The sequence below is a fragment of the Panthera pardus genome, unplaced genomic scaffold, assembly GCF_024362965.1.
Source record: "Panthera pardus isolate Hobbes unplaced genomic scaffold, ASM2436296v1 HiC_scaffold_6, whole genome shotgun sequence".
Taxonomy (NCBI): Eukaryota; Metazoa; Chordata; class Mammalia; order Carnivora; family Felidae; genus Panthera; species Panthera pardus.
In genome coordinates, this window is record NW_026526991.1 from 82820469 (window position 1) to 82892557 (window position 72089).

Below are 72089 nucleotides of genomic sequence, written 5' to 3' on the forward strand. Positions count from 1 at the left end.
AAGCAAAGGCAGAGGGAATATACACTGGTTCCAGTAAATTTCTGTTTCTTGAGCTAGTGTTAGGCACACAGGTATGTTCAGTTTAAAAAGACACATTGATTTGTGCATCAGTACACTTATGATTCATACACTTTTCTGTATGTAAATTATAATTCAATAAAATTTACAATAAAAATTTGCTGATATCTCAAAATATTATTGTGGCCACAGGTAGATTGGTTGATCAGTAGAGGCAAAGATAGAGATACAGGTATATTTTGAATAAAAATTGTTAATGGAAACTGTTTCAGTATTTTAAGTATGTTGTTTTTAATTTAATTTAAATTCTTCAATTTATCATATCCTTAAAATTGTCAAACGCTTATTTTTTAATGTTTTTTTTTTAAGAGATAGCAAGAGAGCAGAGGAGGGGCAGAGAGAGAGAAGGGGAGAGAGAGACAATCCTGAGCAGCCTTCACACTATTAGCACAGAGCCAGACACAGGGCTCGATCCCATGAACCATGAGATCATGATCTAAACCGAAATCAAGAGTCAGACACTTAACCAACTGAGCCACTCAGGCACCCCTGTCAAACACCCGAAAACTTAAAAAAAATTCTTAAAGTTCTGTTCTAAATGATGACAATAATTAACAGCAAAACAATTTCCCAATCTTGTTACCTGATGATGACCTTTTGAGGGTGCTGCTCTAAGCAGTGAATTTTGAGCATATTATCTTTCTTGTAACTTTATAATTTTGGAGTTCATTTGCACAGGAATATTTTCCATCTGTGGATATATCTGCACACACTTGCTGGAGCCGATGGAAAACTTCAAAGAACTTCTAAGAAACAATGGTTTTCAGAGAGCCTTGCAAAGTCAGAGCTCTGTAAGTATTTATATAAGAAGCCACTTAATGTCTGTTTGACTGATGGGAACTTAAATTGCAATAGGGCAGCTGCTGAATAGAAAGTAAAGTGTTTTTAGAGATGAAAGAGACAGTACTCCTGTCTGCCCTCTCCCAAGGGTCAGCGTTATACAACATTCATGCCAAAGAATCACATGAGGTCCTCCTGAATGGCATTTTCAAGGCCGGCTAAGAGAAATTGGAAGCAGGCAGAAATGTCTCTGGTGCCCAATTTCATTCTCAGATCCCCTAGTTCCCCTACCCCCTCCTTTTTCCCACCCCACTTTACCCCCAACCACACACACCATTTAGCTTATTAATCTTTTTCCCTTTCCTCCTCTCAGCTGGATGACATTAAATTCAATCTTTTCATCAAATACACATAAAACAGTGACTCCAAAGGATTAACTGGTAATTAGTGGTACCTGAAGACAGTTTAACATGTTCCCTGTGTCCTTTCCTTTCTAAACGGGGAATTCTGGAAAGAGAGTTTTCAGACAGGTGGTAGGATGGATATTTCTGGCCAGAAAGGCATCTCTGCCTCACCTCAGTGTTGTGCTTAGAGTCATTTTACCCCACAAAGCCATCCATCCCTTGTTCTTATCAGTTTGCATGAATGCCAGTTTTGGGACAGCATTCCTTTGTCATGTTCTTTGCTAGAAGGCTCAGTGAGGTGACTTCTTGTGGCAGTGGCTTCTAGGTTAGAGGGTAAGAAACGTACCCTGCAGGCTCTCACCACCTCCTCTGCTAACAAGGGAATTTTCAAAGGTTTAGCATACTCCCTCTCTCCTCCTAGACCAGGCTGCTGTCTCCTGCTCTAAGTGCACGTGAACACTATGACTGAGTGAGCTCTGTGCCCCAAACCACATCCATACGGCCCTTCAACATAGTCCTGCCTACTGCCTAGAGCAGTAGGTGCTTAGCTTCTATGTACCTCCATTTCCTCATCTATAAACTGGGAAGAGCAACAGTGCCTATCTTATGGCATTATTATGAAGATTAAATAAGTTAAAACAGGAAAAGCGCTTAAGCACGGCACTCCGTAAACAATACTCAATATGGGTTAGCTGTTTAAGCACCCAAAACCATTCTTTTCAGGGGGTTCCCCACATGATAGAGGTGAGAACTCCTAGTAGCCTCTTATTAGTATTTTGTATTAGGTATGCTTCAAGTAGTCCTCTACTCAAATGCTATTCATCAAGGTGGCATAGCAGTCAATCATTAGTACTCACAGCATGCCAGGCACGTTTACATCACTGCCTCCTTTAATCCTCATGACAGTCCTCGGAGGTAGGGGCTGTTGTTCTTCCCATTTTACAGATGACAAACTAGGTACAGGAGGTTTACTAAATGCCCAAGGTTCCACAGCTACTAAATGGCAGGAGTGGGATTAGAATACAGGCAATCTAGCCCTAAGGTCTGTGTCAGCCACTGTACTTTGCCATATAGTGCACCGCCTACCATTGCGTTGGGCCAGAAGAGGCAAACACACCTGGTGGTCAGAGACCTGGTCTAGCTGTAACAGGCCCACCTCCAGCTTTAATCCGAGTTTGTGTTCAAATCATGGCCCAGTGAGAATGTTGGATGTTCTCAGTGCTTTTAAAATTTAAATATTTTTAACATCCATAGTATGTAAACACTTTCTTTGGACAGTCAAGAATAAAAACAGCTTAGCTTTTTAGCTGCTAATACATTTTGCAGTTGTAAGGGAGGAAAGATAATTTTGCCTCTACCCTTCTACATTCTGTGGCTGAGACAATCCCCCTGTAGTAAAAGATTAACAGGAAGGAAAAAAAAAATGTTAGGTTCATATGTGCAGGAGCCCCACAGAGATGAGATCTAAAATGTGGCCAGACAATTGAGGCTTATGTGCCATCCTGAGTTAAGGAAAGGGATAGAGGGATGGAGTTTCAAAGAGAAGAGGAAATGTTTGGTAAACAGAGTTTGCCTTGCCATGCAGAAAAATCTCTCAAGTGAAAAAAGTTCCCTCTGGTAGTAGCTGTCTTCCAGATACAGGGCCCTCTCTAATGTAAGTTTCCCTTCTCTTCTGTTTTCAGAGTTTCCCCTATGTCTGCAATTTCTCAAAATAGTTTTATGCCAAAGAGACATATTTGGGGGCAACGTATTCTGCTACTCTTCACACTTAATGTATACTAAGAATTGGGCTAAGCGGTTTACATCGATTCCCTCATTTAATTTTCACAAAAACTCTATGAGATAAGCATTGTGACTCTCCCATTTTATAGAAGGGACTCAGAGAGGTTAAGTAACTTGCCAGAAGTCACACAGCCAGCACCCTGTGGAGTTGTTATGGGGATTAAATGAGATAATGTATGTAAGCAAGCGCTTAGAATAGAGCCTTGTGTTGTCCCCAGATTGTTGATGAATATTAGTAGGATTCTTTATCTCACTCGCTTAGGAGAGACCATTCTGATTTAGTCAATGTGGAAAGAGATCTTCACCACCTAGAACAGCCACACTAGTTACCAGCTTAGCAGGAAGATTTTTAAATCAGCTGCCTATGAAAAATATACAGATTCATCAAATATTCATCATATTAATTCTCAGATCATCTTCTATATATGCTTCATATATATTTCATATACATATATGTTTCATGTACATATGTTTCAGTGTTCACAGAACCGATTTTTCACTGTATATGCAAATTTTATGTTTCTAAGTGAAAATGTTAATACATTAAATGATTAACCCTTAAACAAAAGGTTTTCTAAAGGATTTCTCAGCACTGATGTGCTCTGAAATTGCAGAATCTTTTCAAGAACTGATGTCCAAAGAGGGTCTTCTAATTCCCCATTAGAAATAAATACAATACTTATTGTTGTAGCTCTGATATGTCACCCATTCCTCTCCAAATGTAAGATCTCTGATGCATAGTTTATGTCTGTAAAATGACGACTGCCAACAGAAAGGAGCTGTTGCTCTCCTTGAGGTAGTTTTCTTCTCTTTGCTTCCTATTTCTGAACTGTACAGCTCCGTAAATAATTTTGTGTGCTGAAGGAAAAGAAAGTGTTTTTCATAAACTCATTATCCAGGCCTGTTTATGGCTGTTGGAAAGACGAGGTCTTCCTTCCCCTAGTGTGTAAGGGCAGTGCAGACTTGACTGTACAAAACGTGTTTTGTAAATGTTGTTGCTGTTCACCTGCAAATAAACTTGCTTTCCTTTAAAAAAAAAAAAAAAAGGCGGGCTGAAGGGCGTGCATCTCGGGCCTGCAACACCTGACTTGCTCCCAAGTTTGACTTCCTGGCCCTGACTAGGCCTTTCCTGGGGCGGTGGCGCCAATGGGGGCCGGGGCTCAGCTCCCAGTTCCTGTGGCTCAGCTGAGAAGCCGGGGCGGCACAGCAGAACCGCTTCTCCGGAGGAACTGCTTAGCAGGAGCTGGAGCTGGAACTCCCTGGGGCAGGGGCCCTGGCTGACCGGCAGCGTCTCCTCCAGGCCGAGGTGAAATACATATATTTTACCACCACCTGCCCCTATTGATAATACGTAATGGAAGTGAGCTACTACATAGTAAGTGTCATGAAGAACGATGTCTAGTTAAGAGTTTGCTGGTACGATTCCCCTTAGACCACCTACGGTAGTAAATACGAAGCCTAGGGCTCATAGTATAGCAGGTGATCATTTAATATTGCCTCTGTAAAGAGTGGCAAGTCACCTGAAAACTTTTACTCCAGTAGGGATAGCAATAATTATGGTGGCTGACGTAAAATATGCTCGTGTGTCAATGTCCGTTCCCACAGTGAACGTATGGATGGGCTTATACAATGAAACCTAAGAAACCAATGGATATTATTGTTCAGACTATTCCTATATAGCCGAAGGGCCCCTTTTTGCCTGAATAATAAGTGACGATGTGTGAAATTATTCCGAAGCCTGGTAAAATTAGAATATAGGCTTCTGGATGTCCAAAAAATCAGAATAAGTGCTGATTTAAGATAGGATCTCCTCCCCTAGCAGGGTCAAAGAAGGTGGTATTTAGGTTTTGGTCTGTCATTAACATTGTAATTCCAGCAGCTAGTACTGGTAGTAATGAGTAACAAGACAGCAGTATTTAGGACAGATCAGACAAATAAGGGTGTCTGATATTGAGATATGGGGGTTTTATGTTAATAATTGTAGTAATAAAGTTTTAATAGCACCTAAAATTGAAGAAACACTTGCAAAGTGTAAGGAAAAAATGGTTAGGTCCACGGATGCTCCTGAATGGGCTTGTTTGCCAGCTAGAGGAGGGTATGTGATCATCCAGTTCCTGCACCAGCCTCTACAATTGATAATGTGAGTAGAAGTAGGAAGGATGGGGGAAGAAGTCAGAAGCTTATATTATTTATCTGAGGGAATGCTGTATCTGGTGTCTAGTTATTAATGGCACCAATCAATTTCCAAAGCTTCTGATTATGATTGGTATTACCATAAAGAAAACTATTACAAATGCATGGGCAGTGACAATTATGCTGTAGATCTGATTGTCTCCTAGTAGGGTGGCAGGTTGGCCAAGTTCGGCTCAAATTAGAAAGCCAAGGGCAGTTCCTACTATGCCAGCTCAGGCACCGAATAGGAGGTAGAGAGTGCCAATATCTTTGTGGTTAGTAGAAAATAACCAGCGGCTTATGAACCTATGTAAAATGGCTGACTAAAGGATTAGACTATAAATCTGAGAACAGAAGTTCAAGCCCTCTTTTTACCAAGCTCTGCAGTGAAATATCATATTGAATTGCAAATTCAAAGAAGCAGCTTCAAACGCTGCCAGGGCTTCTCTCGCCTTTTTTTTCCCTAGACTGGCGGCTGGAGAAGTAGATTGAAGCTAGTTGATTAGGGTATTTAACTGTTACCTAAAATTTCGTGAGATGGAGGCCCACCAATCTAATAAGGGCTTAGCTTAATTAAAGTGTTTGATTTGCAATCATTTGATGGAAGATACATTCTTGCAGTACTTAGGGCTGGGTGTGCAGGAGTTAAATAGATGTGATTTACTTAGGACTTTGAAGGCTCTTGGTCTGTTGTCACCTAAACTCCTAGTCCAAGATGGATAATATTGGTGTGAGTAGAAGTAACATGGTTGAAGTTATGATGAAAGGGAGCAAGAGAATTATTTTTTTTTTTGTATCTTCAAATTGTCATTTTATTTTTATGCTGTTTGTTGAAGAAAATATAGTTAGTACTGTGTCATATGTCAGTCATATATAAAAGCATAGGTTGAGGGGTGCTATAATGGCTAGTAGCATGGGTATATTGATTATTTAATTTTTTTATTAGTTCTTGAATGATTATTCATTTTGGGGTAAATCGTGAGAGTGGTGGAAGGCCTCCTAGGGACAGTATTAATACTAGGATAAGTGAGGTGGTTAAGGGTGTTTTGTTTCATGTTTGTGATAGGAATAGTGTTGTTGTGGCCGAGCTGTGTATAAATAATATGAAGGTGGTGAGTGTTATGAAGATTATAAATTGTTAGGTTTAGGATTGTTATTGTAGGGCTATAGAGTATAATAGCTGTTACTCAACCTATGTTGGCAATTGAGGAGTATGCTAAGATTTTTCGCAGCTGTGTTTGGTTAAATCCTCCTCATCCTCCAATTAGGACTGATATGATAGCTATTGTTAGGAGTAAATTGGGGTTGATGGTAGATGAAATTTGGTAGAGGATAGACCGTAGTACGATTTTTTGTCATGTTAATAGGATTAGGCCTGAGAATAGGGAGATTCCTTGTGTGACCTCAGGAACTCAAAAATGAAATGGAGCCAAGCCCAGTTTTATTGTCAGAGCAGTGGTTATTATGATAGATGCAGTGGAGTCAAGATTTTTTGATACTGTTCATTGTCCTAAATATAATAGGTTAATAGTGATTTCTATTATTAGGAGCATGGATGCAGTTGCTTGTGTTAGGAAATATTTTGTGGATGCTTCCATAACTCGTGGGTTAAATTTTTTCATGAGAATAGGAATAATAGCCAGTATGTTTATTTCGAAGCCAATTCAGATTATCAGGCAGTGAGAGCTTGCTGTCACGATTATGCTTCCCAAAATGACTGTTGATATAATATTAATGAGAATAGGGGATTTAATTAGTACAGGAAGGATATAAACCAACATTTTTGGGGTATGGGCCCGATAGCTTACTTAGATAGCCTTACTGTAGAATGTGGTGTAATATGGTAGCACAAAGATTTTTGAATTCTTAGTATTAGGTTCGAGTCCTATAATTCTAAAAATAAGGGATTTACACCCCTGTTATTTACTCTATCAAAGTAACTCTTTTATCAGACATATTTCTTATGTTTGGGTTGGAATACTTACTGTGATAATGGGTAAAGATACATGTCATGTGCATAGGGCTAGAGTGAGAAGAAGTGTTTTCATAGGAGATGTATGAGTTGGTCATATTGGAATCACGGGTAGGATGCTCAAATTCATAGGAAGGTGACTGTTAGAAGTAAGGTTTTGACGGTGAAGTTAACAATATATAGTTCTGGTATATATGGCTTATGGAATGCTCCAAAGAATAAGGTTGTTATGAGGATACTTATGATAATAATGTTGGCATATTCTGCAAGAAGAATAGGGCAAAAAGGACCTGAAGCGTATTCAATGTTGAATCCGGAAACAAGTTCTGATTCTCCTTGTGTCAGATCAAATGGAGCTTGATCAGTTTCTGCTAATGTTGAAATGAATCATATTATGGCTAGGGGTCATGTGGGAAGAACTAATTATATGTGTTCTTGGGTGATAATTAATGCCATTAGTATGAAGGACCCATTTATTAGTAATACTGATAGGAGAATAATGGCTAGTGTGACTTCGTATAAGATTGTTTAGGCGACAGTTCATAGGGCTCCAATTAAAGAGTATTTTGAATTCGAGGCCCATCCTGATCATAGGATTGAGTAAACGGAGAGGCTTGATATAGCTAGTATAAATAGTACTTCTAAGTTTATGTAAGTGAGTATGGTATAGGTAGGGGGATTCATATGGTTAGGCCTAGTGAGAGGACTAGGATGGGTGCTATAATGAATATAGATATAGAGGATGTGAGGGGTCGAAGGGGTTCTTTAGTGAAGAGTTTTATGGCGTCTGCAATGGGTTGAAGCAGATCATATGGTCCTACAATGTTTGGTCCTTTACAAAGTTGTATATAGCCTAGTACTTTACGTTCAACTAATGTTACGAAAGCTGCGGCAAGGAGAATTGAAATGATTAATGAAAGAATATTAATTGTAAACATGTTGTTAGGGAGAAGAGTTGAACCTCTGATAAAGATTTACATTTTATGCAATTATGGGTCTCTGCCACCCTAATGAACCCAAACTCTCGGGCAATGTAAATCAGTAAACTGTTTAGATTGAGATTATATCATCTATTGTGTTGAAAGCGCTTTACTAAAATAGGCCTCATTTTTCTTGCCCTTTTGTACTGGGAGAAATTATTTAATAGATAGTAACCAGCCTGGATTGCTCCAATCTGAACTCAGATCACGTAGGACTTGAATTGTTGAACAAACGAAACTTTGATAGCTGCTGCACCATCAGGATATCCTGATCAAACATGGAAGTTGTAAACCCTATTGTCAACATGGACTCTAAAATAGGATTGCGTTGTTATCCCTAGGGTAACTTGTTCCGTTGATCAAGTTTTTGAATCAATATGTGATGTCGTACTTTTGACTAGGAAGTCTAGATCTAAATCACTTGGAGTTTATTTTATTCTCCGAAGTCACCCCAACCTAAATTGTTGGCCCCTGTGGAGATTTGTTTTCCCTGTTGGTTGTGTTGGTATAGTCTCTTAATTAAAGCTCCACAGGGTCTTCTCTTCTTATTGCCATATTCCTACCTCTTCACGGAAGGTCCGTTTCATGGATGGGAAGTAAAAGACAGTAAAACCCTCGTGTGGCTGTTCATACAGGTCCCTATTTAGGGAACAAGTGATTATGCTACCTTTGCACCTTCAGGGTACCGTGCCCATTTAACGTATGTCACTGGGCAGGCAGTGCCTCTAATACTAGAAATGCTAGATGTGATGTTTTTGGTAAACAGGCGGGGTTTGTGTTTGTGGAGTTCCTTTTACTTCTTTTAATCTTTCCTTGATTGCATACCTGTGTTGGGTCAACAATTGGTTTGATATTTAGTTTATAGTTAGGTTGTTTATATCTTATTGTTAACCATCAGTGTTTATCCGCTCTGATATAAGCTTATGCAAGGAGAAATATTTCTTGTTACTCATGCTAGCATTATAGCTTCTATTATTAAATGGATTAACTCAGTATTAAGTATTAGGAGTTGGTTGCATATTTTTGGTATTAAGGTGTTTTAATTGTTGAGCTTGAATTTTTTCTTAATTGATAGCTATTTTTAGGCCAACTATGGTTATGTTTATGCTTACTCTCTAAAAAAGGTTGTAGCCTAGTTCTAAAGAGCTGTACCTTCTTATATTTTAAACTTACATTAGAATTTTGGGGTTTTTAGGTAGGTTTAAAGTTTAACTAAAATTCTATTCTGGGTAACCAGCTATCACCAGGCTCGTTAGGCTTTTCACCTTTACCTATAAATCTTCTCACTATTTTGCAACATAGGTGAGATTGTAAAGATTGTTCTATCTTTACAATATAGTAAATATAGTACAATATATTAGTATAAAATATATATAAATATACTATATACTATAAATATACTATACTAAATATAGTATACTATACACTATACTATACTATACTATATACTATACTAAATATAGTATAGTATATAGTATATATATATACTATATAGTATATATATACTATAAATACTATATATATATACTATACTATATATATACTATATAATATATATATATACTATACTATATATACTATATATATACTATACTATATATATAATATATATACTATATATACTATATAGTATATATAAATACTATAGTATTTATACTAAATATAGTATACTATATACTAAAATATACTATAAAATATAGTATAAGTATAGTACAATATAGTCTCTATTAAGAGACTATACCAACACAACCAACAGGGAAACAATCTTTACAGTCCTGTAAAGATTGTTCATAGGTAGCTCACCTGGTTTCGGGGGGCCTATCTTAAGTTCTGTTAGGTTATTCTAGCTAATTCACTATGCAAAAGATACAAGGGGTAATCTTTACTGTTAGGGCTTTTAATTTTTCTTTCATCTTTCCCTTATGGTACTTTCTCTATAGTGCCAAATTAAATTTCTATCTCCTATACTTTTAAGAATTAACTAAATGTTTTGATTTATTGTTTTATGTTAATTGAATTTATGTTGGTTTGAGCTAATTTTGGCTCAATATGGTCAGTTTGATATGAAATCTTCTGGGTATAAGCCAGATGCTTTATTTAAGCTACATCTTGTTTTATCCAAGCACATTTTCCGGTATGCCTACCTTGTTACAACTTGTCTCCTCTTGTGTTTTTTATAGTCTGAATAGGTCACCTGAGGAGGGTGACAGGCAGTGTGTGCGTGCTTCATGATCCAATTCAATTGAGCTCTCTATTCTCAATTTACTACTAAATCCTCCTTGGGTTCTTAATTTCATAAGGGCTTTCATGGAAATATGTTCTAATATAGAAAATGTAGCCCATTACTTTCCACCTCATAGGTTACACCTTGACCTAACTTTTTTATGTTAAGATACTTGTGCTTACTTTTCTTCCTTTTTGGGGTTTGCTGAAGATGGCAGTATATAGACTGGATTAGCAAGGGGTGGTGAGGTATATCAGGGTTTATTGATTATAGAACAGTCTCCTCTAGAGGATATAAAGCACCGCCAAGTCCTTTGAGTTTTAAGCTGTTGCTAGTAGATCTCTGGAGGATAGATTTGTTTAGCTAGCTAAGTTTAGGGCTGAGCATAGTGGGATAGCTAATCCCCGTTTGGGTCTTAGCTATCATGTGGTCAGAGGTGTTAAAGTTACTTTGGTGTTATATTTTTATGTTAACTGTAGCTTTTTACAGCCTAGTTAAAATTTAATTTTAGCATAAGGCTCCTCTTTAACACACTTTACGCCATAGGTCTATTAGGTCGGGTTAATTGTATGACCACTGTGGCTGGCACGAAATCTACCAACCCTAATTTAATATGGTTTAGTCGAACTGTTATTCATGGCTTAATTTTTATCACTGCTGTCCTGTGGGAGTGTGGATAAGCAAGGTGTCATGAGCTATGTTGTTGTGTGCTTGATATCAGCTCCTTTAAATCATTAATGACTTAGAGGGCATTTTCACCATGGTGCAGAGGCTTGCAGGTGTAATCCTATTAATAACTAATGGAAAGGCTAGGACCAAACCTTTGTGTTTATGGAGTCTGGCGACTCATGTAGGCATTTTCAGTGCCTTGCTTTCTTATTTAAACTACATTGACAGAGGTATGTTGGATTAGTTGATTGATTTATAGTATTAGTTGTGAGAGAATACTGCTCAATAGGGACGAATTAGAGCTCAGGACTGCATATCCATAAATAGCTGTGAATCGAGGTGTCACGCTGATATTTATGGCTAATGTTTAATTGGGATTTTTTTGGTGTATCTATAAGGATTTGTACTCAGGCCTTATGTTTAGATGCGAATTTAGTCTTGTTTTTGGAGTTTGGTATATAATAATAAATACATATATCTATCATGAGGTTACGGGGGTAAGAGGGGTTAGTTAAGCTGTTTATCTGTTGGATAAAGACATGTGTACTTGTATATATGTACGTGTGCATGTATGTGTACCTGTGCGTGTGCGTGTATGTGTGTGCATCCCTGTTGAAGCATTGAGTTAAAGTATATGTCCTGTAACCATTGACTGAATTGCACCTTATCTGTGTGATGTGGAGACATAGCATAGTAAATAAGCCCAGCCACAAGTTATTTGACTGCGTCAAGACCTTTACGGTCATAGCTAAGTCATAGCAAGTTCCTCCCCTAAAATTTAAAAAATACCAAATGCATGACACCACAGTTATGTTTGATCATGGGCTGATTAGTCATTAGTCCATCGAGATGTCCTATCTGAGGTAGTTGTAGGATTGGAGTAAAGAATTGAAATGGCCCCGAAGTAAGAACCAGTTGCCAGGTTTAGTTCCAGTATAGAAACCCCCCATGTTGGAATGGCCCCGGGGCGAGAAGAGGTACACATTCAAGCAAGGGTTGCTGGTTTCTCGAGGCCAGGTGATTAAACTCTTGCAGACAGTTGAGGTCCATAGAAGACCATCCATGAAATCAGTTAATGCACGATTATACACAATATGTCTTATGTAATATTAATTGATTTATTGTATATGTTTAATATCCATGGGGAATATCAGTTAATGCACAATTATGCATAGTATATCTTATATACTATAATAGATTTATTGTACATGCTTAGGTCCACATGGCCATAAGTTTTGTTTGCAGACCATGGCGAAATGAGGACATACTGGGCAAGCACAGTAAAAAAGTATGCAATATATGAATTATAAAAGTTCTGGTGTCAATTTCTGGTATTGCAAGGAATAACTTAAATAGAATTTTAGCTTTGGGTGCTGATGGTGGGGCTGCTGCTTCTTCCTTGAAGTCTTAGGGAGGGCAGATATTCTCCTTTTTTGGTTTACAAGACCAAGGTATTTTATATACTACAAAGACTCTTCATTTTAAAAGATGGTTTTCAATAACACTGGAAACAGGTATGAAGATTAGGAGGTTAGAGAAGTATAGGATGGAGGATAATTGACCAATGGTGATGAAAGGATATTCTACTGTTTGACATCCAATTCATGTTAGGGTTAGTAGGTCTGCTACTAAAAATCAGAATAGGCATTTGCTAAGTGGTCAGAATATTGTTCCTTGTTGTTTTGAAGTGTGGAGTAGGGGGATGATTGCTAGGATTAGGATAGAGAGAATTAGGGCTAAGACCCCTCCCAGTTTATTGGGCATGGATGGGAGGATTGCATATATTAATAGGAAATACCATTCAGGCTTAATGGATGGTGGTGTGTTTATGGGGTTGGCAGGGGTGTAGTTGTCTGGGTCTCCTAAAGGTCGGGTGAAAATAGGACAAGTAATATTAGTATTAGAATGAGGAATAAAAGGCCTAGGATGTCTTTGATTGTGTAGTATGGGTGGAATGGGATTTTATCTGAATCAGATATTATTCCTGAGGGGTTGTTGGATTCTGCTTCGTGTAAGAATAAAAGGTGGACTGTTGCTAAGGCTGAGATGATAAATGGGACAATAAAGTGGAAAGCAAAGAATTGTGTTAAGATGGCTTTGTCTACTGAGAATCCCCCTCAGATTCATTCTACTAAGTTAGTTCCAATATAGGGAATTGCTGATAGGAGGTTCGTGATGACATTAGCTCCCCAGAAGGATATTTGGTCTCATGGTAAATGTAACCTATGAAGGCCATAGCCATGATTGTAAATAGCAGTACAATTCTGATGTTTCGTGTTTCTGAGAAGGTGTAAGAGTATATGCCTTGACCTATATGTATAAATAAGCAGATGAAAAATGTAGAAGTTCTGTTAGCATGTGTATATCAGATAATCCAGCCATAGTTGACATCACGGCAAATGTGAGTTACTGATGAGAAGGGGGTTGCTGTGTCTGTTGTATAGTGCATGGCTAGGAATAGGCCTCTTAGCATTTGTAGAATTAGGCAGACTCCTAGTAAGGAGCTGAAGTTTCACCATGCTGAAATGTTGGATGGAGCTGGAAGGCTGATGAATGATAAGTTGATGATTTTGATGAGTGGGTGAGATTTTCGGATGTTGGTCATTAAATGCTTACAGTTGAAATTCAATGGTGGTTTTTCATATCATTGGTCATGGATAGATTCCATGTGGGAATAATGATGATGTACATTGTATTTATTCTAAGTGCTATTTTTGTGATTAGCTTTGTTAGTTTTTCTTCAAAGCCTTCTCCAATTTTTATGGTGGGTTTGGATTGATTGTGGCTGGTGGTGTTGGTTGTGGAATTGTATTGAATTTTGGGGGTTCTTTCTTAGGTTTAATGGTCTTTTAATTTACTTGGGGGGCATGCTTCTGGTGTTTGGTTATACTATGGCTATGGCTACTGAACAGTATCCTGAAGTCTGAGCATCTAATAAGACTGTGTTAGGAATATTTATTATGGAGGTGTTACAGAATTATTAACAGCTTGTTATATTCTGAAAGAGGATGAGATTGAGGTGGTGTTTAAGTTTAATGGTGCAGGTGATTGAGTTATTTATGATACAGATGATTCAGGATTTTTTAGTGAGGAAACCTAGGAATTGCAGCTTTATATAGCTATGGAACTTGATTAGTTATTGTCACTGGTTCGTCCTTCCTTACTGGTATTCTAGTAATTGTGGAGGTTACTTGTGGAAATTAAGTAGGAATAGGCCGAGAGTTAGGGTGATCATGAGGGAGAGGAAATATAATTTAATTAATCCTTTGTGGTTAGACATAGTAGTTGATGTTCTTATCTGAAAATAAGAGATGGATTTTGGTAATATATTTTCTAATCAGATTATTTCTAGTAGCATTGAATCAGATTCTATTGGTGGGATGCGGTACATAATGATTGGGAAGTATCCTACAAATTAGAGAATTTGAAGAGGCTTGAAGTATGTTTAAATTTTAGGTTTTTAGTTGCTAAGTTCTAATGCCATAATGAAACCTATAATAGTCATAGCAAGGGCAGTTAATTTCAGATAATGAGGCATAGTTATCTGTGGAATTGTTGTCGGGGGATATTATAAGAAATTAGATACCCCACAAAAGTACTTCGGATTAAAAGATGTTTGATAGAGTTTATTGGAGGAGATTATTTTTGTTGATTAAAATTAAGGAGTTGAAACAAGACTGTCCTAGAAGTGCGAAGAATATGATTTGGGAACTGTAGGTGGCTGTTAGGGATGTGGCGATGAGAGTTATTATTAGGGCTCAGGCTTTGGCATTTGATGTGTTGGTGGTCTCAATGATTAAGTCTTTAGAGTAAAAGCCTGTTAGGAAGGGTATTCCTGTGAGTGTGAGGCTTCTGACAATGAGGGATGTAGTGGTGAATGGTATTGTTTTATATAAGCCGCCTATTTTTTGAATGTCTTGTTCATCGTTTAGGCTGTGAATAATTGATCCAGAGCATATGAACAGCATAGCTTTGAAAAATTCATGTGTGCAAATGTGTAGGAATGCAAGGTAGGGTTGGTTAATGCCGATTGTTACTATCATGAGTCCAAGTTGACTTCCGGTGGAGAAGACAACAATTTTTTTGATATCATTTTGTGTAAGGGCAATGATAGCTGTGATAGGGTTGTGATAGCTTCACAGTGGTGAAGTCCACCTTTGGAGTCTTTGTGTTTGAGGTTAAAGTAGTGTAAAGACTTTGTCCAGGTATAAGTTAGTGGGTCTCAGCAGGAATGCTACTGTTAGGTGGGAGATAAACATGAAAATTCTGGCACCCTAGTGTTTCTGGCATATGTGGCTTCTGGAAGAAAGTGCATGGGAAAACCACGTTTTAGAGTTTGTACACAAAAGGCCTGAAATCAGACACACACAGAACCACATGTGACTGTCACAGTCATTTCATTACTGATTTGAGACCTGGATATCCTGCTGTCTGTAGTCAACGTAAGGATCTGTTTTACTTTGCAAGAGCAGCTTTTATCACCTTGCTTTGGGGCAGAGGAGTGAGGACACATTTTGAGATGGAGAAGGGGAGTAGAATAGGAATAATAGGGATTACTGAGTGTCTTCTTAATATCCTTAACTGGTCCTGTGGCTCCCTGGCTCTTCTAGATGCTTCTTATTTAACTGCCCTTAAGTGATGCCTCCTTGTCTGTACAGTTGTGCTGTGACACTTCTGTTGATATTGTGAATATCCTTAAAACCTTCGGTTAACTACTTGATATCCAGTATGTTTCAATGACTGTAGCTGATTTTATGCCTTTAAATGATCACTCTCTTTATTTTCATACACATCGGTTTCAATTTTTTCACCTTTGGGGCAAATTAAAAACTTGGCTCTTTTCATTTGAAAATGCATACTGGCCTGCAGGCTGCACGGAGCAGCCAGTGCTGTCCAAGACACTTTAAGTTAATAGCATAAGGACAAGATGCATTTATAAATGAAATAATAATGGGCAAAAGTTCAATATTAAGGTCCCATTTTAAAATTTGACTTTAATAGTATTAAATAACATATACACATTTTCATGGTCATTTCTTTCTTCCAAGACTTTATTTCTAGATTTTCACAGAGTCCCCCTTAGAGTCTATTTTTCACACTACCCTATGGGAGAAAGCATGCTCTTCACACTAAGATCTTGTACCTTTGGATGTGAACAAAGATGCATATCCAGTGGGCATCCCTTCCCAAGTTCTCGAGGATGCTGTAACTTCTACACTCGGTGTCTTTATTGTAGTTTGAAAATAGTACTGGTCTTACTTCACTCTTCTGTGCTTCCTGAGTGGCACCCCATGTGTTCTGCGCCTGTCCTGCTCCTTGAGAGCACAAATGGACTAGTCCTTTATACACAGCTGGTACTGCACCTCACTCATGATCCTTTCTCTGCTCAGATTTTTACTTAGCTCTTGATAACATTTCAGGGCTGATAAATCTCTGTAAGCACGTTATACACATATACATACTCCTGTTACTAATACTAGGGGGTTTAGGCTGAGCCGCTGCCTTCTCTGGTAATGCTCTCTTTGGGTACTCTTGGAGATCCCTCAGGTTGAGGGTCACAGGCTGCTTCGCCTTGCATGTGTCGGAGCTGAAGACCATCATGATTAAGAAATTTATAGGTGGGGGGCGCCTGGGTGGCTCAGTCAGTTGAGCATCCGACCTCGGCTCAGGTTACGATCTTGTGGTTTGTGGGTTTGAGCCCCGCAACAGGCTCTATACTGACAGCTCAGAACCTGAAGCCTGCTTCAGATTCTGTCTCACTCTCTCTCTGCCCTCCCCCCTACACTCTGTCTCTCTCTCCTCCAAAAATAAATAAACATTAAAAAAAATTTTTTTTAAGAAATTTATAGGTGGTGCCTGAAATGTTCCATTTATTCCTTGCTCTTTGATTGAAGTCGGTTGCCTAATTTGGAGAATAGTTATAATGTCACATGTTAAAACCATTTTAAAAGCCTGCAGAAGTAACTTTGGCTGTTTCTATTTTTGCCTCAGGTTGATGGTTTATGTTTGCAATGGGATCGGAGCACCTGATGAACGGCATAGGTTCACTACAGAACATAAGCACAATTTGAATTCCGTGATTTCTGATACACATCTCCAACACAGCCTCCTTTTGTAAATGCTGCAGACAGGAGTGTGGCCATTTTCATGCAGACAGTGCTGGCAAGTGGGAGTTATGATCTCCTCTGGCTGGTCAGGTCCAAGCCACCAAGTATCCTGCTAGTCTGGGGACATGAGTCATTCATTCAGTATTCAGGGAACTGCCTCTCATTTCTGGGGAATTATTTACATCCACATTGTGTTTAAACCAATTAAAATAATCCAAGGTAAAAAAAAATAGTGTAGATAATGTAAGAAGAGTTACTTCAGGCTTAGAATCAGTGGAAAACAAAAACATACAAAAAACAACTGCAAAAATATATCAGTATTAGCTACACTTATTTAGATTGAGACTATTTCTCAAATCTTTAATGGCTAGACTGGCCAGAGTTTCATAAGTGACTTGTAGGGCTGTCAACAAAGATCGGGGGACATAGTTGATCTTATGGCAGCTACGGGCTAAAGGGAGGAAGGCTTGGAGTGGTTCTTAAGCTATTAGGTTAGTTTCCAGAGAGATGAAAGAATATTTACCTTTCATGGTGTAGATATTGCCTAAGTCCTCCTTATGCTCGCTTACTTGAGTAGTTAAAAATATAAAACTGTAGGTGATACCAGATTTCAAAGTAACAGAGAAGCAGTATTTATTATGTATTTACATGCAGGTACAGAGCTCCTTTTCAAATGGCCTGACTCTGTTGGGCAAGTTTGTTATTTGCTGTTATGATTATTGCATGCTTGGTTTTGTACATAATAAAACAGAACACGTGTAAAAAATGTATATATATTTCATATATATATATATACGTATATATATATATATACGTATATATATACGTATATATATATATATATATATTTCATATGAATTTCATATTTCACATGCTCAGTGGGACTCTTGACCAAAGAAGTTATTTAACAGGCAAATCTTCCTCTTCCAATACAGACTGCTCACAGCATAATTTGGATATGTCGTCAGATTAAAAGACTCCTTCCCCATCATGGGTGATGATGAAGGGAGGACAAGAGTACACAGAAAGAACACCCTGTCCTGCCACACTCCATGTCATCCTCTGCCGGAGTGTGGGAGAGCTGGCACTGAGAGCCAGAGCTGGAGAAGCTGGGTCTGCCTTCTTATCCCCTCTCCCCCAACCTCTTCTGGGAACCAGTGTCTGTAAACTCCCAGAGCTTGGAAAGGATTAGCAAGCATCCTAGTACGTGCCTTCTTTCTCCCTGCCCTTTCCTCCTCCTCTCAGACCCTGATCTCTTTATTCGGTGGAGTGAATCTGGAGGCACTGCCTACACACATCCCTAATAGTGCTGAGAGGTGAGGAGAGCAGGTGCAGTGGGTGACAAGGATGGTGTTTTAGTCACTTTCTATTCACCCCACTGTCAAGGGAGAGATTCCCATCCTAGGGTTCTGAGGATGGCCAAATATCTGATACCCAGAATTGGGCAGATGAAATCAACAGCAGTTTCTGAGTCATGTACCCTCATAGCCAAGGAAAGGAGGACACAGCACCCCACGCAGGGCCACATGGAGGGTGCATGCAGATGTAGCATGAACAACCAGGGAGGATGGGAAGTAGGTTTTGTAGTGTCAAGAGGGTAAGGTGCCCTCTGGTTCCCACAGTGGGATATGATTGGCATGTTTGAATAATTCCACAGGCTGGCAAGAAACTAAAACCCATTAGTGAGAGATAAGCAGAGACTGTGTCTGGTCCCCTTGATAAGGAGGGTTGTTTGGCTGGGGGGCCTTATCCGTGAGAGCAGAGTGGGGAGGGGAACTTGCAGTCCAGCCATTTAAGACCTTCCCAATTGTACCAGCTGTCAGTTTTAGGCTGTATATCACAGAAGGTGAGTACAAAGGGGAGTCTGTGGAAAACAGCTTTTGGCATACACAAGTAGATGAAGAACGAGTTAAAAACTTGAGAAACAAAGTCTATCACGCAAGCCAGATGTTGTTCTTCAAAGCCAGAAATAGAGCATGATGTTCAAGAGGCTTCCATAAAGCAATGCTCTGCTCCCATGTCTCCAAATACTGAAATATTAGCTTGTTTTGTTTTGTTTTTTTTCTTCTTTCATAAGAACCTTGAGAATTTTGTTTGCTTTTTATTAAACCTAGGTAACTATTTGGGAGAAAATATATTGCTAGGGTTATATAAGATATATATATGGAAAGCACATGAATCATAAAGTCTTGCATCAATGCAAGGTCACCCTTTCAGCACACTAAAAATAACAAGAACTCCACTTTAACTCAGAACTTATTGTGCACTTTACCCACATCACCTCTTGGTTCATTCTCCTGCCTGCCCTATAAGCCACATGTTATCCTCAGAAGGGAATAAGTCATAAGATCAGTAACTACTAAATGCCAGAGCAGGGATTTTGTTTCAAGTATGCATAGATCTAAATATAATTATTTGAAGCTTTACTAATATGTGTCTAGTCTGGCAAATGAAGAATCATACTGTATCTTTAACTCTATAGTAAAGTTAAGGAGACCAGTCATTCAGTCCTCCGGTCATTCAGCAGGTAATGTGTGCCAGGCATTGTCCCCAGAGAAGTTAAGGCCCATAGCTTCATGATTCAAAGATAGTGTGGAAATATGGATGTCCACTTCTGACCCTGAAGAAGTAACAGGCTAGATCTACCATCACACACACACACCTTAAAAACTAAAAAGTGAAGGGGTACCTGGGTGGCTCAGTCGGTTAAGCGTCTGACTTTGGCTCAGGTCATGATATCACGGTCTGTGAGTTTGAGCCCCGCATCGGGCTCTGTGCTGACAACTCAGAGCCTGGAGCCTGCTTCAGATTCTGTGTCTCCCTCTCTCACTGACCCTCCCCCGTTCATGGTCTATCTCTCTGTCTCAAAAATAAATAAACATTAAAAAAAAAATTTTAACTAAAAAGGGATGAACAAAATATGCAAAACAATGGTCTTTAGACACTAGACAACAAGTGGTGGAGAGCAGCGATCCTGTAGAAAAGGAAAACAAACAAGGGAGCCCCATGATAGCCCTAACTCACTGCCTGGTTTCCAGGCCTCAGCACCCAAAGAGGGAACCCAAACAAAGCCCAGAAGTCTCCCTGAGTTGAGGAGAGAGAGTTGAGAATTTGGAGAGGCCACGGCAGCTACAAGTCCCAGGACACTAGAGCACTAGAGAGGAGAGAGCCGAGTGGAGAGGAGGGAGCCACAAAAAGAGAAATTTCTAGAGATTTCTTGAGGGTTCCTCTTGCATCTTAAATTAAACGCTGATCAGTGTGTGCTGTGGAGAAACTACTAAGGCCAGAAAAGGACCACCTCAAGGAACAGACGGGGTGATTCGTGGGGCTCACAAATGACTGGGAGGAATTTGTGTTCCCACCAGGCAGAGTGGAAAAACCCTGTAATATGCGGAGCATCAGATAGGGAACACAGAAGAGCACTGCCTTGGCTGTGAGCCTACAGACTGCTCTGGTCCCACCTAGCAAGGCTCAAAAGAAAGCCTCCAAGGATCAAACTATGTTCCAGTAACTTAACTGCAGAAAAAAGCACAAGAACATTTAAAGGAATATTACAATATTCAATAAGCAAAAAGGTAAAATTCATATCAGGCATTGAATAAAAAAAATTACTAAGTATGCCAAAATGGGGGTAAAACAACCCCTTATGAGAAGAACAAAATAATTATCCAAGGGCAACAGTCCCAGAAATGGCACAGATGATAGAATTAATAGACATAAACATTAAAACAATTATAAGAAATATATTCCATATGTTCAAGAAGGTAGAGAAAAGATTGAGCTTGTTAAGAGGAGACATGGATGATATGAAAAAGATTCAAATTAAACTTTTAAGGCATGAAAAATACAGAGGATTGTTTTTTGGGTGTCCCGGGCCCACCCACATATTGGATCACTCACTAGAATGGCTCAGAAGGCTCATTACCACAGTGGGAGTGTAATCAGACCTATGCTTTGTTACAGCACAGCCATACTCAGCAGGCCCCACAAAGGAAGAAGACATATAGGTGGAGTCTGCAGGAATTCAGGCACAGGCTTCCAAAGCTCTCCCTCTGGGGCCGGAGGGGGTAAAGAATGGAGGAATAGCCACACAGAACATGCTCCTTCCTCCCAACAAAATTCAGTATTTCTTCCCAGGGAAGCCTGCTTAAGATTCAAAGTCCAAGGTTTTCACTGGGGGATGGTCATGTTGGCACCCTCTACAACTACCGAAACTCCAGACTCCCAGTAGGAAAGCTGGTGTTCACTATAAATACGTCATCTGTGCAATTAATCTATGTCTAGGCAAGCTGATACAGCAGGGAGTTCGCCAGTGGGCAAAAGAGCCTTATCAATGTAGGGAATATTCCAAAGCCAGGTTCCAAGGTGGCACCCAAGGGCCAGCCCTCCTAAGTAGGTCCTTCTAAAAGGTATGCAAAGTTTCCTACACAGATGAGATTGACGTCAGAGTGGACACTGCTGAAGAAGTTAGTAAGAATGAGGGAAGAAACATTCATCTTCAGCATATAAGGCATTTCCAATACAATTATCTGATTTAATCTCCATGACAATTTAAAACATAAGAATTATTTTCCAGATGAGAGAATTGGGGTTAGGGGAGGCTTAGTAAGTGCTACACAAGAAAAGAGTGAATTCAATGGAGCCAAAAATACAAGGCCATATCCCTGTCTCCAAACCCTTTGTTCCTTCCGTTGCCCTCTGTTTTTATTTCAACTGAGGACAAACAGAATGAAAGAGGCAGAGTTTTCTAACAAATATGAAAATAGCAGTCTTGAAATGCATATGGAGTCATCGGCACTGATGGAGGTGGCATGCCAGTTGACAGGAAGGGGGTAGAACAAAAGTGATTTCCAAGGCCTGTAATAGCCCTAACCTCTGCCCTGTCATGTCCCTCCTGCAGAAACAGTAAATTAGTTAACTCTATTCCTCCTACAGAATTTTTTTTTATCTCTAGAGCTTTATCCCTGTATCCCTAATTCTAGCATAACGAAAACCATAAGGCAAAGATGGGAAATATGCAACAGCTCCACCCTTTCACATAAGGGAGATATTGTTTGTACATCACGGTTCTTTTCTCCTCTAAACCCAGATGTGGCCTCCGAATCCTCAATACACCATTCCAGGCAGTCATTCCCAGCAATTGCAAGTAGAGCTCAGAATAAAACTTCCTTGCCATCTTTACCCTGGGGATCCTCTGTTACAACATAGTGGTTAGAGCTCAGTCTCTAGAACTTGGCAGCCCAGGCTCAGATGCTGGGTCCACCACTTACTAAGTCTGTGTGAATGTGAGTAATGAACTTAACCACTCTCTGATTCCATCTCTGTAACTGGGGGATATTAAGGGTATCCACCTACCTCAGAAGGTTCTGTAAGTTAAACAATAACACTCCAAATCATATATAAGATATGTTTGAGTTTTATAAAGTGTATATAAGTATTAATACAGTATATTTGAAAAACATTCTACATGTATACATAGTGTGTATACACACTATAGTTATATATATATATAACTATATCATCCACACCAATGTATAATATATAAATAAAACTATATATGTGTGAAATATGTACATATCCTATCCATAGAAAACATGAGCAGACATACAACATACAACAAAATGTTACTTGTATGGTAGGATTATTGCCAATTCTTAATTTTCATTCATGACTATATTCATCACATTACCAGATAAGCATATATTACTTTTATTTAGATTTTTAAAATGTGTATTTATTTTGACACACACACACACACACACACACACACACACACACACACACACACACACAGAATCCCAAGCAGGCTTCGTACTGTCAGCGCAGAGCCCAGCACAGGGCTCGATCCGACAAATCATGAGACCATGACCTGAGCAGAAATCAGGAGCTGGATGCTTAACCAACTGAGTCTCTCAGGCATCCTTAGATTTTTTTTTTTTGCTTTGACTATATATTTACAGTTGGTCAAAATGCCAAACATTTGTGAGATAAAGCTGGTATTTTTTACTTGGCCTTAACAAGTTGCTAATTCAAAAGATTTTTCCTATTAGTGAAGACAGGCAAGAAAATGTCATTCACATAATTCTGCTCCACAAAAATCCCAATTCTTTTCTATATAATCTAGAGAAAATTTATTTTTTTCTGAATAATTATGTCTAGCTTACATTTTCTTGTATCAGACCAAAGACATTTTTTCCCCAAAGCCCACAGGTCCCATGCTCAAACTTGAAACAGCGTTTCCCAACTTTTGGTCTAAATGACTATTTATAACATCAGGTGCCAGCATTTCTAAACCTGAATATCCCACCACAACTTGGCCCCAGTCCCCTAGAAAACAGAGTGTGATGTAAAGTTCAGATGCTACCACTCTTGCTCCCAGGGTAGCAGGAATGAGGGCAAAGGGGGAGGGAGACAGGGAAGGAGAGAAATTGAGCACAAGGCAGTGGTCATGGCTCCACAAGAAGACCTAATCCATTGCTTGACCATACAGATGTCTCTGGAAAGGCCATCTGGAACCACTGAGCCTCAGAAGAGTTGATCCGTGGGAGAATGAGAGAGGGATTTATGTTCTGGCTGTCTTCAGTTTTATGTTCAAATGTACTGCACAGAGCAGCTCCTCCCCCATTCTCCCGGGCTGCATTTTTCCAGCCCCTTGGGGCAGCTGCTGGGGAAGCCAAATCTCCTGTCCCATAACATGTACCTTCCTCTGAACCCAGAAGTGGCAGCAGGAGCCGGCACCTTTGTGAGAGACTTGGTCAGACAGGAATGCATGAGGAGCCCTCCTAGGAAAGGCTGAGATAGCAGGTAGTGACATGTGGCCAAGGACCCTCACTGAGCAAAGTTGCCAAGGCCTGAGGGGCAATGCGTGGAGTGAGTTGGGAGATGCATGAATGAGTATGGTGCAGCCACTAGGCCTGGTCCATCAGCCTCAGGTCACAATTTCCTCATTTCTTACAGTCTTAAGAATGGAACTGCCACGTCTAATATGAGGGCTTCACGAGGACTGCTTTGAATTAACTCAACTTTGCCTACCAGGTGTGACTTGGCAAGTCACCTCCTTGAAATTTCTTACTAGAATCTTTATTGATCTTCAATAATTTTTTCTTTAAATTCCTCTTAAAATATTAAATAGTGACATGTTTCCACTGAAATAACGCAGTGAAATAATTCAAAAAAAAGGGGGAAATTAATAAGCTCACCTCCCTGCTCTAGTCTCCTTCTGTATCATAACATTTTCAGCCTGGCCTGCATGTATGTTTTGTGAAAGGAAGAGTTTCAGGCTGTGTGAGCCTTCTATTATTTTCTCCTTATTTACAAGGAATCACAGTACATAGTTTCTCTACAGTTTGGTTTCCTACTTACCTACACAGTAAATCAGAGACTCCCTCAGGGACAATAGGAATAGCTCTAACTCAAATAAATACAGCCTTCAACTTAATTCCGAGACATTCTCTTGGTGACTTCTATTTTTATTTTTATTTTTTTACATTAAATTGTATTCTGTCCCTTTAAAATTATCTTTAGATTCTCTTCCTAGGGTAAAATATGGGCAATATAGCATAGTACTTACACATGTGGTCTGTGATGTCAGAATGCTTAAGTGTAATTCCTTACACCACCTTTAGTAGCTGTGTGACTTAGGACAAGTTACATAACCTCTCTGTGCTTTGGGCATCCTTATCTATAAAAGGGATTACAGTACTTACTTTCTGGATGGTGTTAGGAGATTAAATGAAATAATACAACAAAAACACTCAATACAGTGCCCAACAAGTTAGAAACAGTAAGTGTTAACTATTACTGTTGTTATCATTGTTAGCATCTCATAGTGCCTATATGAACAGAAACATGCCCATTTAACAAAGAAACAAAAGTGAGTTGAACTCTGCCTGTGTCACAAGTGCTAAATACAAAAGAGCAACCAAGACAGGGTCTCTGCTCCAGAAGAATGGTGAAGAAGATAAATTTAGGAAAGGTAAGTTACAATATGACATGACAGATTGTCTAATAACAGTAGAAACCAACAGCTGTGGGGCTTAGTGATGACAGTGAGTAACGGTGCCTCAGGAAAACGTCAGGTCTGAAACGGATCTTAAAAAATGAGTAATAAGCATTTGCGAGTCAGAGTGGTAGCGTTAGAGTGGGTGTTCCAAGTCAAGGGAGCAGTCTGTGCAAAAATGAAAATAATACTCCACCCAGCTGACAAACATGTTCCATGGGGAGATAGTAGGATATCACAATTTTCTTCCCATTTTCCCAAATGTCATATCTGAGTAGTTCAAGCCAGAGCGTTTGGTCATCAGCCAAGCACTTTGCAAACTGTTTTGGTTCTAGTGACTCATCACCATCATAGACTAATCAACTACTATGACTCATTTCAACCCTCTTGGAACTTTATCTCTTAAAAGCGTATCTCTCTTCATGAAACACAGCTTTCAAGTGAGAGACTAAATACTCTTGTTAAGGACTACACTGGACAGTCACTAAGGATAACTGTCACACTACACTTTGCGCTCTGACATTGATTTCTGTACTGCCAGGGGATTTGTCAAGGAGCAAGAAATTGACATTGAGCCCAAACAAAAGTTAAGGATGAAAAAAGTCCAAATGAGGCAAGGAGTTTCATACTGCTACCCTTTGATGGGGACCCAACATGGTACTTTAAAGCAAATACTGCGATGGCACAGTTTAAAAGTCAAAAGACTCACAAATAATTAACACAGTTCTGTCTCTATGATTTCATAGAGTCAGAAGGGATAGAGAATTTGAGGAAAGCCTGTTCCTCTAAACTATCTCTTTTGTTTGATCATTTAAAATCAGACTTGAGGCACTTGGGTGGCTCAGTCAGTTAAGCATCCGACTCTTGGTTTCAGTTCAGGTCATGATCTCATGGTTCATGAGTTCCATCCCTGCATCAGACTCTCTGCTGACAGAGCAAGGCCTGCTTGGAATTCTCTCTTTCCCTTTCTCTCTGTCCCTCCCCTGCTTGGTGTCTCTCTCTCTCTCTCTCTCTCTCTCTCTCTCTCTCTCCCTCCCTCTCTCTCTCTCTCTCTCTCTCAAAATAAATAAAAATAAACTTTAAAAAAATAAATAAAATAAAACCAGACTTCACTCAGTTTTTAGAATGTATGGACCATATCACTATTAAGTAGGTATCTTATAAGAGAATACCAAGGAGTAAGAAAATATTTTTTTAAACATATATGTTGTCTTAGCTTCCCTAAAATCTAAGACTCAGAAAGCATTCAAAATAAGAAGAGCTTCTTATATCTTTGTTTTAATAATAGCATAATAACTGGAAACAATCTAAAAAGGGCACATAGTAATACAATGTGGAATCATCAATTATCAGGAAATACTTGAAGCAGTTGAAGCAATTGAACTAGACCTACATATGCTTACATGGATCAACCTTAGCAGTGTGATTTGAGGCAAATATACAAGATGGAGAATATGTATATATGATGCTATTCTTTAAATGCATAAAATATTTCTACATATTTATATTTAAAATATCAATTGGAAGTATATAAAGAGGCCCAATATAGTGGTTGCTCTGACAAAGGGAGAAAGGAAGGGGAGTGGTCAGTGGGAGAGGTGATGAAGATTAAAGCACACTTAGCTTTACCTTCAAGGTTAAAAAAAGACAAAGCAAAATGTTGATAGTTGTAACTTTTCTGTTCGTTTTTCATTTTTAAATAAAAACATGTAATTTTTTTTCCTGTTATATAACTTAGTCTGGATCTTCCCATTGTCTTTGCTATCAGAGACAGAAATTGGTCCTACCATTTGTACTTCAGACATAGACACTCTGATTACAACTATTTTTTAAGTTTTTATTTTAATTCTAGTTAGTTAACATATGGTGTTATGTTATATACATGTTATATATATCATTATATATATGATGTAGTTCCATACATCACCCGGTGTTCATCACAAGTGGACTCCTTCATCCCCATCATCTATTTCACCCATCTCCCCGCTTAACTCCTCTCTGGTAACCATCAGATTGTTCTCTATAGTTAAGAGTCTGTTTTTTGGTTTGCCTCCCTCTCTCTCTCTTTTGCCCTTTGATCTTTTGTTTCTTAAATTCCACATATGAGTGAAATCATATGGTATTAGTCTTTCTCTGACTGATATATTTCACTTAGCAGTATACTCTGTAGCTCCATCCATGTTGTTGCAAATGGCAAGATTTCATTCCTTTTGATGACTGAGTAATATTCCATTGTGTATATATACCACACCTTCTTTATCCATTCATCTGTCAGTGGACACAAGCTATTTCTGTAGTTTGGCTATTGTAGATAATGCTGCTATAAACATCAGGATATAAGTATCTCTTTGAATTTGTATTTTTGTATCCTTTGAGTAAATACCTACTAGTGCAATTGCTGGATCATAGGGTTACAACTTTATAAATCAGAGGTCAATCAGTAAAACAGAATCTATTCAATGTTTTTGAAGCAAAAAGGATTAGTACATAGAATTAGATGTTTCCAAAACCACTGAAAGATCTAAGGTAAAAAATTATAGGGAGTGAGGGCCTTTAGTATTTAGCTGTAGTTTCAGTCCAGAGAATCAGGAAGCTTGTGCTGCTGCCCCATGGTCCAGAGACTGAAGGAAACCGCTGCTAAAGTCAGAGCTCCCCTGCAACCCTGAGGAGGGTAATTGGCAGGGAAGTGCAATAACTGCAAAAACCCACGTCTACTGAAGAACCCACTGATGCCTGAAGAACTTTCCTTTACATCCTAAATCTCACATGAATGCATCTGGCTCTCATTACTTAAGTTGAGTCCCAGACTGTGCTGGAAAAATCAGTTTTTCAACTCCAGGTACCAGGCCTGGCATAGAAAGGGATGAGAATAATATGAAGTGCTGAGACAACATCTGGAACACTTGTATTTTATAAAGGCCAGACATGCAGTTCTTTTACTTCAGTCACCATTTTTTTCTTAGCCAGATTCAAAAGCCAGATGACTCTTCAAGCCAATTCAGATACTAAATAAGTCCTTTACTGGTGCACATGGGTGGCTCAGTCGATTAAGTGTCCAACTTCGGCTCGGGTCATGATCTCACAGTTTGTAGGTTTGAGCCCTGCGTGAGGCTCTGCTGACAGCTCGGAGCCTCAGCCTGGAGCCTGCTTCAGATTCTCTCTCTCTCTCTCTCTCTCTCTCTCTCTCTTTCAAAAATAAACATTTAAAAAATTAAAAAAAATAAGTCCTTTACTGGCCCATTCATCACATAGGACTGAATCAGCCCAGGGACCCCCAGGGATAGAAACTTTCTTCTTAGCAAGGGGCATGGGCCACCTCCTCTCTCTATGAAACAAAACTGGTTGTTAACAAAGTAAACTTCCCTCTCTCTTAAGTAAGCATATCCCACATCTTTCTAAATTGCCAAATAAATGTTATGATTTCTGCTGACCTAATGCTGAAGGGCACAAAGAGCAGGGTGGCATCAGGGTTTGGTGGAAAAGACTAAATCCACAGTCCACAAACCTATTTTCAGTCTCCAGCCTTACCACTCACTACCTAAGTGACATCAGAAAAACAACTTAGTCTTCTTAGAAAGAGGAAGTGTATCATTAATCAGTGTGTCCCAGCATTCAAATCCAGCTCCCAAGTTATAGCAATGCAATAAGACTAAATGTCATGCTTAAGAGCCATCATTCTCATAACTAATGCAAGTTTCTAGCGTCAGATTTTTCTTGTGGAGTAAGAGCAAATATTAATTCCCTTTGGCACTTATAAACTGGGTATGTCAAATGTGCCTTCCTCCACTCAGAGCCTTCTACACATACTGAGATGGACGTATAAACAAAGTTTCCCATGTTCCTAAACTTCAGATCCTAACTGCTTTCTTTTATTTTGGTGGGGGGAGGGGAGGTTCTAATTTTACTTATTTATTTAATTTATTTTTTAAATTTACATCCAAATTAGCATATAGTGAAACAATGGTTTCAGGAGTAGATTCCTTAATGCCCCTTACCCATTTAGTGCACGCCCCTCCACAACCCCTCCAGTAACCCTCTGTTTGTTCTCCATATTTAAGAGTCTCCTATGTTTTGTCCCCCTCCCTGTTTTTATATTATTTTTTGCTTCTCTTTCCTTGTGTTCATCTGTTCTGTGTCTTAAAGGCCTCATATGAATGAAGTCAAATGATATTTGTCTTTCTCTGATTGACTGCTTTCTCTCAGCCTAATACTCTCTAGTTCTATCCATGTAGTTGCAAATGCCAAGATTTCATTCTTTTTGATTTCCAAGTAATACTCCATTGTGTGTATGTGTGTATGTGTGTGTGTATATATATATATACACACACATATATTTGTGTGTGTGAGTATATATATATATATATATATATATATATATATATATATATATACCACATCTTCTTTATCCATTCATCCATCGATGGACATTTAGGCTCTTTCCATACTTTGGCTATTGTTGATAGTGCTGCTATAAACATGGGGGTGCATGTGCCCCTTTGAAACAGCATACCTGTATCCCTTGGATAAATACCTAGTAGTGTAATTACATGGTCATAGGGTAGTTTTATTCTTAATTTTTTGAGGAAACTCCATACTGTTTTCCAGAGTGGCTGTACCAGTTTTCATTCCCACCAGCAGTACAAAAATAAATCCTTTCTCTGCATCCTCACCAACATCTGTTGTTGACTGACTTGTTAATGTTAGCCATTCTGACAGGTGTGAGGTGGCATCTCATTGTGGTTTTGATTTGTATTTCCCGGATGATGAGTGATGTGGAGCATTTTTTCACGTGTCAGTTGGCCACCTGGATGTCTTCTTTGGGGAAGTGTCTATTCATGTCTTTTGCCCATTTCTTCACTGGATTATTTGTTGTTGGGTGTTGAGTTTGATAAGTTCTTTATAGATTTTGGATGCTAACCCTTTATCTGATATGTAATTTTCAAATGTCTTCGCCCATTCCATCGGTTGCCTTTTAGTTTTGATGATTGTTTCCTTTGCTCTGCAGAAGTTTTTATTCTGATGAGGTCCCAATAGTTCATTTTTGCTTTTGTTTCCCTTGCCTCTGGAGACATCTTGAGTAAGGAGTTACCTTACTCAAGGTAACCTTACTCAAGGTGACCTGAGGCCAAGGTCAAAGAGGTTTTTGCCAGCTTTCTCCTTGAGGATTTTGATGGCTTCCTGACTTATATTGAGGTCTTTCAACCATTTTGAGTTTATTTTTGTGAATGGTGTAAGAAAGTGGTCCAGGTGGTGTAAGAAAGTGGTCCAGGTTCATTCTTCTGCATGTCGCTGTCCAGTTTTCCTAGCACCACTTGCTGAAGAGACTGTCTTTATTCCATTGGATATTCTTCCCTGCTTTGTCAAAGATTAGTTGACCATACTTTTGTAGGTCCATTTCTGGGTTCTCTATTCTGTTCCATTGATCTGAGTGTCTGTTTTTGTGCCAGTACCATACTCTCTTGATGACTACAGCTTTGTAATACGGCTTGAAGTCCGGGATTGTGATGTCGCCTGCTTTGGTTTTCTTTTTCAAGATTGCTTTGGCTATTCGGGGTATTTTCTGGTTCCATAAAAATTTTAGGATTGTTTGTTCTAGCTCTGTGCAGAATTCTGGTGTTATTTTGATAGGGATTGCTTTGAATATGTAGATTGCTTTGGGTAGTATTGACATTTTAACAATATTTTCTCTTCCTATCCAGGAGCATGGAATCTTTCTCCATTTTTGTGTGTGTCTTCTTCAATTTCTTTCAGAAGCTTTCTATAGTTTTCAGTGTATAGATTTTTCACCTCTTTGGTTAGATTTATTCCTAGGTATTTTATGGTTTTTAGTGCAAGTGTAAATGGGATCGATTCCTTGATTTCTGTTTCTGTTGCTTCATTGTTGATGTATACGAATGTAACCAATTTCTGTGCATTGATTTTGTACCCTACAACTTTGCTGAATTCATGGATCAGTTCTAGCAGTTTTTTAGTGGAATCTTTTGGGTTTTCCATATAGAGTATCATGTCATCTGCGAACAGTGAAAGTTTGACCTCCTCCTGGCTGATTTGGAAGCCTTTTATTTCTTTGTGTTGTCTGATTGCTGAGGCTAAGACTTCTAATACTATGTTGAATAACACTGGTGAGAGTGGACATCCCTGTCTTGTTCCTGAACTTAGGGAGAAAGCTCTCAGTTTTTCCCCATTGAGAATAATATTAGCGTTGGGTCTTTTTTTTTTTTTTAATTTTTTTTTAACATTTATTTATTTTTGAGACAGAGAGAGACAGAGCATGAACGGGGGAGGGGCAGAGAGAGAGGGAGACACAGAACTGGAAGCAGGCTCCAGGCTCTGGGCTATCAGCCCAGAGCCTGACGCGGGGCTCAAACTGACGGACCGCAAGATTGTGACCTGAGCTGAAGTCGGAGGCTCAACCGACTGAGCCACCCAGGCGCCCCGCATTGGGTCTTTTATAAATGGCTTTTATGATCTCGAGGTATGCTCCTATTCCTACTTTCTTGAGGGTTTTTATCAATAAAGGATGCTATATTCTGTCAAATGCTTTCTCTGCATCTATTGAGAGTATCATGTGGTTGTGGCCTTTCTTTTATTGATGTGATAAATCATAATTGATTGTTTTGATTATTGAACCAGCCCTGCATCCTAGGTATAAATCCCACTTGGTCGTGGTGAATAATTTTTTAATGTATTGTTGGATCCAGTTGACTAATATCTCATTGAGGATTTTTGCATCCATGTTCATCAGGGAAATTGGTCTATAGTTCTCCTTTTTAGTGGGGTCTTTGGTTTTGGAATCAAGGTAATGCTGGCTTCATAGAATGAGCTTAAAAGTTTTCCTTCCATTTCTATTTTTTAGAACAGCTTCAAGAGAATAGGTGTTAACTCTTCCTTAAATGTTTGGTAGAATTCCCCTGGAAAGCCATCTGGCCCTGGACTCTAGTTTTTTGGCAGATTTTTGATTACTAGTTCAATTTCTTTACTGGTTATGGGTCTCTTCAAATTTTCTATTTATTCCTGTTTCAGTTTTGGTAGTTTATATGTTTCTAGGAATTTGGCCATTTCTTCCAGATTGCCCATTTTATTGGCATATAATTGCTCATAATATTCTCTTATTATTGTTTTTATTTCTGCTGTGTGGGTTGTGATCTCTAATCTTTCATTCTTGATTTTATTTATTTGGGTCCTTTCCTTTTTTTTTTTTTTTTTTTTTGATCAAACTGGCTAGTGGTTTATCAATTTTGTTAATTCTTTCAAAGAACCAGCTTTTGGTTCCATTTATCTATTCTACTGTTTTTTTTTTTTGTTTTTTGTTTTTTGGTTTGTTTGTTCCAATAGCATTGATTTCTGCTCTAATTTTTATTATTTCCTGTCTTCTGCTGGCTTTGGGTTTTATTTGCTGTTCTTTTTCCAGTTCTTTAAGGTGTAAGGTTAGGTTGTGTATCTGAGATCTTTCTTCCTTCTTTAGGAAGGCCTGGATTGCTATATACTTTCCTCTTATGACTGCTTTTGCTGCATCCCAGAGGTTTTGGGCTGTGGCGTTACCATTTTCATTGGCTCCCATCTACTTTTTAATCTCCTCTTTGACTTCTTGGTTAGCCCATTCATTCTTTAATAGGATGTTCTTTAGTCTCCAAGTATTTGTTATCTTTCCAAATTTTTTCTTGTGGTTGATTTCAAATTTCCTAGCATTGTGGTCTGAAGATATGCACAGTATGATCTCGATCTTTTTGTACTTGTTGAGGGCTGATTTGTGTCCCAGTATGTGATCTATTCTGGACAGTGTTCCATGTGCACTGGATAAGAGTATATATTCTGCTGCTTTAGGATGAAATGTTCTGAATATATCTGTTAAGTCCATCTGGTCCAGTGTATCATTCAAAGCCATTGTTTCCTTGTTGATGTTCTGTTTAGATGATCTGGCCATTGCTGTAAGTGGGGTTTTGAATTCCCCTACTATTATGGTATTATTATCAATGAGTTTCTTTATGTTTGTGATTAATTTATTTATATATTTGGGTTCTCTCACATTTGGAGCATAAATGCTTACAATTGTTAGGTCTTCTTGGTGGATACACCCCTGTAATCTTATTACAGTCTTTATTTCAAAATCTAGACTGTCTGATATAAGTATGGTTACTCCAGCTTCCTTTTGTTGACCATTAGCATGGCAGATGGTTCTCCACCCCCTTACTTTCAATCTGAAGGTGCCTTTAGGTCTAAAGTGGGTCTCGTGTAAACAGCATATAGATGGATCTTGTTTTCATATCCATTCTATTACCCTATGTCTTTTGATTGGAGCATTGAATCCATTGACATTTAGAGTGAGTACTGAAAGATAGGAATTTCTTGCCATTATGTTTCTTGTATACTTGAAGTCTCTGGTCCTTTCAAGTCTTTGTTGCTTTTGCTCTTTTTTTTTTTTTTTTTTTTTTTTTTTTTGGTCTCTTCTACCCTCAGAGTCTCCCTTAAAATTTCTTGCAGGTCTGGTTCGGTAGTCATGAACTTGTTTAATTTTTGTTTGTCTCGGAAACTTTTAATCTCTCCTTCTATTTTCAATGACAGGTTTGCTGGATAAAGAATTCTTGGCTGCATATTTTTCCAATTCAGCACATTGAATATACCCTGCCACTCCTTTCTGGCCTGCTAAGTTTCTATGAATAGGTCTGCTGTGAACCTGATCTGTCTTCCCTTGTATGTTAAGGACTTTTTTTCCCTTTCTGCTTTCGTGATTCTTTCCTTGCCTGAGTATTTTAGGAATTTGACTATGAAATATCTTGTTGATGGTCAGTTTTTGTTGAATCTAATGAGAGTCCTCTGTGCTTCCTGGATTTTGATGTCTGTGTCTTTTCCCAGGTTAGGAAAGTTTTCCTCTATGTGTTGCTCATATAACTCTTCTACCCCTTTTTCTCTCTCTTCCTCTTCTGGGACCCTTATGATTCTGATGTTGTTCTTTTTTAATGAGTCACTGAATTCTCTAATTCTTGAATTGTGCTCTTTTTCCTTAGTCTCCCTCTTTTTTTCAGCTTCATTTTTCTCCATAAGTTTGTCCTCTATATAGTTGATGCTCTGTTCTGCCTCATCCATCCTTGCCACCGTGGCAGCCATCCGAGATTGCAGCTCAATTATAACATTTTTTTTATTTCATCCTGACTAGCTTTTACTTCTTTTATCTCAGCCGAAAGGGCTTCTAATCTATTTTTAACCCCAGCTAGTATTCTTATCATCGTGATTCTAAATTCTGGTTCAGACATCTTGCCTGTATCTGTGTTAATTAAGTTCCTGGCCATTGTTTATTCCTGCTCTTTCTTTTGGGGTGAATTCCTTTATTTTGTCATCTTGAAGGAAGAAAAGGAATTCATAAGGTTAAAAAAATTAAAATTAAAAAATTAAAAACAACAATACACACACACACACACACACACACAAATCGAATAAATGATGCTAGATCCTAGGTGTGTTTTGGTCTGGTTGTTGAAAGGAGCTTGAGAGATTAGAGAAAAAAGGGAGAGGAAAGAGAAAAAAAAGGAAAATGTTTGAAAATTTGAAATGAATACACTGAACTACAATAAAATGAAATGATGGAAGTAAAATAGAATTTTAAAAATTTACAAAAAGGTAAAAAAATATAGAAGAAAAAATTAAAGAAAAATATTTTTAGTAAAAAGTAAAAATAAAAATAAATTATTTCTCTTTCTGTATTCAAGAAAAAGAAAAAAAAAAAGAAAATTGAATAGATGGACCAGCGAACAGACTAAAATATGATTGAAATTACATCATTTTCCCCAAAAATCAAACTATGAAGCACTTTATAGTCCATAAACAAAGCAGGCAGAGAGACTTGTGGTGTTCCTGAAGAGTGAGGTTGGCCCAGTTGGGAGAGGTTTAGTGCAATGACTCTGTTCTCCACAAGATGGCGTTGCCTAGCTTACTGGGGTGGATTGTTGTGGCGCTTGTAGGTGTGTATACACATGTGCGGGAGGGGTAAAAATGGCATCACCCAGCTACCCAGTCTCTAGTATTGGAACTCTGTCCTCCCCAACCAGCAATGGCACACCCGTCCTTTGTTTCTGGCTTCCATCCATTCCCTGCTTTTACACTGGCCGTGACCAAGCCATCAGGTTGCCAGATGGCACCTCCCTCCTGAGTTTTATCTCAGATGTGGCTACGTTTCCCAACCCCTCACTGCTGAGGGACTGTGGCTTTTACCTACTCAGACCTTCTGCGGCCCAAGTAATGGGCCAGGTGCCAGCGCACCCAGGAACATTCGCAGGACTGTGCTGCTGCCAATGCCAGAGACTGTGGCTTGGTGCCAGCCCACCCCAGAAAAAGTTCATTCGATCATGTAGCAGTAGCGTTTCAGGGATTATGGAAAATCACAACATACATCTGGCACCAGGCTTCACCCTTAATGATGTTGTTCCAGCACCAGCAAATGTGGCCATTCTCCAGAGTTTGCTGGGACCTTTGCCTATGGGGTGGCCGCACAGCCTCTACCAAATGTCTTCCCAGCAGGGGAACCACCTCTCCCCATGTGGCCCAAGGACTCTCTGGACCTCACTCTGCTTCTGAGGATTTGCCCTTCCCACCAGAGCACCACCAGGTATTGAGCTGTGTAGTTTCAGGCTCTATGCTCCCCCTGTTTATAGAGTCTTATGGAACTTAAACCCTCTCCTTTCTCCTTTCTCCTTTTTTAGTTCAGTCCCTGAAGCTGTTTCCACTCTTCCACTTTCTCTCCAGCTGCTTTGCGGGGGTGGAAAGGTGCTTTTCCCATACTCTCCCCCTGTCTCTGTCCTCTCTCTGCAAGCAAAAACAGCTCCTTGCCCTTTGCGTCTTCTCTCTCCCCCGGTTCACCTCTCCACGCGAGGAGTTCTGTGAGTTCTGTGGTTCAGGTTGTGCAGATTGTTGTGTTCATCCTCAAATCAGTTTTCTAGGTGTTCAGGATGATTTAGTGTTGATCTGGCTGTATTTCAGGGATACAAGACACAAAAAAACCTCCATGCTCTTTCACCATCTTGGCTCCTCCCTCTCTAACACTTTCTTTTAAGGTTCAAGGATTAGTGGGAAACAGATTTTTAATATCAATAGTCCTTCTATGAAAATATCTTGAGTCCTTTAAATTGCAAAGGTTTTTTGGATTCTTAATTTCCTGTATAATATTTCCTTCTGGTTAAAAAAAAAACTGCAAGATTTCCTTCTGGTTAAAAAAAAAACTGCAAGCCCCACACTGGGCTCTATGCTGAATGTGAGGAGCATGCTTGGGATTCTCTCTCCCTCTCTCTGCCCCTCCCCACCATGTGCACACCCACTCCTCCCTGTCTCAAAATAAGTAAACATTAAAGAAAAGATAGAGTGATTGTTATCTTTACCTGAATCATTACCCATTTCCCTGACTTTGTGCTATAAAGACATTTGTCATAGAATCCACATTTTATTGTACTGATTTATTTAGATGAGTATTACCAGCCCCAGCCCCTTCTCAGAACAAACACCCTATTTTATTCATCTAAATACTCCCTGTGCCTACACCAGTGCCCACCACATAGGAAGAACTCAATGAAAGTTTATTGATGAATTAATAAATGAATAGATTATGATTCTTAGGCTTCAGTAGGTACTTTCTCTTCAATGATTACTGTTACCACCTTTCAATTCAATTCTGCTGTGGGCTCATGGCAGTTCTCCCTCTCAGAGTCAGACACAGATTACATATAACTGTGTCTTCTCATAACAAATCAGGACCATGATTTTGTCAATCTGTCCATTTTTAATTTTTTGTTTTGTGCTGTCACTATTTTTTGTTTGTTTATTTTGAGAAAGAGAGAACACATGTGGGGGAGAGGTGCAGAGAGAGAGGGAGAGAGAGAATCCTAACCAGGCTTTATGCTGTCAGCATGGAGCCCCATGCAGGGCTCAATCCCACAACCCTGAGATCATGACCTAAGCTGAAACCAAGAGTCAGACCCTTAACTAATGGAGCCACCCAGGTGCTGCTGTGTTGTCACTTTACAGAGAAGGTGGGGGGAGATAAATATAACAGAGAGAACAAAAATCATAAAGCACATATGGTCAATTTAAGAACTGTTTTAAAATGGACACCCCTGTAATCACTACCCAAGTCAAGAAGAAAACATTGCCTGAAGCCAAAAACTCAAGTGCTTCCCCCAACTGCAACTCCCTCTCTTCTTTTAAAATTAGCTACCATCCTGACTCTTTGGTAATCACTTCTTTGCTTTTCTCTATAGTCTTCCCTCCTAAGCATTAATTTCTGAATACTATACACTACTGTTCCCTGTTCTTTGAACCTGGTGTAAATGAAATCACAAAGTATATTTTCTTTTGTGTCTGTTTCCTTTAAAATAATAAATTACATTATTTTCACTTGGAATCAAGGTTTTTAGCATAATAAATGCAATTATAAAATAAAGGAAGCTGAGTAAAAACCATGTGATGCTAAATTCAAATCAGAAACATCAATATGAACTCATGATGTATTTTTTCTTTGGAGAGTATACATCTCCTAGCTATGCCCATTGAAAAAGGCCTATAAATAATGATCAACCTAGAAGCAGTATATCATCCTTGAACCCATAGCTCTAAGTACTATTTCCTATTAAAAGGAACCAGGGATCATTGAAAAATGACTTATTCCAGATCTGAGGCAGGAAATGTACAAGATGAGCTTGATATCAAAGCAAAGAAACTGTCAACATCAGATTCAAGTAAAAAGGACACAGCCAATTTGAGAGTCTTCCATGGGTCAATAAAGAGGAAATTTGAGGATCAAAATTAATTTTGATAATTAATAACAATAGATTGAAACATAAAATTTTGTGAAAAATGAATCTTGAAGGGTTGCTAGAGGGTCAATTTATTATGCTGAAAACTAAAAAATTAAAGAGAAAGAATCAGGCATTCCTGTATAAACTGTGTTTCCTGGAAACCAATGGTTGAATAAAGTTCTTTACAACTACCAAATGCATTAAAATGACACAATTAGAATATCACTATTTTCTGAGCCCTGTTGAAAAATGAATCTGAGCAATAAATATCAACTGTTGCTAAAAAGATTAGGTAAAAGGCTAATGGTGAACTTTATAATAGATAGTTAAGGTGACAATATCTTAACACATTGATCAGTCTTAGCATCACATAAAGAGAGATATGTAGATAGTATGTGGTTCTTGATGGAATGGCCTACATACTCAACACTGTGTGTGAAATATTAGCATCCTTCTTACATTAAATCTGCTCAGACTTCTGGATATAAATAAAAGACTACAAGAGGGGCGCCTGGGTGGCTCAGTCGGTTAAGCATCCAGCTTCGGCTCAGGTCACGATCTTGCGGTCCACGGGTTCGAGCCCCGCGTCAGGCCCCGGGCTGATGGCTCAGAGCCTGGAGCCTGCTTCCGATTCTGTGTTTCCCTCTCTCTCTGCCCCTCCCCCGTTCATGCTGTGTCTCTCTCTGTCTCAAAAATAAATAAACGTTAAAAAAAATTTTTTTTTAATAAAAATAAAAAAAAAGACTACAAGAAATACAAATAACGGGAATATTGGATGATAGAAAATACAGAGAAAGGATGATATTAAATATTAGCAAAATCAAAATATGGAAAATTCTATAGAACAAATATTTTTTTTCAAAAAATAAATGACAACATAAAAATGAGGGCACAAAACCTGTAGATCAAAAGAATCTTAAGAGGTACATCAGTCAGATCCAATGGGTGAGACCTGTTTATATTGTGACTCAAATAAAGCAGCAGTAAAATAAAACATTTATTGGATAATAGAAGACAATGTGAATTCTGCTTAAATATTTGATGGTATTGGGGAATTATTAATTTTAAGGGGGTGAGAATGGTTTTATGGGTTGCTTTATTTTATTATAGTTTTTGTCCTATTTTCGATTTTAGAAATTCTTTAGATGGGTGGAAGAATGAGGTGCTGACCTAAGTAACTTTGTAAATGAGTGGAGTATGTAAAACTAAAAACAAAAGAAATTGCCCATGAGAACTATGTTTTAATTGATGAAGTTATTTCCCATGGAAGTTGGGTTAACAATTTGGAAACCACCATACGAATATACTGCAATTAAATCAGTAACGTAAAATGGGTGGCAGATGGTGGGAGACAGGATTCTCACTGTTGGAGGAGAGGCTACAAAGGGGAAAAGATAAGAATGATCTATGTGGTAATGAATTTGAGTTTGAGACATCAGTATGAATTCATTTTAGCTTAATATACAAATAGTTACTACAGAAATACTTACAGATATACATTTTGTTGTTCTGTCAGCTGAGAGAACCCTGAAACAGTGATACTCCAGTAGTAATAAACTCATCTAGAGCCTAGATCTAAATTTCTAGTACCATTCTCCAAAAAAATAAATAAATAAATAAATCCAAAAGTGATGATTCTAAGACTGGGGCAGGAAATATATAAGAGAAGACTGAAGCATAGTAAGGAAGTGTTTAAACAAATTAACAAAAAGCCCCACTATGATGGCAATATGTCAAAGGGACACAGAAGTCAACTGAAAGAACTCTCAATGGCTGAAGCTGGAATAATTTGACCAACAAAATAAAAAAGTTAGTATTGGATTATAATTCAAGGTATAAATATCCATGATTACATACTGATATAAATAAAAGATTGAATAAATAAATATGAAAGAATAGACAAATCTCCTCAGAGGAGAATTTCAAATAACTTATGTAGATATTTCACTTCAAGAAGGTGGAGCATAATTCCCCACTCATTAAATGTGGGTTGCATACAACGTACTCTTTTCAAAGGGTATTAAAACTGGGGAAAGGAATGACTTCACGGCAAAGAAACCTGACAACACTACCTCAGGTGATGAAGGTTAAGAGCAATGATATGTTGATAGTACATACCATTGATCCATTCATATGATAAGAATGGCACTTTACCTCTGTAGCCTCCCCCTCCAAATCCCATAGTCCCAGTCTAATTTTGAAAAAACACCAGAAATTAAGAAATCAATTAAGAAATTAAGAAATATTCTAGGGGCGCCTGGGTCACTCAGTCAGTTGAGCATCCAACTCTTGATTTTGACTCAGGTCATGATCTCAGGGTCTTGAGATTGAGCCCCACGTGGGGCTTTCAGAGCCTGCTTGGGATTCTCTCTCCCTCTGTCTCTTCCCATCCCTCTTTCTCTTTCAAAATAAATAAGTAAACATTTTTTTAAGAAAAAGAAATATTCTCTCTCCCTCTGTCTCTGCCCCTCCCTCTCTCTTTTTCAAAATAAATAAATAAACATTTTTTTAAAAGAAATATTCTGCAAAACACCTGACCAATATTTCTCAAAACTGTCAAGCTTTTCAAAAACCAGAGAGTGTTTGAGAAACTGTCACAGTCACGAGGAGACTGTAAGGAGACATGGTAAGTAAGGAGACATGGTAGCTAAATTTAATGCTCTGTATAGGATCCTAGAACAAAAAATATACATAAGGCAAAAACTAGGAAATCTGAATAAACCATGGACTCTAATTAATAAAAATGTATCAGTATTAAAATTCAAATTTCATATGAATATAAAATGTTACTAATAGAAAAAACTGAGTATAGAGTATATGGAAACTCTCTGCACTAAATTTGCAAATTTTCTGTAAACCAAAATGCTTCCAAAATTAAAGATTTATTAAGACAAAAAGAAACATGCAGGAAACAAATAAAAAATCCTTAGAGAATTATTCTGAAATGAAATATCTAGGATTTGCCTTAAAATAATCCAGTTGGGGGAGGAAGGACTGGGAGTGATAGGAAGTGGGAAGAGGTATAGATAAACAAGATTGGCCAAGAGTTGATAATTAAGCTGGGATTATGAGTATATGAGAGGTCACCATATTTTTCTAAGGTAAATGTTGTTTTTGTATTCCCATAAAGGGAACCACTATTCATCATCTATTTGAGCAATATTGGGAGATAAATGTATGATTTTTTGGTCAAGTAAGTAGTCACATGTTTCTCAGTAAACATGTGGTATTCAGAATCAGGAGCATACCCTCCTGTCCTGAGACATAGCGACTGCCTGGTGTGTCTGAGTCTAACGCCCTGAATTTCCCACTCAGCAGATCATGGTCATGATGCTTTCAAACCACACAGAGCACTCCTGCCTAAAAAAAAAAAAAAAAAAAAAAAAAAAAAAAAGATGGACATTCATTTACTCTTGAATTGGTAGATATTCCAGAAGATCCAATAGAGGCCATTTTGATTTTCAGTTTATAAGAAATTTTGTACCATGAGTCTTAACCAGATTAACACACTCTAACGGATTTCTTGCAACATGTATGTTTTATAGGTTTTACTTTAATCTTTACAGTTAAATCCATACAAAAATGTTATAAGACAAGAGAGTGATATCCCATAAATCTACCCTATGGAGAAAATACTTCTGTTTTTATCACCTCTGTCTAGACAGCTATGTTTCTCAGTTGCTGAACTTCCTTGTTCTTTTAATATAAAATACTTCTTTTTTTAATATAATTTATTGTCAAATTGGCTTCCATATAATACCCAGTGCTCATCCCAACAAGTGCCCTCCTCAGTGCCCATCACCCACTTTCCCCTCTCCCCCACCCCCTATCAACCCTCAGTTTGTTCTTTGTATTTAAGAGTCTCTTATGGTTTGCCTCCCTCACTCTCTGTAACTATTTTTTCTCCCTTCCCTTCCCCCATGGTCTTCTGTTAAGTTTCTCAAGATCCATATATGAGTGAAAACATATGATATCTATCTTTCTCTGACTGACTTATTTCATTTAGCGTAATACCTTTCAATTCCATCCATGTTACTGCAAATGGCGGGATTTCATTCTCATTGCCAAGTACTATTCCATTGTATATATAAACCACATCTTCTTTGTCCATTCATCAGTTGATGGACATTTAGGCTCTTTCCATAATTTGGTTATTGTTGAAAGTGCTGCTATAAACATTGGGGTGCATGTGCCCCCATGCATCAGCACTCCTGTATCCCTTGGGTAAATTCCTAGCAGTACTATTGCTGGGTCATGGGGTAATTCTATTTTTAACTTTTTGAGGAATCTCCATACTGTTTTCCAGAGCGGTTGCACCAGTTTGCATTCCCACCAACAGTGCAAGAGGGTTCCCATTTGTCCACATCCTCGCCAGCATCTATAGTCTCCTGATTTGTTCATTTTAGCCACTCTGACCAACGTGAGGTGGTATCTCAGTGTGGCTTTGATTTGTATTTCCGTGATGATGAGTGGCGTTGACCATTGTTTCATGTGTCTGTTGGCCATCTGGATGTCTTCTTTAGAAAACTGTATATTCATGTCTTCTGCCCATTTCTCCACTGGATTATTTGCTTTTTGGGTGTGGAGTTTGGTGAGTTCTTTATAGATTTTGGATACTAGCTCTTTATCCAATATGTCATTTGCAAATATCTTTTCCCATTCCGTCGGTTGCCTTTTAGTTTTGTTGATTGTTTCCTTTGCAGTGCAGAAGCTTTTTTATATTGATGAGGTTCCAATAGTTCATTTTTGCTTTTAATTTCCTTGCCCTTGGAGATGTGTCAAGTAAGAAATTGTTGAGGCTGTTTTGTAGCAACATGGATGGAACTGGAGAGTGTGATGCTAAGTGAAATAAGCCATACAGAGAAAGACAGATACCATATGGTTTCACTCTTATGTGGATCCTGAGAAACATAACAGAAACCCATGGGGGAGGGGAAGGGAAAAAAAAAAAAAAAAAGAGGTTAGAGTGGGAGAGAGCCAAAGCATAAGAGACTGTTAAAAACTGAGAACAAACTGAGGGTTGATGGGGGGTGGGAGGGAGGGCAGGGTGGGAGGGAGGGCAGGGTGGGTGATGGGTATTGAGGAGGGAACCTTTTGGGATGAGCACTGGGTGTTGTATGGAAACCAATTTGACAGTAAATTTCATATATTAAAAAATTAAAAAAAAATAAAAAAAAAATAAAAAAAAAGAAATTGTTGAGGCTGAGGTTGTTGCCTGCTTCCTCCTCTAGGCTTTTGATGGTTTCCTGTCTCACATTCAGGTCCTTCATCCAATTTGAGTTTATTTTTGTGAATGGTGTAGGAAATTGGTCTAGTTTCATTCTTCTGCATGTTGCTGTCCAGTTCTCTCAGCACCATTTGTTAAAGAGACTGTCTTTTTTCCATCGGATATTCTTTACTGCTTTGTCAAAGATTAGTTGGCCATACATTTTTAGGTCCAATTCTGGGTTCTCTATTCTATCCCATTGGTCTATGTGTCTGTGTTTTTGTGCCAATACCATACTGTCTTGATGATTACAGCTTTGTAGTAGAGGTTAAAGTCTGAGATTGTGATGCCTCCCACTTTGGTTTTCTTCTTCAGTATTACTTTGGCTATTCAGGGTCTTTTGTCGTTCCATATAAGTTTTAGGAGTGTTTGTTCTAGCTTTGAGAAGAATCGCTGATGCAATTTTGATTGGGATTACACTGAATATGTAGATTACTTTCGGTAGTATTGACATTTTAACAATATTTATTCTTCCAATCCATGAGCATGGGATGTTTTTCCATTGCTTTGTGTCTTCTTCAATTTCCTTCATAAGCTTTCTATAGTTTTCAGCATACAAATCTTTTACATCTTTAGTTAGATTGATTTCTAGGTATTTTATGGTCCTTGGTAAATAAGATCAGTTTCTTTATTTCTCTTTCTGTTGCCTCATTATTTGTGTATAAACATGCAACCAATTTCTCTCATTCATTTTGTACCCTGCAATTTTGCTGAATTCATGTGTCAGTTCTAGCAGACTTTTGGTGGAGTCTTTTGGGTTTCCATGTAGAGTATCATGTCATCTGCAAAAAGTGAAAGTTTGACTTCTTTGCCAATTTTGATGCCTTTTTTTTTCTTTGTTGTTTGATTGCTGATGCTAGGACTTCCAACACTATGTTAAACAACAGCGGTGAGAGTGGACATCCCTGTTGTGTTCTTGATCTCAGGGGGAAAGCTCTCAGTTTTTCCCCATTGAGGATGATATTAGCTGTGGGCTTTTCATATATGGCTTTTATGATATTTAAGTATGTTCCTTCTATCCCAACTTTCTTGAGGGTTTTTATTAAGAAAGGATGCTGTATTTTTTCAAATGCTTTTTCTGCATCAATTGACAGGATCATATGATTCTTATCCTTCCTTTTATTAATGTGATGTACCATACTGATTGATTCTTGAATATTGAACCAGCCCTGCAGTCCACTTGATCATGGTGAATAATTCTTTTCATATGCTGTTGAATTCGACTTTCTAGTATTTTGTTGAGAAATTTTGCATCCATGTTCTTCAGGGATATTGGCCTGTAGTTCTCCTTTTTTGTTGGGTCTCTGTCTGGTTTGTGAATCAAAGTAATGCTGGCTTCATAGAATGAGTTTGGAAGGTTTCCTTCCATTTCTTATCTTTTGGAACAGCTTGAGAAGGATAGGTATTAACTCTGCTTTAAATGTCTGTTAGAATTTCTCAGGGAAGCCATCTGGTCCTGGACTCTTATTTGTTGGGAGATTTTTGATAACTGATTCAATTTCTTCACTAGTTATGGTCTGCTCAAATTTTCTATTTCTTCCTGTTTGAGTTTTGGTAGTGTGTGGATGTTTAGGAATTTGCCCATTTTTCCAGGTTGTTCACCTTGTTGGCATATAATTTTTCATAGTATTCCCTGATAATTGCTTGTATTTCTGAGGGATTGGTGGTAATAGTTCCATTTTAATTCATGATTTTATCTATTTGGGTCATCTCCCTTTTCTTTTTGAGAAGCCTGGCTAGAGGTTTATCAATTTTGTTTATTTTTTCAAAAAACTAACTCTTCATTTCATTAATCTGTTCTACTATGTTTTTGGAGTCTATATTGTTTATTTCTGCTCTGATCTTTATTATTTCTCTTCTTCTGCTGGGTTTGGGCTGTCTTTGCTGTTCTGCTTCTAGTTCATTTAGGTGTGCTATTAGATTTTGTATTTGGGATTTTTCTTGTTTCTTGAGATAGGCCTGGATTACAATGTATTTTCCTCTTAGGATTGCCTTTGCTGCATCCCAAAAGATTTGGATTGTTGTGTTTTCATTTTCATTTGTTTTCATATATCTTTTAATTTGTTCTTTAATTGCCCAGTTGACCTATTTGTTCTTTAGTAGGATGTTCTTTAACCTCCATGCTTTTGGAGGTTTTCCAAACTTTTCCTGTGGTTAATTTCAAGCTTCATAGCATTGTGATCTGAAAGTGTGCATGGTAATATCTCAATTCTTTTATATTCATTGAGGGCTGTTTTGTGACCCAGTATGTGATCTACCTTGGAGAATATTCCATGTGCACTCGAGAAGAAAGTATATTCTGCTTTAGGATGAAAAGTTCTAAATATATCTGTCAAGTCCATCCAGTCCAGTGTATCATTCAGAACCATTGTTTCGTTATTGATTTTCTGTCTAGATGATCTGTCCATTGTTGTAAGTGGAGTATTAAAGTCCCCTGCAGTTACCACATTCTTACCAATAAGATTGCTTATGTTTGTGACTGTTCTATATATTTGGGTGCTTCTGAATTTGGTGCATAGACATTTATAATTGTTAGCTCTTCCTAATGGATAGACACCATAATTATTATATAATGTCATTCTTCATCTCTTGTTACAACCTTTAGTTTAAAATCTAGTTTGTCTGATATAAGTATGGCTACTCCAGCTTTCTTTTGACTTCCAGTAGCATGATAGATGGTTTTCCATCACCTCACTTTTAATCTGAAGGTGTCCTCAGGTCTAAAATGGGTCTCTTGTAGAACGAAAGTAGATGGGTCTTGTTTTTTATCCATTCTTATACTCTATGTCTTTTGGTTGGAGCATTTAGTCCATTTACATTCAGTGTTATTATTGAAAGATATGGGTTTGGAGTCATTGAGTTATCTGTAGGTTTCATGCTTGTAGTGATGTCTCTGGTACTTTGTGGTCCTTGTAACATTCCACTCACAGAGTCCTCCTTAGGATCTCTTGTAGGGCTGGTTTAGTGGTGATGAATTCCTTCAGTTTTTGTTTGTTTGGGAAAACCTTTATCTCTCCTTCTATTCTGAGTAACAGGCTTGCTGGATAAAAGATTCTTGGCTGCATATTTTTTCTGTTCATCACATTGATGATTTCCTGCTATTCCTTTCTTGCCTGCCAAGTTTCAGTAGATAGGTCTGCTACTACCCTTATGTGTCTACCTTTGTATGTTAAGGCCTGCTTATCCCCAGATGCTTTCAGAATTCTCTCTTTATCCTTGTATTTTGCCAGTTTCACTATGATATGTCATGCAGAAGATTGATTCATGTTACATCTGAAGGGAGCTCTCTGTGCCTCCTGGATTTCAATGTCTGTTTCCTTCCCCATATTGGGGAAGTTCTCAGTGATGATTTGTTCAAGTACACCTTTGGCCCCTTTCTCTCTCTTCTTCTTCTTCTGAAATGCCTATGATACGGATATTGTTCCATTTCACTAATCACTTGATTCTCTAATTCTCCCCTCCTGATCCAGAATTTTTTATCTCTTTTTCTCAGCTTCCTCTTTTTCTAGAATTTTATCTTCTATTTCACCTATTCTCCCCTCTGCCTCTTCAATACACACTGTGACTGCCTCCATTTTATTTTGCACCTAATTTATAGCATTTTTAAATTAATCATTACTATTTTTTAGTTCCTTGATCTCTGCAGCAACAGATTCCTGTCTCCGATGCTTTTTTCAAGCCCAGCAATTAATCTTATAACTATTATTCTAAATTCTTGTTCAGTTATATTGATTATATTTGTTTTGATCAATTCTTTAGCTGTCATATCTTCCTGGAATTTCTTTTGAGGAGAATTCTTCCATTTCATCATTTTGGCTACTTTTCTGTCCTTTATGTGTTTTAAAAGCTTGTTATGTGCTCTGCACCTGCGAGCACTGCTATATTAAAGGGGGATCATACACTGTCCAGGGCTTAGTCCTTCAGGAGGTGTTTTTTGGAGTGTTACTTGCTCTCTGTTGTTGTGACTTTGGTTATTTTATTTCCCTACTCATAGTGACGTTTTGGACCCTCCACCAAGTGTGCTTTGATTTGTTCCTTGAAGTAGCCCTGGAAAGGAAAACAAACAAACAAACAGAAAACAAAAACATGAAAACACACAAAGAAAAAAAAAAGAAAGAAGGAAAGAAAAAGAAAAGAAAAAAAAAGCAAAAACCCAGAAACATCATCTACGAGTAAAGAACAGGGTAGAGGCAGTGCTAATGGAAGAGCACATACAAAAAGAGAAATACAGGGGTGGGGAAAAATTAAAAATAAACATTGACCAGTCAGAGACTAAAGGGCTTAATCCAGAGAGAGAGAAAGTAAAGAAGGAAGTGTAGAAGACATATCAAGAGAATGGATTAAATATGTCTGCTTAAACAAACCAACAACCAGAGTAACCAGACTTGAAGATGGAAGAGATAAGAAGGAGAAATAGAAGGAAGAATATCTATGTAATAAGAACTGCCTGAGAATTAAACCAGGCAATACAGCAGCACTGGTCTGGAGGAGGGACCATCTGGTTCCTCAGCGACTATCCCACTCTAGTAGATAAGCAGTTACTAGGCACAGAGGGGAGTGGTTTGGTGTAGGCGGGTCCTGCCTCCACTGTGGGCCTCAGGGACCCATCCCTGAGGCCCCGCCTTGGTGGTGGTAGGGACAAAAATGGCGACCCCCCAGTCTCTCCTCCACGGACCTGGTGTCCCAAACCACTCTGTATGAGCCATCCTCACTGTGCTGTGGGTGCAAATGAGGCAGTTTATCTGGCTCCACCAACTCCCATTCCCTGACACATGGCTGGCATTCAGACTCCTGCTCTGTGTGCCCCAGTACTGGGGAAGTACAGTTCCCTGATATGTGGTCCCCAGACAGGCTTTGTCCTGTCCCGCAGCACTCCAGGGAGGGGATGGCTTTCTCCTACTGTGTACTGTGCCCCTGACCTAGCCACTGAGCCCGGGGCTGGCTCCCCTCCTCCCCAGGTGAGTGAACAGGGCAGCCAGCCCCAATCTGGAGAAAGCCCCTCAGTTAGAGGCTGGCTCTTTCTCCATCCCAGTGTGACGTTTTACTCTTGTCCAGATACAGTCCTATGCTTCCTCAGTTGCTCTTTCTCTTCCCTCTCTCTCTTCCCTTTGTCTCTCTGCAGGAGGGGATCCCTCCCCTCTGTTCATTTTATCTCTCACAGTTTACAGTCATGTATCTATGGCCTGTCAGGTTGTCCCGTTGTATCCCTGGTAGGGACTCAGTCTCTTTTCCTCCCAGACTCTTGGGGTTCAAAGTCCTTTGACTTCAACATTTCTTTGTTTGAAAGAGTCAGGAAGTTCGTATCCCCCTACTTCTCCACCATGTTGGCCCCTTCTTTGATATAAAATACTTCTAAAGGAGCATTTTTATATGCTACAAAATGACTCATTACTGGTGTTGGAGCAACTTACTTCATAATTCAGGTAAGACTATATCCTAAATAAAACAATATATTTTATTATGCTGGTTTTTTTCTCTCATATTTACCATTTTTCTTTTTTAAAATGCATGACTTAAAGTAGATTTATTCTAAATATTCAGTTAAATGTGTGTTTCTTCTATAGGGACTAATAAAATTAATAAAATTTAACACTGTAGACTTTTGTCAAATGCTTTGGTGAATTATTATAAAATAATGCATAAATGACCTTTTAGGATGACATAATCAGCAGAATCTGGGAGTCAGAATAATGTATATTTTGTGCAGAATGTACTTCACATAACTCTAGTTCTGTGGAGTACTAATAAATATTATTTGCTGAGGTGGAGGGAAGTCTTGAGGTCAAATAAGTGTAGAAAACATTGTGTAAACCAGTTTTTTACTGTAGGACCTTTAACATACTGATGGAGATCATGACTCTTAAAGCAAGGGAGATGGCCTACTGCATTTCTTAGATTGATTTGACCATAGAACATTTTTTTTCCTGAGTCACCTTAAAGTACTGCCATAATAATGGAAACAGAAGAGGGACAGGTTGGGAAGGGAGGTGGGCACATGTTCTTCTGGCATTGAAAGTTCAAACTGCACTGAAATTCTAATTGTTGCTTCTAAATAGGATAATGTTAGACAATTGGTCCATTCTAAGCTTCATCTTAATCTTTAAATAAATATGAAAATATCTAATTTGCCTGGTTTTCATAAGGATTACAAATAATTTAGATGAGTTTTCTTTTAGGTTGTAATGTAAAAGGCTGTAGCCAAGCATAATTTTTGCTATACCAAGTACAGGAAATTGAAAAGCTAAAAATAAATAAATAAATACATAAATGGATGCAAAGAGGTCTAAAGGAATTAAATTCCAGATAGGGAAGAATCATTTCCTCCCTGGTAGCATTTGCTGAGTTTGGGATAGATGGGTAGATGACTGAGCTCACCATAAGAAAAGGAATTCTTTTGAGTGAAAGGTTATTCTAAGAGAATCTAAAATAGACACATGAGTTTGAGTGATATCTTAGCACCTAGAGGATCCCCTCAAAAGAATAAGCAGTACTCCCCACCAATCGGTCTTTACCTCCAAGTTTTTTATAAATGATGGGCAGTTTGAGAAGCTAGGGCACTGGTGAAAAAGGTAAAGAAAGATCTCCGTGGTCCCATAGTGATTAAATCCCAAAGTCAGAGACAGGGAACACGTATTAAACACAGAACAGATCTCATTCTCAATACATTTGAAACCAGATGGGAACTAAAGCAACCTAAAACTATAATATTCCCCTCCCGATTCAATTACTGATGGAAGTGAAGTGAATAGCCCCTCAACCTTGCTGCCTGATAGAGGAAAAAGTGTGCCCTACCTGGACAGAAATATCTTTCTGTCAATATCTAACACCTTTTTATATAATGTCCAGCATAAAATTTTTAAAATTCAAAATAAAAAAAAGACATGCAAAGGAGCAAGAAAATGTGACTTGCAATCAAGAAAATAATAGAAGCAGAGGCACCTGGGTGGTCAGTCGGTTAAGCATCTGACTTCCACTCAGGTCATGATCTGCTAGTAAATGAGTTAGAGCCCCCACGTAAGGCTCTGTGCTGACAGCTCAGAGCCTGGAGCCTACTTTGGATTCTGTTCCCCTCTTTCTCTCTCCCCTTCCCCCCTTGCACATGCATGCACATGCTCTCTCTAGCTCACTCTCTCTCAAAAATAAACATTTTTAAAAATTTTTTTAAAAAGAAAATAATAGAAGCAAATCTATAGATTTTCAGAAGTTGAAATTAACTGACATATCAAGATAACTATTATAAATATTGTAAATAAAATAGAGGAAAGGATGGACAAAATGGATAAAAATATGAAGAATTTAAGCAGAGAAATGAAATCTCTGAAAAGAGCCAAATGAACTTTCTAGAACTATACCATATAGGAAATTTTGACTCTATGGAATGATTCAGTGAATTCAAAGGCAGCTCAAAATAAATTATTCACACTGAATCACAAGTAGGAAAAGATTTTTTTAAAAAAAGAAAAGACACGGTCAAATGGTCTACCATATGTATGATTAGAGTTCTAGAAGAAAAGGAGAGAAGGAATGGGGAAAAGAAATATTTGAAGAGATAATGTCTATGAATTTTCCCAAGCTGATGAAGGACACCGCCACAGATGCAAGAAGCTCAATGAATTCCAAATAAAATGAATACAAAGGAAAAAATTCTAAGAACATTATACTTAACTGTTAAAAACTAAAAATAAAAGAAAGTTTTTAAAGTAGCCAAAGTAAAAGGATACATCTTCAAGGGAAAAATTATATGAATGATGGAGGCCAAAAGACAATTAAATGACATCTTTAAAGCACTGCAAGAAAAGTAAAAGAAAACTGCCAACCTAGAATTCTTTACCCAGTAAAAATATGTTTCAGAAGTAAAGGTGAAATGAAGACATTTTCAAACAGACCAAAACTGAGGGAATTTTTCACCAGCATACCTATAATATAAAAAAAAATTCTAGGGGCACCTGGGTGGCTCAGTCAGTTAAACGTCTGACTTCAGCTCAGGTCATGATCTCATGGTTTGTGAGTTTGAGTCCCACATCAGTCTCTGAACTGACAGTGCATAGCCTGCTTGGGATTTTTATCTCTCCCTCTCCCTCTGCCCCCCCCCACTTGTTCTCTCTCTCTCTCTCTCTCTCTGCCTCTCTCTCTCTCTCTCTCCCTCTCTCCCCCCCCCCTCAAATAAATAAACTTATTTTTAAAAATTCTAAAATAAGTTCTTCAGCATGAAAGTAAATTATTCCAAATAGAAGTGTGGAATTGTTGGGGCGCCTGGGTGGCTCAGTCGGTTAAGCGCCCGACTTCGGCTCAGGTCACGATCTCGCGGTCCGTGAGTTCGAGCCCCGCGTCAGGCTCTGGGCAGATGGCTCGGAGCCTGGAGCCTGTTTCCGATTCTGTGTCTCCCTCTCTCTCTGCCCCTCCCCCGTTCATGCTCTGTCTCTCTCTGTCTCAAAAATAAATAAACGTTAAAAAAAAAAATTTAAAAAAATAAAAATAAAAAAATAAATAAAAAAAAAAAGAAGTGTGGAATTGTTTTAAAAAAGAATAAAGACCTCCAGATATGGATAAAGGTAAAAGACTAATTCTTTTAAAACTTTTTAGAAGACCAGTGACTACTTAAAACAACAAAATGATAGGGGCTCCTGGATAGCTCAGTCTGTTAAGCGTCTGGCTTCAGCTCGGGTCATTATCTCTCAGTTCATGAATTTGAGCCCTGCATTGGGCTCTGTGCTGACAGCTCAGAGTCTGGAGCCTGCTTGGGATTCTGTGTCTCCCTCTCTTTCTCTGCCCCCTCTCCCTAGCGCTCTCTCTCTCTCTCTCTCTCTCTCTCTCAAGAATAAGTAAACATTAAAAAAATTTTTAATGATAGAAACAATACATGAGGTGGAGTTTATAATATAGGTAGAAGTAAAATACAAGATAAAAATAGCCCCCAAAAAAAGGCCATTATAAAATAAGGGAAATTTTAGAGATTTTTACGTTGTTCATTAAGTGGTAAAATAGTCCTCAAAGACTCTAATAAATTAAGGATGCATATTATAATCTCTAGAGCAGTGGTTTCCAGAGTATAGCCCCAGACCAGTTATATCCACATCACCTAGAAACTTGTTAGAAATGAAGTCTTGATTCCTATCCCAGATTTACACATCAGAAACTCTCGAGGTTATCCCAGCAGTGTTTTAAAAAGGCTTCCAGATGTTTCTAAAGCAAACTAAAGCTTAAGCATCTCTGTGCTAGACTTGGTAAGACAGCTGAGAGGGAAATCTTCCCAATGGTAGAGCTGTGAGCAGCTGGTCATTCACTTTGGGTGGAAGGAGAAGTGCCCCAAGGTGAGAATATATAGAGATGCCACAGCAGTGGCCAATAGCCTGATTATCTACTTAGGAAACTGGAAGGAAAAAACTGGAAGATCAGAGACAAGGAGGTCTGTGGATAGACATACAAAGATAATAGCATAAAGTGTCAAGACTTGTGTATTACATGTGGGTACTGGCTAGAAAGTATCTACCATGGAAAAAGCCCTTAATAGCCAAGAAAACAAATGACTAGCCACTTGATCTTCTAGCCAGTCTTGTCATCAGTCACCCAGAGTAGGTATGATGGACACATGAACAGAGTGGACATGGTGGCAGAAACAGAAGTTATGTGTGAGCCCAAGAGCATGGACCCTGCTTACCAATGCCAAATAGCTACTGCTGACTTTGAATATTTAACTTGTCAGCAACAGAACAACAGTGAAGCCCCAATATGGCATCATTCCTTGGAGAAATCAACCAGCCACTTAGTAACAAGTTGGCTACATGGATCTTCTCCATGTTGAAAAGACCAGCCATTCACCTTCACAGGAATAGATACATTATTTCAGGTATATGTTTCCCTTTCCTCCCTGCAGAGTTTCAGCCAGGACCACTATCAGGGGTTTATGGAGCACCTCAACCCTAGGCCTGGAAACCCACACAACAAGGCATCCAACCGGAAGACCTACTTCGCCATGAAAGTAATATGGAAGGGAGCCCACAACCACGGGAACCGCTGATCACTTCACATATTACACCATTCAGAGGTAGTTGGCTTCATAGAATGCTGGGATGGCCTACTCTTAGGTAACAAAAGATCTTTTGTCATTTTTACTCATTCAAATGGCATATTTTGCGATGAGAATTCAAGAAGCAGAGAGTACTGAAATACAGAGAACAGAATGAGGTAACGACGGAGAAGCAGACACAAGACAATGAGTGTGTCCTGACAAGTCTATAGTTTCCAGATTTTATGTTAGCCACAGCCCATGAGCCATCTCTGTTTCTTGACAATAAATTCCCCCTACCCCATCCACTTTTTTTTACATAAGCATTCCTGACTTGGTTTCTATTACTTGCAAGTTAAGGATATTGTCCAATACAATAAACTCCAAAGAGGCAAACTTTTCTTTTCTCACATTGTGAGAAATCCAGAACAAAACTGTGCAAGGATTTATCTTTTATTAAATTAATGCACCCCCCAAAAAAAGTCTAGAAGTATCTGGGGTGTGAAATATAATAGCAAAACAGCAAGTAAATCAGCCTTTGAATGCACATTATTATTTACTGGCTGAAATGAAAATTTAAAAAAAGATCTCAGAATACATTTAGGCAAAATTCTTTGTTTTGCTTTCCCTTGATATCACTGTCAACAATGCCCTCTAGTGGTAAATTAAGTAGGCACTGAAGAATGGAAAAAATGAAACCTAATTAAGCAGGCCTGTTAAACTCATTGGTAAGATTTTCATGAAAATATGAACTTTTACACTTCCAGTTGGTAACTGAATGTTATATTTGGCAAGAAAATGAATCTTTACAAAGTATCGCAGCGTATACCTTAAAGCACAAGCATCTCAGAGCCAATTTTCCCCTGTGGTTTTCCTGAACATATGCCAAACAGCACATGAAAATAGCCATCTGTAATGTCTTATAGGGGCATTTCTGGGTCACAACTTCCACTGTGCACCTTAAAAGAAAGTAAAATGTACTTTTATTGAGGATGAAATCAATCTCCCAAATACTTCTGCTTCTAAACCCAATTACCTTCAAGAATTACAGCTTCAGACAAAAATAGTGGCTTGTTACCACTTTCAAGATTGTATCTGAATTTTGAACTCATCAACCAGACAAAGTTCCTTTGCTTGAAAAATCTTCAAACTACAGCTCTCAACCACTGGGGTAAGCCAGTTAAAACAACACTTACAGTTACAGGACTGAAAGTTCTCCAGCCTGGCTCAGCAAAGAGTTTCCCAAAGGAACTTCCACTGAAGAAAAAGAATGAAGACAATGTATACTGCTCACTCCTCTCTAATTCAAACCAGCCAATTGCTGCTTCTAGTCTCTGGCTCAAGATTTCTTTTTCTCTGCGTATTGTTCTCTTTTCGCGCCTCTCCAAGCCTCCTTCCCTCATGCTTTCTAACCATCCTACATTTCCTTCAGTAACTGATTCTGTATGTGATTTTGAGAGACACTTAGACCCTTTTTGTGATAACTATATTTGCATGAGAATATTTGCTCTGAATGACTTTGACTAAGGCATTAACCTACTACTCTGTTCTGGGATTTTGTCTATTTAAATAGAAAGAAACACCTCCTCAAATAGCTATGCTGTGGCTAGACAGGGGCCATTAATATTAATATTAATTCCCTAAAAAAGACTACGATGACCACATTCTGTGAATGCTAAACATTTCCTGTTTTTGCATTGCTAACATGGAATCCAAATACTATGTAACATGCCTTTGAGGAATTCTTGCCTTCATCAACCTTAGACAAAATTTTATGAGGCAATCTGAACTTCAATACCATTTTCTCATTACTATTTCTGGTGTGCCAGAAATACTTCAGCTTTTCGAGTCAGATAAGGGCCTAGATATAAATCCCACCATTGCTGCTGACTTGGCTATGTTGTTCAGCAAGTCATTAACACAAACCAGTTAAGAAGTTGTGCGGGACTCACAGAGTAATTATCTGACAATTTTACCTACTAAATTTAGCACTAGGCCAAATGAAAAACAATGTATAGATTTCTAGATGGCAGCATATAGTATTTGTGTTTCTCCAAGTATGCCCTCTAGAATGATCCCTAACTTATTTGATCATGGTACTCTTTTTCTTTTTTCCCTCAGAGCATTTCAGAAAACCAAAGTATTAAAAAAAAAAATCTCTTTAGAATATGGTAGTGTAGGGGTGCCTGAGTGGCTAAGTCAGTTAAGCTTCTGACTCTTGATTTCAGCCCAGGTCATGATCTCATGGGAGATCGAGCCCTGTGTGAGAGTCTGTGCTGACAGTGTGGAACCTACTTGGGACTCTTTCTCTCTCTTCCTCCCTCTGCCCCTCCCCTGCTCGCATGTGCATACTCTCTCTCTCTCTCTCTTTCTCAAAAATAAACTTAAAAAAAAGAAAGAATATGGTAGGCTAGGGTGCTCTGTGGAATTTTTGAAATTCAAATTAATATACTTTAAATTTTCTTGGTTGTGCTAGCCACTTTTAGTGGCTACAGTGCTAGGCTCAAGAAATTTTGAATAGCATTGCCATGTGGCAATGGCTACCATATTCCACAGTGCAGAATTGATCATTCCATTATTGCAAAGCATTCTCTTTTTTTAATGTTTATTTATTTTCAGAGTGAGAGAGAGAGAGAGCATGCACATGTGTGAGCAGGGGAAGGACAGAGAGAGGGGGAGAGAGAATCTCAAGCAGGCTCCACACCTAGCATGGAGCCTGACATGGGGCTCGATCTCACCACTGGGAGATCATTACCTTAGCTGAAATAAAGAGTCTGTCACTCAACCAACTAAGCCACCCAAGAGCCCTATTGCAAAACATTTTATTCGACAACACTAGAGTTTTCCTTATAATCTTATGATCATATTCAAACTCCAGCCTTTAAAAACCCTCACAAAAAATAGTAACTTTACAATAGAAAAAACTGTTAACCAACACCTTAACCAAGGGATCAAAGATAACAACACTGTAATGGTGCAAATAGACATTATCTACCTCCGATGGTGTACATTAAAAAAACACAAAAACAAAAACACAGAATCTCACGTGTGGCATCGCTGCCAATAATAGTTAACCTGAACCTAAACACTGGGAAACATCAAACACAAATTTAAGGATATCCTACAAAATAATTGCCCTGTGCTCTTTAAAATGCCATGGTCATAAAAGACAAAGAAAGGCAAAAGAACTATACAAGATTAAAGGAGAAAAAGGAGTCAAGACAACTAAATTCAATGCATGATCTTTAAAGAGACCCTTGATCAAGGAAAACAATGACTATAAAGGAAATTATTGGGGCAACTTATAGAATTTAATATTGACTGCGGGTTAGAAAATGATTTTATAAGAATATTAAGTTTCTTGATTTTGATTACATTATAGTCATATAAGAGAAAGTCCTTCATCTTAAGGAACCCTACATTAAAACACTTTAGAACAAAGAAGCACTCTCTGCTTTCCAAATAAGATGGAGAAAGCATACCTCACCCTGCCTCTCCTTCTGAATGCAACTAAAACCCTTGGAGAAGGTATCTGGAGCAGCTACCTGAGGACTTTGAAAAGGAAATGATAGCAAGTTCATTGGGCAAGACAAACAGATCTCTGAGAACCACTAAACTGGGGGTGAGTTTCTCTTTTCTTTAAATCTACTTTTTTTCCAGTGTAGACTCAAAGGCAACATGAAATCCAGAAATATAACAGGTGCATACAGAAAGTGTTCCAGGAGAAGCCCTGTCTTTCTTGTCTGATGAGTAGAAAATGGCCTATTATAGGTCAGAAAAAATTGGGGAAATGCTTTGGGTTTTTTTCCCTCTCTTGTCCCAAGCCCTGGCACAGAAGTATCAATAGCTCAGAAAATGCCTACAACTCAGAAGGAAGGAACGCTCCTCTCTGGCCAGAGGAACCATAGATCCAAGAGTGTGAGAGAAATCCCTGTCATTCTTTTCTCTGTGACCTCTCACTACTTGGTCCCAGTAGCAGACACAGTTGCAGAAAGTGCATAACCAGGAAAACTAAAGCTGTGGCTATCCATCAGAAGACCAGGAAGAGGGTGACTAGGAGCAGGAAAGATTCTCATGAAGAGAAGCAAGTTCAAGAAAGTGATCATAATACTATGTACGAACTCCTGTGTCCATCCCTGAGCTGCACATGAGTGGATCTGACCCTAAACCACATACGGAAGGCACTCAGAATTGATCTACAGGGTGGACTGCTGCCCAAGCCTCAGACTGCTCTCTGGGTGTTAATATGAATGGGACTGACCCAAGTAGTCCAGGAAAAGCTTTGAAAACAACTCATTTTGGAATCACCACGAACAAAGGCAGAGTAGGAAATTGCAACCAAACCTCAATTTGCCTGCTTGATTGCCTGCTAAAACAAATAAACAAACAAACATCCTCCATAGGATTTAAACAAGACCTAGAGTTTTAAAACAAACATTCAAAATGTCCAGGATTAAATCCAAAATTATTCAACATATGAAGAACCAGGAGAATCTTGACATTTCTCAAGAGAAAAGAACAATCAATCAATAGCCATAAATACAGATGTTGAAATTAGACAGACTTTTAAATAGCTGTTAAAATCATTTACTTATTAGAAAATGCAACTTGTATTATCCTCATACTGTTTATCCTATTTCTTCTTCAAATCACTACTCAAAGCTCTAATATCCAATGATATTTTTTATTAATTGATGTACAGATTCTTACTACTTTTAAAATATTTAATCACTTAACTATTTATCATTTCATTTCCCCTTACATTTCTTTTTCTACATACGTCATCCAAATATACATTATTTGGTTTTGCCTAAACAATTGAAAAAGTGTCAGCTCTTTCTTTTGCTCATCTTTCTGCACTTCTGTTCATCCTACACACAGTGGTTTCCTGAAGCACAGGTTAGATCATATTTATTGACTACGTATGAACCAGAGTCTTTGCTAGCCGTGGCAGATGCCGTAAGAGTTCAATGCCTACGCTTTATAAATGCAGGTCCAGAGGAAAAGACCAACATGTAAACATATGATTATAATACACTGAAAAATTCCTACCACTGTTTTCTGATCTATAAAATAGAAACAATAATTGTACACCCTTCCCAGAGTATGGAGAGGATTAAATGAGTGATACCTACAACATGTTTAGCATGTGGTCTGGCACATAGTAATCATACAATAAACACCAGCCATTAATATAATTAACTCCCAAATGCCAAGTACAGTGTTACAAGCTATGATTATTCAAATTTTCAAGGACAGTGTGTTCAAGGGAATTAAATCAATTTCTCAAGCCACCCAATGAGTCAAGGAATCTTGAACAAAGCCAAAACTATAAAGTCTTTTTACCCAGATCTCTCACAAGGGATTATGATTTTCCAAATAAAATAAACTATGTCCTTTTAATTTTATCATCCATTTCCAACATGCTTTTGAAGATGTTTCCAAGATGAATTTCAGCAGAAGATGATTCCCATTTTCTTCTCAATCGTGCAGTTTATACGGAGGAGCACAATGACATAATCCCCATGTTCTATTTTACTCTACTATGTCTTATAATTCTTGCCAGCACTCACAGCTCAGACACTTCTCTCTCTTCCAATAGTCAGACATATTTATTGGCATAAAATGAAATCCCTTCTTCAACAAAATGAGTTATGAATATTATATATGAAAAATAATAGCTATAATGAAATGGCAGACAGGAAAATAAAACCCAAAACTTCTAACACCCTGAAGATTTGATAAATAAAATGACATTAGGCTTTTCTGAATCCCAAAGATAATCTCTGAAGTGTCCCAAAGAAAGCCTGGAGGATATGGATAAGAATCAAAAACTATCATCCATTTCCAAACATGCCCAGAAAAATATGTTCTCTCCAAGCTGCCAAGATAAATGCAAAACAGAGGTTTTATTTTTTTTTAATCTCACATTATGGCTTTTCAGATGTGTTCCAGAATAATTTTTAAAATAGACGGGCTGCCCTTATAAACAGGAATGTATAAGATCTTGCGGTACAAGAGGGGGTGAATGCAGAGACCTCTGTTCCGAAATGAGCACCCCACAAAACCAGCTGTGTGATTCTGCGCAAGGTACTGAATCATTTTGGACATTGGTTTCCAAAGCTATTAAAGTTAGAGGTAATGACATCGATTCTTGCCTATCTCAGTACATTGTTATTAAGAACAATAGCTTGCAGGGGCGTCTGGGTGGCTCAATCGGTTAAGCGTCCAACTGTTGGTTTCAGCTCTGGTCATGATCTCACTGTTTCATGGGTTTAAGCCCCACATGGGGCTCTGTGCCCGATGGCAGGCACCAGGCCTGCTTGGGATTCTGTCTCCCTCTCTCTCTGCCCCTCCCCCACTCACACTGTCTCTGTCTCTCTCAAAAATAAATAAATAAACTTAAAAAAAAAAAGAATAACTAGCATTTGTGCCGCAATATAACAACTACCTTTTTCCTCACAAATATTATTTTATTTAGTTACTACAACATTCCTGTGAACTGACCATTATTATTACTATTATTATTATTACTACTGTCATTACAGTCTTTTGACATAATGAGAAAGCTGAAGTTCAAAGAATTTTTAGTCAAGTCGCCTAAGTTCAGAGTGGTAAAGCCTGAATCAACCCACATCTCCTAACTCTATATCTTTGCTTGATCCACTGGATTATAATTCTTTGAATTCAAGGACTTCTTATTATCATGTTCTCAGGGCTGAGCATCATCCCTGGTTCATAGTAGACACTAAGCAAATATATGATGAAATGAGGGGAACCAATATATCATTGTGGGACGTTTAGTCCACCAAAAGTCAGTCAGATAGACATGTGAGTAGTGAGTAGGCATAACTCTATAAAAGGAATTAAATTTTGTTTTAAGATTTTTTTAACATTTATTTTTTTGAGAGACAGAGAGGGACAGAGTGAGAGCAGGGGAGGGGCAGAGAGAAAGGCAGACACAGAATCTGAAACAGGCTCCAGGCTCTGAGCTGTCCACACAGAGCCCCAACACGGGGCTCAAACCCGTGAACCACGAGATCATGACCTGGGCCAAAGTCAGATGCTTAACCAACTGAGCCACCCAGGCGCCCCTAATTTCTTTATTGAAGTCAGAATCTTCACTGACAGCATGGAACCTGCTTAGGATTCTCCTCTCTCTCTCCCTCTCTCTCTCTCTCTCTCCCCCCCCATCCCCTTGCTCATTCTCTCTCTCTGAAAAGAAAAGAAAAGAAAAGAAAAGAAAAGAAAAGAAAAGAAAAGAAAGAAAAGAAAAAAGAAAAGAAAAAGAAAAGAAAAAAGAAAAGAAAAGAAAAGAAAACTACATGAGTATGAGAAGAAAAATAGAATATTATTTGACCTTGGGTTAAACAAATGTTTCTTGAATATGACACAAAAAAAGCATGAAAAAGAGAATTTTAAAATTGGTAAATTGGACTTTATCAAAATTAATAACCTTGCTATTTAAAACATGTTAAGAAAGTAACTATGCAAACCACAAACTGGGACAAGTGCTTGGAAAACATTTATTTCATAAAAGACATGTATTGGGATGTATAAAGAACCATTGTAAGTCAATAATAAGACAATCCAATTAAAAACATGGGCAATGGGGCACCTGGGTGGCTCAGTTGGTTAAGCATCCAACTTCAGCTCAGGTCATGATCTCATGGTTCAGTTTGTGAGTTCGAGCGCCACGTCAAGTGACAGCTCAGAGCCTGGAGCCTACTTCAAATTCTGTGTCTCCCTCTCTCTCTGCTCCTCTCCTGTTCATGCTCTGTCTCTCTCTCAAAAATAAACATTTAAAGAAAATTTTAAAATATGGGCAATATCACTACCCATTAGTAAACCAGCTAAAAAAATTCTTTTAAAGGTGATGATACCAAATGCTGGCAAGGATGCAGAGAAACTGTATTTTTTATAGATTGCTGGTGGGACTGTAAAATGGTACAGCCATTCAGGAAAAGTTTGGTAGTTTCTTGTGAAATTAACATGCACTTACCATAAACCCAAGAAATCACACTCTAGGGCATTTATCCAAAAGGAAAGCTATGTGGGTTTTTTTGTTTTATTTTGTTTTGTTTTTTAGGTTTTTTTGGTAATGTTTATTATTTTTGAGAGAGAGAGACAGAGAGCAAGCGGGGAGGGGCAGAGAGAGAGGGAGACACAGAATCAGAAGTAGGCTCCAAGCTCTGAGCTGTTAGCACAGAGCCCAACTCGGTGCTAGAACTCACAGACCGCAAGATAATGACCTGAACCGAAGTTGGCTGCCCAACCAACTGAGCCACCCAGGAGCCCCAAAAACATATGCTTACATGAAAACTTGTATATGGACGTTCACAGCAGCTTTATAAGAATCCAAACACTGGAACAAACAAATGTCTTTTCAATGAGTGAGTATTGAAACTGTGGTAAATCCATCATACTAGGTAATACTACACAGCAATCAAAAAGAACCACCTATTGATAGATGCAACTTGAATGAATCTCAGGGGAATTATACTGAGTGAAAAAGACAATGTCAAAAGGTTGCATACCGTATGATTCTACTTATATAATATTCTCAAAATGATAAAATTATGGAGATACAGAGCAGACTCATTGCTAGAAGACAGGGACAAAGGATGGAAGGGTGTGTAAATGCAAAGTACATGAGGAAGTTCTTTTGTAGTGATAGATTCTGCACCTTGATTGTAGTGGCGATTACATGAATCTATGCATGAGATTAAATTACATAGAACTTCACACTCATGCACATACACACATACACATACAAAAAAAAATGAATGCAGGTTTTATGAAAAGCAAAAACTGAATAAAGTCTGTGAACAGTAATATCAATATAAATGTTCTGGTTTTGATACTATATAAACCACATGAGATGTCACTGCTAGAAAGCTAGGTGAGGGATACATGGGACTATTACTCCTTTTGCAACTTCCCGTGAGCCTATAATTATTTCAAAATAAAAAGATGTTTTTTTTAACAATGAGCAAAGCATCTGAACACTTCCCAAAGAAAACATATAAATAGTAAATAAGCACCTCACAAAATGCTCAACATCATTAGTTATCAGGAAAATGCAAATTTAAGCACAATGAGATAACCACTATAAATGCAGTAGGGCAGCTAAAATTAGAAAGAATAACAATACCAAGTATTGACAAGAATGTGGAAGTAACTGGATCTCTCACACACTGGGGAAGTATAGCCATTTGGAAAACATTTTGTCAATTTCCTATAAAGGCAGGAGAAAAAAGGTAAGAACCATATGACCCAGCAATCTAACTCCTAGGTATTTACTCAAGAAAAGTAAGAACACATATTCACACAAAGACCTATACGTGACAAGCTCACAGCAGCTTTATTTCTAAAGCCAAAATCTAGAAACAATTCAAACATTTAACAGGAGAGTACAAACAAATCATAGTATATCTGTAGAATGGAATAATTCAGCAATAAAATGGGTGAATCTCAAAAAACAGTGCACTGAATAAAAGAATCCAGACACAAAAGAGTACATACTATATAATTCCATCTATAGGAAAGGCTAGGAAAGGCAAATTTAATCTGTAGTAATGAAAAGAAGATGGGTGTTTGCCTGGAACCAAGGTTTGGAGAGGCAGGAAATAGCTGGGGAATGAGCACAAAGGAAACTTTTGGGTGATGGAAATGTTCTGTGTCTTGATTGTGTTTATGGTTACATGAGTGTGAACATGTGTCACAACTTGTACCATACATGTAAAGTGTATGCAATTTGGGAGAGCTAAAGTATGCTTCAGTAAAATGATTTTTTAAAAATAGAGACCTTAAAATCTTCCTGGGTTTGCAAGAATGATAATGAAAGGTAAGTCAAAGGTAATAGTGTTAAGTCAAAGTGATTAATAGAATAATACTGCCATTAACAAGCATGCATATTTCAGGAAGCCCAAACTCAACAAGACTAAAACTGAACTAAAGGCCTCCTTTCACCACTGTTCCCAAACTACTCTTCCTTAGATGTCTCTTATCTCAGCAAATGGCATCGTCAGATATGCAAGACAGAAAAATAGCAAATACTTTTTACATTTCTCTTTTCGCTTCACCCTCAACTTCTCAGATCTGATCAATTACTCAATACTGCCAATTGTGTCTCCTAAATAGATTTTAAATGTGTTGGCTTCTGTCCATCTGCATTATGACCACATTAGTCCAAGCCTTCATCATCTCTCATGTGTACCACTACCAAATCAATCTCCCTGCATTTACTCTTACCTCTGGAATTGGTCTGTACTCTTTGCAAATGACAGAAATTCTGTCCAAACTAGATTATTAAAAAAAAAAAAAAGGAAATATATTCACTGGATCATATAACAAAAGAGGAAGTGAAGTAGACATGACTAGACCTATGGATTTGCCCACTTTGTTCAGGAATTTGTCTTTCTCCATCTCTTGTGCTTCCCTTTGTGTTGGTTTTTTTTTAATGTTTATTTTATTTTTAGAGAGATTGAGAGACATGCAAGTGGGGTAGGAGCAGAGAGAGGAGACAGAGAATCTGAAGCAGGCTCTTCACTGTCAGTGCAGAGCCCGACATGGGGCTCACACCCATGAACCGTGAGATCATGACCTGATCTGAAGTCAGACACTCAACTAACTGAGCCACCCAGGCACCCCACCCCATCTTTCTTCTCAGATGCCTCTCCTCAAATGATGGAAAGGTGGCTGATCTTTTCCTTGATGATCTGAGGTGGTCCTTATAGATAGTAACTCCAGAGAGACAGGGATTATCTCTTTCCTGAGAGTTTGAGCAGAAGTCCTACAGAGAGTATTGATTAGTCTAACGAGTTATGTGCCCACCCCTGAACCAAACACTGAGGCCAGGAGAACAGGAAACTCTGATTGGTTATAAATTAAATGGGTTCTGTTCCCATCCCTGTGATGGGGAATGAGGGATAGTCAATTCTACTCAAATCACATGGAAGGGGATCCCTACAGAGGGGTTCTGTTACTGGAAGTGGAGGGAAAGGGATACTGTGCTAGATGAACAAAAATCCTAACTATCAGAGTTCACTTCCTTTCTCCTCATAGCAGTCAATTCTTTTATTTTAAGTAATCCCTATACCCAACATGGAGCTTGAATTCATGACCCTGAGAGCAAGAGTCAGTTGCTCTACGAACTAAGCCAGCCAGGTGCTCCTATTTTATTCCTTTTAAGCAAATCTGATGTTATATCGTTCTCCGGCTTCAAATGTTTCTATGTCTTTTATTACTCTTAGAATAAAATTTAAAATCTTCCATAAGGCTCAAAGATATTCATGCTCTAAGTCTACCTAATTAGACTAAATTTTTTATCACTCTCCCTTCATTCTCTATTCCAGAAACCCTAGTTTTTTTGCCTTTTTAAAAAAAGTTTATTTAACACATCATGCTTCCTCACAATTCAGGTCCTTTCCACTGGTCATTGACTCCCCTGAATACATCCTTAGTATCTCCATCAAGGAGCATCTAGTCAGTTTTAGAGTTCAGTTCAGACATTGCTTCCTTATTGACGTTTTCCTGACTCCCCAGATTAGGACAGATTCCCCTAGTTGAACTTGCCCATGCCACCTGTGCATCTCATTTATAGCATGTGCCTCAATTGTAATTACATAGCCATTAATTGCCATAATTATTGCCTACTCTCTGATCTCTCCTGTCAGAATGTAAGCTCCATCAGAGCTGAGACTTATCAAGTCATTCACCAGTATAGTCCTAGCACCTAGCCCAGTGCTATTTTTTTCCCTCAGCCCATTTTTTTCCCTCAGTAAATGAAGAAATTTGGTGAGGAACCAGAGGAAGCTGACAAATTTGGTTTTAGACAGATTGAATCTGAAATCATGACAAGACAAGAAGTTAGAAAATTTGCAAAAGATAGTTGTAAATATAAAAATTCCATGGTGACTAGAGTCCTGTATTCCATGGGAATAATGTCTTTCCAAAAAAGAACAAATATCAAAATATCAAAAATACATGTTGCTTCACCAAATGAAGATTTCTTGTGAACTAATGAACCTGGGACTATAAAAGCCCTGGTCTATTCTGGAAGTATTTACTGTCTATACAACTAGTGCTTTACTTACAAACTCATCCCAAACTGGAGTGCCAACCACAGGCAGAAAAGGAAGGAAAAATATTGCACACAGAAATGTGAGGTAATTTTAGTTTTATTTGCACAAGCCACTCACCTTAGAAACTGAAGTCAGACTTAGAGAATCAAACAACCCCTGTAATGAGTACATGTTCTACCATCCTTTCCCTTGGTAAACAGCTTTTGAAGACACTAAAAGCACAGAATTTCTTTCTTAGAAGAGCCCAATGTTCTGCATCTTTTTCAACATCCTCTTCTCCTCCAGACCCACTCTCTGCTAAACACAAAGGTTTTGCTTGTTTGGGGTTATTCTGAGCCTAAAGAGTACTTCTCAAGAGAGTAGTCTAAAGGGTGTTTCTGTATTTTCTTTCCTGAGGTGTGTGCAAGAAGAAGGAAAAAAAAAACCTGCCACAGCGACACTTCCATTGAAAACAGCCCAACAATCATTTTTCTTCATATTTTACAGTGAGTAGCTAGAGTTCTAGAACATTCAGGTATGCCAGTGCTTATAAGGAAAAATATGACTGATTTTTTCAAACACCAATTCTGGTTACAAAATATAGATATTCGGCTAATTTTTAAAAACATTAAATGTCCAAACTTAAAGGAAAAAATGATGGGGAGGAGAAAAAAAAGCACAAGAGAAAGGAAACAGCTGTGCTTCAGTTTTATGCCAAAGTTCAACCAAACCCTTACTAAATTTATAGTTTATGTTGTCAGCAGCAAATGAAAAAGCCTTAAGACAAGGAAACAAAAGCAGATGAGAGACCCTTAGAAGAGAGGGGTTGAAGTGGGAGGAAAGGAAACATGCAAGGCCTTCTTTGAAGGTGAGTTTGGACTTCAACATCTTTTCGTAGCTTATCCTCCAAGAATTTTCTCCATACGCAAGCCACATGTGTTGCCTACTACATGTCCAAAGAGCAACAGGGGAATAAAGAGTTAGAATGAGCTGAGAAATAGATGAGGTTCTCAGCCACTTGTCCACTCACCTTCTCCATATTGAACTATCCTCTTCTTCTTTTTTTGGCTTTTGCTGAACACAGACAGTGAGGAGCTCACAGATACCTAAACATAGGACAATCACCATAAACACATTGTATTACATATGGCCTAAAGTTTCAGAAATGGAGGGAACGTAGGAAATACCATGCTAATCAGGCCTGCAAGGACTAGAGGTTCTGTATATCTACTTTGTTTGAGTTAATTTATTTTGAGAGGGAGAGAGAAAGCATGCATGTGAACTGGGGAGGGTCAGAGAGAGAGGGAGAGAGAGGATCCCAAGCAGGCTCCATGCGGACAGATCAATCCCACAAACCATGTGTGGCTCTATCCCACACATCATGAGATCATGAGCTGAGCCAAAATCAAGAGTTGGATGTTTGGGGTGCCTGGCTGGCTCAGTTGGTTAAGCGTCAGACTTCAGCTCAGGTCATGATCACTTGGTCCATGGGTTTGAGCCCCACATCGGGCTCTGTGCTGACAGCTTAGAGCCTGGAGCCTGCTTCAGATTCTGTGTCTCCCTCTCTCTCTGCTCTCCCCCACTTTCATTCTCTCTCTCTCTCTCTCTCTCAAAAATAAATATTTAAAAATTTTTAATAAAAGTTAAAAAAAAAAAAGAGTTGAACATTTAACCGACTGAGCCATCCTGGTGCCCCAACTGTATCTAATTTTTAAGTGTACTTGGGCTGATCCTCCATTTTCCAAACCCTCCTTTTTTCTGCTTATTAACATTTAAAATCCCAGACCTAAAAAGCGAATCTTGTGAAAGAAAAAGCACATTTGGCTAAATCATTAAAATTGTGTAAATCATTGATACTACAGTTCAAAAAACAAGTTTTGACATCTTTGTGAGGATAGGGAAGAAAGGAGTGAGGAGGGAGTACTCGTGAAGAACCAAGAATAAGGGTATAGCATATACAGCTAGGAGAAGTTGTCCAAGGGCTGAGTACTGCAAAGGTGTGGCTATTCTCTAAGATGCCAATGTTACAGATAAACAATAACAGCCCATTCACACATAATTGAGATTAAAACATCCAGGTGGTATAATAATTACTATAGAGGGAAATGGTTTCCTATGGAACCTGCAATTACAGGCCCAATCCCCAAAAAGATGACATTTCTTCTGACAATAATGTCAATGGGGTATTTTGGAAGCTTATCACATATTATATAGGTACTCTGCTATGGCTGAATTGTATGCCTCCAAAATACACATGTTGAAGCCCTAACCCCAGTGTGATGATGATATCTGGAGATAGAACTTTTGAGAGGTAATTAGCGTTAGATGAGGTTGTGAAGGTAGGGCCTGAATCTGCTAGGATTAGTGTTCTTCAAGAAGAGATACAAGAGAGTTTGCTGCACCTCTTTCTACCAGGACATAGCAAGAAGGCAGCCATATGCAAGCCAGGAAGAGGACCCTCTCCAGGAACTAAATTGGCTGCCACCTTAACCTTGGATTTCCCAGTCTCCAGGACTGTGTGAATTAGATTTCTATGGCTTAAGTCTCCCATTCTATGGTATTTTGTTATGGTAGCCCAAGGTGATGAATACAGATTTTGGTACCAAGAAGTGGGATGCTACTATGATACCTAAAAATTTGGAAGCAGCTTTGGAAGTGCATAATAAGTAGAGGCTGGAAGAGTTTTGGAGTAAGTACATTCTAAAAATATGGACATTAAAGGCAATTCCTTTTTTTCTTTTTTTTTCTTTTTTTTTTAAGAGAAAGAGAGAGAGAGCATGAGCAGGGGAGGGGTGGACGGAGAAGGAGAGAGAATCTCACAACCATGAGATCATGACCTGAGCCAAAATCAAGAATCAGACACTTAACTGACTGAGCCACCCAGGCACCCCTAAAGGAAATTCTGATGACAACTCAGAAAGAAAAGAGGAGAGTGGGAGAGAAAGCTTCTATCTCCTTAGAGAATACATAAATAACAGTGAACAGAATGTTGATAGAAATATGGATGTTAAAGGCCATTCTGGTAAGGTCTCAGATGGAATGACTAACAGCTTATTGGAAACTGTAGGAAAGGAGACCCTTGTTAAAATGGGGGAAAAACGTGGCTGAATCATGCTTTATGTTTTGTAGGAGAAAGAACTTATAAGCAATGGAACTGGATATTTAGCCAAGGAGGTTTCTAAACAAAGTGTTGAAGGAGCAGCTTGGTTTCCCTGACTCCTTATAGTATAATGCAAAAAGAAGGAGACAAATTAAAGAAGTAGTTATTGAGCAAACAGGAAGCTGGGCTTTAGAAAATTCAATTTATACATATTGCAAAAAAAAAAAAAAAAGAACAGTTGTTCTGAACAGAATGTAAAGGTGTGGCTGAACAACCATTAGATGAAAAGACCATAGGTGTGACTCATGGATTTAATCAGTCATCTCAGCAGAAGCCAGGAATAGAAATGAGATTTTATTGGCAGAAACATTGGCAGTAGGATCTAATGGGGACAGAAAAGAAAAAAAAAAAAAAAAAAACAAGACACAATGAAGGAAGGATGTCAGAACTCCCAGATCCTATAGGACCAGACAGTAGAGCTATTCAGCTAAGAATGTGCACTGGTCAGGGCACCTGGGTAGCTTAGTCAGTTGAGCATCTGACTCTTGATGTCAGCTCAGGTCATGATCTCATGGTTCGTTGGATTGAGGCCCCTATACTGGGCACTGTGCTGACAGCATGGAGCCTGCTTGGGATTCTCTCTCCTCTCACTCTCTCTCTCTCTGTGCCCCTTTCCTCTGCACTCTCTCACTCTTGCTCTCTCTCTCAAAATAAACAAATAAATGTTAAGGAAGAAAACAAAAACAAAGAATGTCCACTTGTCTGGTCTTTAAGAAAAGGGAAGAATGACCCCGAAGGCAATTCAAAGATCATCAGAGCTGCCTCCTCTCTTCCAAAGGGCGAGTCCACCACTTTGGTTACAAGAGGCCAGATGGGTTCTCCCTGAGGTATTAGGGGTGGGGCTACCCTGCAGAGCCATGGGGTCAGGGCTCCCTGGAGTCTTAAGAACCAGCTTTGCACAGCAGAGTTTTGGGATGGGAACACCATGTCAATGGGTCGAAAAGGTAGGATCATGCCCCTGTGGGTCTGGGAGGTGGGAATTCAGCAAAAGAGATTAAGATTGTATGGAATTTGCCATACTAGGCCTTTGACTTGTTTGGCATGCCTCACCTCTTCTTTTCTATTTCTCTTTTGGAATGGGAATGTCTATCTTATGCCTCTCCCACCATTGTATTTTGGAAGTACATAATTTGTCTGATTTGACAAGTTTACAGCCAGAGAGGGATTTTAAATTATACTTAAATAACTTTGGACCTTAGACTTTAGAGTAGATGCTGGAATGAGTTAAGACTTGGGGTTAACTGGACACAATTACTGTATTTTGCATGAAATAAAGACATGAATTTTGGGAGACCAGAAGCAGAATGCTATGGATTAAATCGTATTCCTCCAAAATTCATATGTTGAAGCCCTAACCCCCAGTGTGATAATATTTAGAGATGGAACTTTTGGAAGGTAATTAGGGTTAGATGAGGTTGTGAGTGTAGTGACCTAATTTCATAGAATTAATGTACTTATAAGAAGAGACACCAGAGAGCTCCCTGCCTCTCTCTCTCTTGGCCATGATGACACAACAAGAAGGCAGCCCTCTGTAGACCTGTAGGACTCTCATCAGAAACTGAATCTGATGCACCTTGATTTTGGACTTCCCAGCCTCCAGAATTGTGAAAATTAGAATCATATTGTTTAAACTACCCAGTCTATGATATATTTGTTTTGTCAGCCCAAGAAGAATAATACACATACTAATATGTATTATATACATATACTATGATTCATAAATTGCATCCATTCTACAGAAATAATAATAAGAATGTGTATAAGAATGTTCATTACAGAAGTTTCTAATAGAATAAAAAGGGGAACAACATTGTGTTAGTTTCATAGAGCTGCTATCACAAAGTACCACACACTAGATGGCTTGAAGAACAGAAATATATTGTCTCACAGTTGTGGAAGCTAGAAGTCTGATATCAAGGCTTAAGCAAGATCATGCTTTCCTCTAAAACCTGTAAGGGAATCCTTCTTTGACTCTTCCTAAATTCTGGTAGTTTGCTGCCAATCATTGGCATTCCTTACCCAGAGTTCCAATTCTCCATCTTCACATGGCAGGCATTCTCCCTGTGTTTTCATACCATCTTCCCTCTGTACATGTCTGTCTCTGTATCCAAATTTCCTCTTTTTATAAGGACACTAGAGATGTTGGATTAGGACCCATCCCAATAACCCCATTTTAACTTGATTACCTGTGTAAAGACTTTATTTCCAAATAAGTCACATTCTGAGGTACTGGTGGTTAGGATTTCCACATATCTTTTGATTAGGGGTGGACACCATTCAACCCATAACAAACTTAAAAGTCCATCAACAGTGGAAATGGAATTCTGCACCCTTATAAATGGACCACTCTATGGCCATGAAGAAAGAGAGAGAGAGAGATCTAATGACCTAGAAATATATACTGTCTGGAATATATTACTAAATGGAAATGGTGAGCATTTCAGACCAATATGTATTACGTGGTCTAAAAGGCCATAGAATACTTACCTGAAATCTGGATTTTGTCCTAATACATCATTTGGAACAAAGGTCACCAAAATGTTTAAGTGGTTAAATTGGGGAAAGAGATTGGAGCTCAAAGGAGTTGATTTCACTTTTTTATATGAGATATGCATGCAGATTCACATGCATTTGCAACAAATAATACACAGATGTCATATACTCTTTACCTTGGTTTCCCCACTGGTAACATCTCACAAAAATACTGTACAATATACAACCACAATATTGACTCAGTGGAGATACAAATTATTTCCTTTACCTCAAGGATCCCTCAAGCTGTCCTTTTACAGCCACACCTATTTCTCTCACACTCCCATATCCCCCTTAACCACTGGTAAATACTAATCTTTTCTCCATTTCTGTAATTTGTTATTGCAAAAATTCATATAAATGGAATCCAACAGTAAATAACCTTTGGGTTTGGCTTTGTTTCACTCATGTAATTCTCTGGATTTTCATCCAAGCTGTTGCATGTATTAATAGTTCATTGGTTTTCATTTCTGAGTAGTATTCCATGGTATGGCAGTACCACAATTTTTTTAACCATTCACCTGTGGAAAAAACATCTTTAAATATTTTCCAATTTTGGACTGTTACAAATAAAGCTACTATAAACCTTTGTCTACAGGTTTCTGTGTTAACATAACATCTTGCTTCTCTGGAATAAATGCCCACAACTACAATATGTGGGTCATATTGTCATTGCATGTTTAGTTTTTTATAACACTGCCATATTATTTTCCAGAGTAACTATACCATTTTAAATTTCCAACAACAATGTATGAGTGATCCAGTTACTTGGCATTTTCTTAAGTATTTGGCATTTTCTATGTTTTTATTTCAGTCTTTCTGATAGGTGTGTAATTAAATACCGTTGTGACTTTAATTTGCATTTCCATAATGGCAAAAAAATGTTGACCATTTTTTACTGTGCTTATTTATCATCTGTGTATTCTCTGTATATATCTAGATATCTCTCTTCCTGTCTCTTTGGAGTGTTTGCTTTTTTACTGTAAAGTTTTTAGGGTTCTCTATATATTCTAATACTAATCCTTTTTTAAAATATGTGTTTTGCAAATATTGTCTCACACCCCACAACTTGTTTTTTCACTCTCTTAGCAAAGCGTTTTGCAGAGCAAAAGTT